Source organism: Harpia harpyja, chromosome 4, assembly GCF_026419915.1.
Source record: "Harpia harpyja isolate bHarHar1 chromosome 4, bHarHar1 primary haplotype, whole genome shotgun sequence".
NCBI classification, from domain to species: domain Eukaryota; kingdom Metazoa; phylum Chordata; class Aves; order Accipitriformes; family Accipitridae; genus Harpia; species Harpia harpyja.
In genome coordinates this window covers 15881418-15953506 of record NC_068943.1, presented here as the reverse complement: position 1 = coordinate 15953506, position 72089 = coordinate 15881418, and the positions used below count along the sequence as shown (strand labels likewise).

Genomic DNA, 72089 nt, shown 5'->3' with positions numbered 1-72089 from the left:
TAGAAGGCCAATTTAATGGTGAATCAGGCAGAAATATTCAAACCATGACAAATGACTTTAATAATACAGCTTGCAATGCTTGAACAGAAATAAATTTCACTTCCGAAACTCTCGCCTTTTTCTGCCTGCCTGGAAGATAAAACTGTCCAGGAGGTATTTTGTACCCTTTATTCAGTAAAGCTTTTACTAGAACTTAAGCAGGCCAAATAGCTTGCAAATGCAAAAACATCATTCAAGTTCTTATGATTTTTTTTTTTCCTGAAGGTAGGCTGTGTTGAGAATTCTGTATAAGTCAAAGATTTATTTTTTTACACCCTGCTTAACCACTGCAATAGTGTTTTATTGTTTTATCTCTGACTTGAAGCATTAGCAATAGTCTACATTGGCTTCAAAACTGAAAGCTAATTTCAGTGTTTGTCATAAGTTTGTTAAGACCACATGCATTCCACAGTTTGAAAAATTTCATTATTCTGTCCATGCTGGGGCTTCGTAATTGGATAGTAAGGATGTTCAAAGACTAATTTAGTGAATTGCACAATATTTTAAATGGAATTATGCAGGTTTATGGGGCCTCAGGGGATTGAGCTAGGAGCCTCTTGAGAAAATCTGTTTATCAGTAAATGATATTAGCAGCTTTCACCTAGCTTTTGTCTTCATTAAATTGCTGCTCTTCCAATTGAGGGTCACATCTGAGGACTGCTTTGATAATTTGTCATTATTGTCTTGTTTATTGGAGCATAAAGTTGATACAGCAAAGGTTGTGCAGTTTATATACAATGTGCAAAGAAGTTTTTCCTACCAGCCCTGCCAACCCTTTATCATAGCAAAACATGTCAGGACACAAGAAATTGTAACTTGTCCAATATTCCAATATATGCTAAATCAGCACACCCCTGTGTGTTAATTTCCTAATATTTTCTAATTGATTGTAACATTTTATACTCCAGGTTACATCAGATTGTGTTTTCTTTCCTTTTACAATTTTCAACTGCTAGTCTGAAATATTTCTTTTTTTAAAATGAAGTAAAATTTTTTTTCTGTTAGTATGCCCCTTTCCCAAACATATTCTGGATTTACCCTAGTGTAAATGTGACCAGAGTTTGTCCCAATCTATTGAAATAAATTTTGCATAAAATAGTGCATGTAGCAGACTCAGTCTATATTTTAAAGCACCGAGGCCACACTTACATTATTGTTTACAGTATAGAATTTCAGTAAAATGATATTTCAATGCTTGTATTTATGGGAAGAATAATTGTAAATATAGACAGTCTGCATCATCCAGTTATTTGTTTCCTTTCATGCTATCAGCACCATAGAAAAATTTTTATTTCTCTAACAGACACTATAGGTGCAATGCACCAATACTACAATGTCTATATAGATTGAGAGACTGTTGACCAACTTTTAGACATGCTTTCTTCAGGCCTCCTGTCTGTGAATTATGTACCCTTTCAAACTTTCTTTATGTGTAGAGATGATACACTTTTTATAACACATATGAATTAGGCTTATTTAAACCACTTGTAAAGGCTTGGCAGTATCGCTACATTTTTTTATGCTTAAATTATCCTGCAGACTAACATAGGAGTGAAAGAACATTCTTCTTGTTATATTTTATACCAGTTTCCCAAGAAAAACTGAAACTTCTGAACTGAAAACTATGCAGGTTTCTATCTAAAATATTTAAATGTGGGACATTATCTGGTTTGTTTGTTTGTTTCTAAGAACCTGCCATTTTTTAAAAAATTCTAAAACAAATACATATTTTTAATTTTTTTTTTTTTTTAATTAAAAAGAAAGTATGTTTTGGACAAGCACTAATCCTCAACATTAGTTGCCTACAAGCATGTTATCTGGAACCCTTCTCACAGAAAAGTTTTCCTTCACAGGAAACTGTGCCTGGAAGGTGATTTCAATATCAAAACAGATTTTCTTGTTTTATGAGATTTCCGTGTTTAAAGCAAGAGACTTCAGTTTCAGTTCTACGTTGTTGTGAAGAGGATTCAGGTGCCAAAAGAAACTCAGGACAAAACCCCAGTGCCTACTCATGATCGAAGTAGATCCTTCGGCCTGAAAAATTAAGCCAGACTGGTCTGGAGACATGTGACAAAAAGTCCTATGAAGTTGCATACTTTCCTAGCAGAGCATCCCAAACTACCACTCCAGCCTGTAGGTCACACTTCGTTATCATACACAAATGCCTCATTCACCTTGGCCACAAGCCCCAGCTCACCTTTCCATCCTTCCTCTTTTCCTCTCCTTTGTCCATGCACTGTTCTTCCCTGCAGGATAGCTGTTCTCTTCCTTGACACACTAGCATTTTATAACCCCATTTATCTTCTCAAATTACCTCAACACCTTTTTCTAGCTTAATTTATTTTACCTCTCAACCCTCTGTTATCTTTGCTGTATCAGTTCCCTCTTCCTACCTACTCTGGACATTGCCTAAAAACCCGACAACTTCAGTGGAGTCAATGTGCAACTTTTAATAGAGCCATAAAGGTGAAGATTGCAGGTACAAGCCTTGTGCCTGGGTGATATCAGTAGTTTAATGAATATTTTTAGTTGTTCTGTATGCTCCTGTGCACAATTTTCTGTCTTAAACATTTGAGGATCTTGGCTCCTTGCTTGATGTTTCCATGTCATGTTCTCAAACTGCTGCAGAGCCTGTCTAAGCAACAGAGGGATCAAGTTAAACTTCAATTCTGTCTCTGCTACAACGTGAATCTTACTTATTTTGATTGGGAAACCTCTTGTTATTAACAGCTCAGGATGTAAACAGCAGGAACATTGTGGATGTGGGATTCTAGGGATGTAATCAGGTACAGATTCTATTAAAAAACTTATGGGAAAATACAATGGTACCATTATTCCCTTATTTGGAGCAGAGTAAAACCAGTCCAGGTGGTTCACACTCTTGAGTATTTTCAAAGAGAACTCTCTCTCTCCAGTGACTGTAAGAGGAACTACAATACATGCACTTCACTAACTAGTAGTTACAAAACATTTAGTAAGGGGTTAGCTGGTCCAGATCCTATCCATTGTTTCTGCAGCTTTTCCTTTCCTCTGAGACCAGGAGAGCTGCTGCTTTATTTTTCTCTCTTGGTGAGGTACCAACTTTAGAAAGGGAGCAAACAAAATGGGCCTCTGTTGCCCAGTGACTGTTTATATGATATGCATCAAGATTCATTGTATAAACAGCTGCAGGCATGGTAGCCTAGAGAAATGTAATCTTCTCCCCCCATTTTACTTTGATGTTGTTTTCACCGGTGACAGATTTATGCCGCCTCACATCTGAGCTCAGATCGACAACCATTTTAAATGTTTCTGAATCTTGCACACTTGGCTACACCGAGTAGCACCATCTGTAGGAGCTAAGAGCTGGTCAGGAGCTGAAGAGAACCTGTCTGGGGTGAGTGCCCCAACCATCGTAAGTTGAAGGTTCCTCCAGTTTCCTCTTAGAAGAAAAAAGCCAGCCAGCTATTGTTCCCCTAAGGGTCTCATGCAATTTAGGGTAAGGAGTAAGACAGTGGTCCCAGGTGCACTCAATCACTTCTTGGTATAGGTGCCTAACTCCAGGAAAGGACAGGATTTCAAATATTTCTTTCCCTTTCATGCTTTCCCTTGGCTATTTTAGGCATTGAACTCTTCCCCTTTTTTTTCCACTTGACTTACCAATATGCTGCTGTTGTGAGTCCTAATCTTAGACACTGAGCATTTCCCACCCCATTCTGAAAAAACTTCAGAGCATAACTTGGTTCTGTGAGTATTATGCAAGGAGCTAGCATATGAAAAGTAGGCATGGGATCACTGAGCATCATGGCATTGCAATCCTTTTCAGATCTGGTCCTCACTGAATGTGGCATGGCAGTGACTCCTATAGATTCAGAAACTATGAGTCAAATCCTTGTTACCACAAGGGGTGTTTGTCATCTATGACCCTTTAAATGGCACCTAAGGCATGTCTATACCATAACAAAAATTACTACTGAAGTTACTGTAGGAGGTCCCTGAGTTGGCTTTGGGACACCTGGCTCTTTTGCCAGGAGTCGTGGAGTTATGACAGAAGGGAGTCCAAATCAACCTTGCGCAAATTCCTAGCATTTAGGTTGTCCTGAGCTCTGCGCTGCTGCAGTCATCACTGTAATCACACCAGCTCAGGTATCGATACAAGTATAGGCACGAGGCTGGCATGTATACATATAGCTGCAGTGCCATCATAGCAAAGCTAGCTGCCAGGGTCCCATCGATGTGGCAATAGCATCAGCAGCTGAGACAGACCTAAAAACTTTACTGATGCTGCAAACTTATCCCTGGAGCTCAAATGGAATGAGTGTGTGGCTAAGATTATATTTGCATAATGTTTTGTTTCAGTGAAACATAAGGGATTTTGTGGAACCAAAATACAAAGGATTGTATTGGTCTTGTACCATCTTTCTGCTACTGTCTTCTCTGGAAATGAATTAGTGTGATAGTAGTTGGTACGTGGGGAATGATGGTAGAAATAGTCCTCAATGGGTAACTTTATCCACAATGAATTTAAAAGCAGACAAAATGTCTAGTTAGACTACATATCTAATTTTTACATGGCCGTAAAAGAGGTAAAAGAAATTTCACTCAGTGTCATGTACTGTGTCGAGTAAAAAGCTGGATCTCAGACAAACCTGAAATGAAGCCTGTCTACTTTGTCTGCAACTTTTATGAGATGATGCTCGTGTAAGTTTGATACTGCATATGCCAGCATGTCTTGTAATGGTCAGTAATACATATCTGGAGCTTCAGCGCAAATAATTCTGTCGTCTTATTACAACTTAGCTAAACCATACATTATATATGTTTTACATGTGTGAAAACCATTTTGACATGTGGAATAAATAAATTTACAAAAAAGGAAAAAAATATTAGACTATCTGCAAATATTCTGAACACCTGAATGTGAGGGGACATAGTCATAGGTTAGAAAGGAATGTAGAGCTCCAACTATTGCTTTGAGAGAAAATTAAAATATTAAATAATTTAAATATGAAAGTGAGATTATCATGGGGGCCAATGCAAAAGTATAAACTTACGGCTCCCAGCTGCAGTGGGGGCAGCTCAGCCATTGTGAATACAAGGACACACGCTCGTTCTCCGTGTTAATCTGCTCTGTGTTTATATATGTATTTTTCAGTTCTCAGGGGACATCAAAATGGTAATGATTTCCTATTTTTGTAAACAAATGGAAATACAGCCTTTCGTGACAGCTGTTACTTCAAAAATGATCTAAAATATTTATGCAAATTACAGCTTTTAAAATCTTTTCACTGATGGTGTTTTCCCTTTTTGAGAAAGACTCTGACAATTAAAAATAAAAACAAAAAAGCATCAGAACCATGCCTGTTACTGTTTAGTCCATAACAAAGACAGCTGTACGTACCCTTATTGTAAGTCTCTTTTATCCGAGCAACCTTGCTTAGTAAAATTGGACAATTTATCACCCCGGTGCCTGCAGCAGTATGCACTACATGCAAGTGATTAGTTTGCCACTTCAGCTACCAGCTTTGATACACCTCTGAGAAACTTGTAGTCTGAATGAAAAGGTCAGTGTGGAGCTTAAACTAACTCCTGGGGACCAGATGGCCCAGGGGACTAATAGTGGGCTATAATGTCTTCTGCCCATCTCAGCAGTAGCTGAGACCTGGTAACATCTGAAGGTTGTTTCTCGCCACAGCCCGGAGGGGGGTTCTGGTGCGCTCTAACACAGAAGGTAGAAGATATGATGTTAGGCGTGTGAGATGTCCAGATGCCCCGCATGGTCAACAGAGACAGGCAGGGTGACTGCCTATGACCTCCTGCAGTTGCCTATCTTCCCCTCCTGTAACTGTGCGGGCTAATGAGAAGAGCTATGTCTCTAAGTTAGACACTTAATACTGGGAAGAACTAATGTGAGCTTCTGGCTGTGATTTCTGCACTTAATCTCACAAAACCCAGGAATTTGCTGGATCTGAAGACCACAGTCTCTTTTGAGTCCTGCAGCAGGCCTCTCCTGAGGCCCACCACTCCGGCTAGCTGGGCAAACTCGCACTTCCAACACTCGTTTCGTGAATACATAAGCAAAAGATTTCAATCTCCAAGGCTTTCACAACCACCAAATTCAATTACACAATGCAAAACAGTGTATAAATAACAACAGTAATTTTTAGGATGCACCCGGCCTTATTTGAGCTGAATAAATTCTTCACAAGCCATTGTATGTTTCGAAGCACAAGAAAAAGTTCTAAGAATGCTTTGCTCTGCGGGAATATGAAAAAATAACTGGAATAATAATTCTGGCTGCCTTTGAGGGGTAGCAGTGGAAGGTCTCCTTGAATCCGATAGCACCAGTACTTCGACTGTACACAGTGGAAAGAAAAGAAAGAAAAAAAAGAGAATTTTGATCTCTAGCTTCTAAATAACTGGAAATGAAAACCAGTACTAGTGTAATTTGACCAGTGAGTCAATAGTCGAAAAGGGGAACCTTACTTTATCTGAAGCTGCAATAGGCTTAGAGTTAATAGTCATTTAATCTCATTAAAAAAAGCAAAAGAGAAAATTTTGGGCTGTAACTTGTCATAAATACTTCACTCTAGATCTGCCCCAAACTAGAGATTTCTAAAGAGCTTTTATAAATACGAGAGCCAGTAGCAAAGTACATTAGCAGAAAGTGATTTCAGACTTGTGAATGCATGGGGGACCCAGGCAGCCGGGGACGGAGATCTGATTTCTACCCAAATTTTATGTTTAGCAAATCAAAATCATTAACACAATTGCTTAAGCCACTTTATAATCGGTTGAGAAACCTGAGGTACCTAGTATATGTAAATGAAGCAGATCTCTCTCTGAAGACTACTCCTTGATTTTATAGAGGGATTCAACAATTATTATATATTCTATAGGTAGAGGGATAAAGGCGGCTGTCTTGGAAAGCCTGTGGTGAAAGATCCCGCATACTTATCTGACATGCTGTATTCAAGCCCCTGCTTCACTGGCAGCATAGGAAACTTGGGCTTGGACCTTCAGACGGTTCTGCCAGGCTCCTCATGTCTAGGCACTGCTCAGGTGTCTGCTTGGGGTGGCTGCATCCTGCACCGGTTTCCTGCTTGTTCATCAGTGGGTGCTCTGAGTTTCACAGCACCTTTCTTACAGATACAGTTTCAGTGAGGCGGGTTCCTAGCTCTCGTTGCAAGCTGCTTTGCAGCTTGGATTTCTATTTGTAAGGGCACTCCTTTCTGTTTTGGTGTGTGTATATACTGCATGCATTACTTAATTTAATTTCTTCTCATAACCACTGCCTGGATAATTTTTGGATAGTCAGCTGATTTCACAGGTTTGAACTTAACCAGAACATTATGATACACTGAAAGATGTATATCTTTTTTTTTTTTTTGGTATCCTAAACAACAAATCTTATAACAAATTTCCTTAGATCCAAAGTTTCTTTGGGAGACATTGTATATAAAATACTTAATTCTGTTGTAGATCTTTAACGTTTTCATATTTAATTTCATTACAGGAGGAAATTTCTTTTGAATTCTGCTCTTTAGAAAAAGGAAGTTTTAGCCCCTCAAAGACCCAATAAATTACTAAAACAGGGCAATTTATGATCTTCCATGCATCTCTGCAAAGAAAATTCTCCCTGCAGGTAGACTCAGTCTGTCTAAGATTCAAAGATATTAGAGGCAATTTTATGAAAGGGATCATTAATTATAAGACATGAAATTTTAATAGGAGGCTTCTTTTTCCTGATATCTTGCATGAGCCAAGATCAAAGTAACTCCCATATGTTGACCTAGTAAGCATGTTAACTCAGAAGATCAGCTTCACCATCCATCCTTTTTAACCTCAGATAAATCACAGAAGTGATGCGTTTTAGGAGAATGTTTATTTCAGTGTCACGTATGTAATCATATGAGATGGATAAACGCTGCTTCTTGTTCATGACAGGAGAGAACTGGCTTCCAGCAGTGATGGTGACGCATATATGTCACAGTCAGAACAAGGGTTCCTGATGCCTTAGCAAAGATGACCAAGACTTGCATGTTGCATGCTCAGCTTGCCTGCTGCTTGACAAGGTGCCTAGTTCTACCTACTCTTTTGTAACAGGGTCATATGAACTGTTTTCCTTCCATATAATATGAGCCACAAACAATGCTCCAGTCATTAGTTAACCCCATTGTGATAATCCAAATTTGGCTGCTTTTTCTGCATGCTTGTGCTCAAATACACACTGTTTTCTTGCATTAAGTTTGAGACCAGAAGGGATTCATATCACTCTGCGTCAATGGTCTTTCCTCTTCATTATTGGCTGCTACCTCTATCTTTCTGTCATCTGAAAACTTTATTAGTGATGATTTTATAGTTTATTCCAGGTCATTGATAAAAACGTTAAATAGAACTAAACCCACTGGAACTTAGCTGGAAATGTACCCAGTCAACAATGATTAGTCATTTACAATTACGTCTGGAGACCTATCAATTAGCCCATTTTTAATCTATTTAATTGGTGCTATATAATATATTGTTCTATTTTCATAATCAAAATGTCATGAGTCACCAAGTCAAATGCCTCACAGGAGTTTTAGTGTATTATATTCACACAATTACCTTTAGTAACTAAACTTCTAATCACATTACAGTATCAAGACCAAATTTCCAAGAACCCATATTGATTGGCATTAATTATATTATTGTGCTTTAATTCTTTGTTAATGAAGTTACATATAATCTGTTATTTTGCACAGGACAAAAAGTCTATTATTATCTCGGCCATTTACTTTAGGTTTTCCTCTATGAATTTTGAGCTTCAAAGTAGTTTAAGAGCTATTGCAAAGACAGTACCTGTGGCCCAGGAAGCTCCTCTTTTAGAAACCTATTAAATTTCTTGCATGCAAGTCACCTGTTGATTTATTGTTGATTAATTCTGGTATCTCTGGTTTAACTGAATTGCTTTTGGACTGGAATGTGTTTCATCATCCTCTAAAGAGACTATATCATGTGGCTTTTTCTCATCTATAAAATGACTTGCTTATTGAATGTTTCTGCCTTTTCTGTGTTACTACTCACATGGTATAGTACCATGCAACTACTTTTGTTAGGATTTCTTTTGTTGATTCACTTAAAAAAATTCCTTTCTGTTATCTTTAATTCTACTTGTCACAGATTTCCATTGTGTCCTTTTGCTTCCCTTATCAATTTCCTTCACTTCCTAGATCTTCATGTATATTCAGTTCATATCAACTTCTTTTTACTTGTGTTATATATATAATCTGTACTTTGAAGCTCATATATCTCACAAGCACCTAGTCCTTTGATACTAGTAAACAAATAAGATTATGGAGAAACAGTAGCTTATCCATATTTAAAATTGCAATTCTTTTCCAGTGTGCATGTCTGATTTTGGTCCTCAACTTCAAATGTAAGTTAAATATATATATATTATATATATATCTGCTTCATAGTTTCATATGAGGTCTGAATCTGAGGTAGAATTTCCCACCAGATTTGAAGGAAATTAAACAAATTGTTAATAAGTTATGAGATCTTAAATGTGTATGTCTTCATCAGAATAATGAAAAAAAGGTTAAGATTTGTTTTTGCTGAGCAGAAAAGAAATGGGAAAGAGAAAGAGACAAAATATTTTGTAGGATGCATATGTATGAGATCAATGTACAACACTGTGTTCCTCTGAGGAGATGCCGACTTGTCCCGCTTTACGTTGACAGTTCAGGACACAGAAGTCCTCACTCAGTGAGGTCTGCATAAGGTGAAGGAAATAAAAACACTAAAGGCAGTACTTCAGGGATCTGTTTTGGAATGAACGAGTACCTGGAATGATAGTCTGGAGATGGGACTGGGCAGGCCGAGACGCAGCTTGGGGAGGGTTAGAAGGGATCAAGGAGCTCAGTCCTAGAGACTGAAGGACATTTTTCTTCTGCATCACAATCTGGCTTTACCCCAGTACTGGTCAGGGCAGCTGCTGTCATTTACATGATACCATATTCCAGATGACAATAACGGGGCAGACAAAAGCAAGGACCCTTAGATCCACTTTATTTACCTACCTCTGAAAGTTATTTATTTCTTCAACAATGGTGATCCCCCAAATAAAAACATCTAATGATAATATCAAGCTAAAACCAGAAATCAGCTCATAGACAAGAAGTTACTCATGTCAGAACTGCCCCAGTTTGCCCAGACTGATAACTACCTCTTGCTTAGTCTAAAGGTGATAAAGGGAGTAAGTATTACATCTTCTGGGAAGCCCATCCTCCGAGAGGATGAAATAACCCACCGTACTTCCAGGGGGAGTGCTTAAGCAACAGTATCATGTTCTCACTATTACTTCCTTCCTCCTTCCCCATTATTCCTTTTCTACAAAACACTGAAAACTTTTCTGCAGAGTGGGATAGTTTCAACAGTGCAACTGAAGACGACCTGTGCTCTCCCTTCTCTGTACGTCCCACGCATACAGGATATGAGGCTGCGCACCATAAAGCCAAGCTCAGGTTAAACCAGTATCTCCAGGTTTCTGAACTAGTACTGTTAAGAATTATTTTATTATCTGAAAGGGAGAAATGCATATTTTATAAGAGTGGTTGTGACTGCAGATTTCAGGGTTGCTACTGTGTATCAGATGTGAACCAGCATCTAACATGTCAAGCCCAGTAAGGGACTAAGGCAGAGGAAACTCAACTGGTGATGTCTCAATGGCTTTATGATGCCTGGGTGCTCAGCCATGTCCAGGCAACAGACTTTAGTCCCCCAAATAAATATTATGGCCAAACCACAAGCACGCTTAGTGTCTCAGATGCTCCTGTGGTTTCTGCAGGCTTTTCTGGATCACTCTCCACTTCTGGGACCAGGCACCCAAGTCTTTTGCTGAATTTGTCTTCTGGTGTCGATAATAGTGTATCCCCAGCTGCACTCAGCATTGGCTCTGACAGAAAAGCTGCTAGCAATTGCTCAGCAGACACTTTTGCTGAGCTTGCTGTTAACTGAGTCCTCCAGAGTATTGTACAGTTTTTCTCAATGTAATAATTAGGATTCTTTGGACCAGTAGGGCAAGCTGATTGCCATTAGCAGTGCCTTTTTCTCCCTGTTACCACATGTGCACTAGTGTTTGTTTTTGCTATTGTAAAAGTAAAGTATGATTGCATTTTCCTCCTCTTCTTTTGATCCTAATGCTCAGCTTGCCCCTGAATTTTGATATCGCCTTACATTTCATAGCGTTTGATCTAGCTATCTAAAATCAGGGAACACCTAGGATCACAGCATCCAGAGCTCCATGTTAAGAAATTTATTTGGAGAGCAAAGACTTCCTCCTTCCCTCAGTTTTATCACTTCAGCAGAAAGACAAGTGAGTTCACAGTGAAGGACGTGATTCAAGTTTCTATGACTCCTTATGATACCTTTCTGTGAGCTGTGCTTTGGTCCAGCCTTGTGCTGAATTTCCATCCCTTGGAAGCGAAGGTGCAAATAAGGCTGCTGTAGATCCTTCAGCTTCATCTTGATATACAGCAGTGCTCCATAGCCAGGTATACAGCAAGAATCCTTAGGAACCAAGTCTTGCAACCCTTACCATAGGCATAATCTCACCCGAGCTTTAGATACCCTATACTTTCATGCGATCTTCATTTATACACAAATCACACAGGAACTAGAATAAAAGATTACTCTGTAATCTTCTCATCTGACTGACAGCATGGTGTGTAGTTCATCACCACAGCAGCATCCTCCTGTTGCCCTGTTCTGTGTTTGCAAAGTGCTTAAAGGACTTTCATTCCTAGATGACTTAATATGATATTGATCTCTGATTTTTCATACAGCTCACTAAACTGATTGTTGTTTTTCTTTGTCAGTGTTATTAGCAACAGCAAGGGATTTTATTACCTGCTGGCTACTGTCAGTCATCAGGCAGAGAAAATAAGCTATTCACACTTACTTTTTGTTAAGCATGACACATGTTAACAATATTTGGCAAAAATGTTCTATTTTTTCTGGTTTTGTTTCTGTTCTATATTTACCAGAAAGTCCCACCCTTTTTTATTACTGCATCTTCCTCGTGACTCCTTTTTACAGCAGATGAGTACTTTATAATCAGAAGAACTTGCATCAAATCAAAAGAGAAACTGCTATGAACTTCCTATTCTAATGAAACCCTGAAATCAACACTTTACTAAACAAAAGAGGAACAGGTAAACAGATAATTTTGTTAGCTGGTCAGAAAGATACTTTTAGTAAGCACTAGGGAAAGCACAATTGGAGATTTCTCTAGACACCATTGCAGAGAGCTCAATAAAGAGATTTTCTTCATATACTGAAAATAAAAAAGTGGATGGATTTAACATGTTAATAAGCACAAGATTAACATTATATAAACCTTAAATGATGACATAGTTATCTCATTTCCAAAGATATAGTTGTCACTGTATTGATACTTTTCTCATATGAATATGTCTCAATGAGCAGCAAAATTAACATTGAAGAGCTTTTGTCTCATGGGCGTCTAATGTAAGGGTGATTCCTCCAACCCAGTGATGAACTGAGCAAAGGTTTAAATACAATATAGAAGTCAGGGCCTTCTGACTTTGCCTGGCGTGTGGGCAGAAAATGGAGACTAGGGCAGCCTAAATACACAGTTTACAGGGAATTCACATAACCTAACATGCTGCAGACTTCTACACTGGAGCTTGTTGTCTGACCTTCCTTTTCTATTCCTGGAAAGGAAGAGGTACTTCTAAGGAGAGAATGATTCATGTCACCATAAAGTAGGCCATGAAAATAGATGAGAGAAATCACATCCCAAACAAGTCTGTTTCTCCCTATTAACTACAAGAGCCCACCATGACTAAGGCAGATACAGACATCTCTGTGGCAGACATACAGAGATAGTAGACCTTCATGCCCTTCTTGTTTAGGGGAGGGTAACACTGCTGATTTCTTAAGGAAACCAGGTGTATGCCCACGTGTGTTCCTTTGATTGTATATTTCTCAGTTGCAGGTAGTTTCTGAATCTATTTACCAATTTCAATGATTCTGTGTTGCTAGTTTCAACATAATTTGGCAAACAACAATGGTCTGAAAGATGTTTGGATTCTCAAGCAGTTGAAAATTGTTATCATTCTTTACTTTGGGATTATTGTCCCCCTCTCCCCAGAGACTACTGCTATAAAAGTAAAGATTTCCTAACTGAAACTGCTATGAATGATGCTCAGAGTTTGCCTAGTAGAAAAGCATGTTTATCTGCTGTTCTTCTAATTCTCATTTGGGATACCTCCCTGACCTTTTTGAAGATACCCACTCCTCTGCTTTACCTTTAGCTGGCACACAGGTCGGCTTATGCTTCTACAGTTCATAGGACAGATTTCATCCTGCAAAATTTCAGTGGTGTCTATTTTACTCACTATTTTTTATTTTAATTTCCTGCCTGTTGTTCGCCTTGACTGTTGATATTTCAGGTAGATGAGTAGCAACATTGACTGGAAAAACTGAATTGTGAAGTAGAGAGAAAAATGAGGAGACACATAGTAATATTTTTAAACTGTATAAAAGATGTTGAAAGAGGTCAGGATTAATGGGCTTAAATTAATGAGATTCCAGTTAGACATCTGGGAAACATTTCCAGAAGTAAAGTGGTAGATTAAGTTGCCTAGGGAGGCTGTAAGAGCTCCATCAATGGAAGTTTTTAAGAACAGGTTGAACAAACCTCTGCCAGGATTGGTGCACTTATAACTGATCCTGCCCTGAGGAGTCTATTAAATTTGCGTGAATTATGGTCCCCATTCACAGAAGTTAGATTAATACCACAAGAGTGTCATGATGCAAAAGACACACAGCAGAAGGCAATAGAGGCTTATCAGGAGGTAACACTACTGCACTGCTGAAGTTATGTCTTGCTTTCTCCTCTTTTTCTTCCACCTGGCTCCTCTCTTTCCCCAACAAAATATGGGAATGCAGTGCAGCCCCTGAGTGTGTGGGATCAGAGAGGAGGGATGCGCCCTGCACAGGGAAGGAAGAGGATGAGACTTTTTGGTGTGTTACAGATATGCTTCCTTGGTGACTTCTTCCTTCCCCACTATTTACTCTAGCTATATCTTAATCATGAGGCTTGGGAAACTAGTCATTTCCCAGATCTGGATGCATACTCCAGCTAAGTCCTTTATTCACTGCCAGGACAAGAGCCTTTTCCTTCTCTGTCCCAGGAAACCTGAGCCTAAGGTCAGCAAGAAAGACTGAGTCTGCCAACAAGTTCCTCTCTCTGAACACAAATGGTGCCAGGGCCATGGTACCTTTCAGTAGGATTCTTTCTTCTTGTTCACTTCTCCTTCCCATCTGATTTGCATTCTTTCAGGTCTTTATCCTGATCCACTTCTTATTCCTCTCTTTCTTCTTAGTTACCTCCTCATTTGCCAGTTATAATTTTTCTTGCCCCATTTTCCCTCTCTTTGAATATCTCCTTCTTTTATCCAAAGCCAGTTTGTTTCCTAGTTATATATTTCTTCTTTCAGAACTAAATCCCCTCATTCCAAATTAGACTAGTTCAGGATAATTGAATTAAAGTAAGATCTATGTAAATACAGAGAACTGTGGAGGTTTGCTGTTATTTATTACAATAATTAGAAAAAAACTGTGCCTTTGATTGAATTAGGTAAGTTTCATTGCCTGAATCCTCTTCCCTCTGCAGCCTGCCATGGTCCACCATGCAACCCTGTGACAAAATTATCAGATTTTGTGTTTGTTTGTGTCATTTTGAAACAAGTTATAAGGCTGTTCTGCTTTTTTCCTGGAAAAGTTTTCTTCTCAGACTCAAAGTAAGCAACATACTTAGGCCAATATTTACCACCTCTTATATGGACTAATTATTTTATGATCAGAACATGCATATCTCAGCCAAAAATCTTAGTTCTGTAAATATATTCTTTGGTAGAAAATATCCTACTCCGTTGCTCTGTAAATTATTTCACAAAATATGAAAGTAGTGACACACAGCTATACACATAAATTTATATAAACTTTGTTTAATAAATGTATATGTAACTCAAGGACTAATTAGGAGAGACAGAAAAAAAATAAAGGTAAACATATTGAGAGAAGATACAGCAAGGTGGTCAGCTATCACTGGAACTGTAAAATTTAGAGAAGGGGTAAATTAAATAGCGTTGAACCTGGGGATACTTATTAAGCCATCAGCGGGGAGCAAGATGATGATGTCACACCTAGCAGAGGGAGGAAGACTCATCTAAAGTTGGATGAGATCCAGTTTGTGCTGTAGATTTATGCAGTTAATTTTGTCCCTTGACTGCATTCAGATGAGCATTTCTCCTCGACATACACCAAGAAAATTGCTGCATTATAGCTGTGTTAATGGTAATCAGCATGCTAATGAGTACCAGAAGGTCGTTACAGAAAAGAGAGGTTCAAAGATGTATAACCTAGAGGAGAAGATGAAGTAAATCTTTAGGGAATGCAAGTGCCTTGTTTGTAGGTCATAGATTATTTGTTTTGGTCATTGTAGAGCACAGGGAGTTTAATTTAAGGACAGAAAAAGATTAAGCTTTTTGAATTTTAGGAGCAGCATAACTTAATTAAATATATGCCCATGAAGTAGACAGCAAACAGCGCTCGATTGTTTTTATTCTATTCTAATGTGTTCCTTGATAGAGATTATGCAAGTGTAGTTTATGTCTTTCATGACATGAATCTAACACTTATTCATGCTTAATATAAAATCAGAATATAACTACACTTACCGCATTTTGTATTTTGCTAATGACACAGAGTAAAAGAGGAAAGGTTTTGCAGAAAGAAAATCAGAGCAAGTATTTCAAAATATAAAGTGAACATTAAAAGGGAGTAAAATCAGAGGAAAACAAAAATCTATCAATGTGTTAGAGATGTCAGTGAGATAAAAGAAACCATGCAAAATAGTAGTTATAAAATTAGTAAAAAGTTGAATATCAGTTACATAAATATCATAGGGAGCATGCAAAATGCTAAATTGGTAAATATCTTCCTATTTAATTCAAGTTTCTATTTCTGTTTCAAAAGGTTAATGTGCTCCCTGTTACTCAGAAAAGAACATGTGTATGCATTTGGATGGTTTTCTCAGAGAGAAAATGAGACTGAATAAGGACTACATATGTTTTAGGGGAAGCCCTTGGGGAGGGGGAGACCTTACAGAAATACAAAGAGAATAAGTTTATAGGAGGTGTAACTCCTCCTATAATCTAGGCAGACCAGATTTGCATGTAGATCTTCCAAAAAAACCAACCCCCCATATTGGCAAGTAGCTGAAGCAGTTGAAGTTCAAAGGAGAACTGCACCTCTGAGATCCAGCAGGAAAAATAGGAACACAGGTTTTAAAAGGACATTTGCATTTAGGTGGTTGAACAGGGCACACCAAACTTTTCTGGAACTCTAGAAGCTAGAATATTAGAGAAGCAAACACCAGCCCAAACAAACCCTCCCACCCCACCTTTTTCTTTTTTTTTTTTTGTCCCTTTATTGATGGGTCTTAGAGGGAAAAATTTAATTAACTTTTGAATCACAAAACAATCCTATCTTGAGCTGTGGGGAAAAAATCCACACACTTGTCAAAGGCATCGGTAAGCTGTACTGGACAACTAGAAACTGTCCAGCTCAGAGTCTGCATCTCTACCTGCCAGTGCCTAAAACTCATCTTACATCCTACAACAAAAAGGTTTTAATCCCTTCCAAGAGTCACATCTGTTTTATAAATGCTCTAAGATAATTCTAATCCTTCTTCTAAAAATTAGGGCTGCCTTGAAGTCTGATGTGAGGATCAGTTCCACCAGCTAAAAGCACATCAGCCCTACTAGTTTTTACCTTTTGAAAAATCTGATGTCATTATTTAGGCCTCCTTATAGTAAATAGAGATGAATTGGTATTTCCAGGAGGTGGACTCACCCTAAAGTAGACACAGAGGACACAACAAGGTTACCCCAAAAGGCAATCCAGGTTTGAAATGCTCTACAGCCCAGAGTCACCTGGACCAGGTTGGTTAGGCAGGAGCTAGGGGAGACAGAGGTCCTTTTGAAATGGCACCTGGAGTCCAGGTGAGCACCCCAGGGCATCTGATTTACACATGGGCAACCAAATTGAGGTGCAGCTGCTCAGGATGAGCTGTCTTCTAGGACCACTTATCTCCATCCTGCAATTGCAGAAGGTGGTTTGCAATAGCGGCCTGCCTCTTAGGCTGTTTAAAATAAGAGGGAAAATATTTTAACTGCACATAGTTTATAAAAATTAAACTTTCTTCTTCAGAGTACTTTGGGCTGTCTTCCTGCAAGCACCTTTCAAAGTTATGAGAAGGTCGAGCTTCCTACATATTTTCTGACAATGCTATGCAGTAGTCACTTTCTGTTCTCTTCCTCTCAGAAGTAACCAGAACAAAAATGGTGCAATGGAAGATTGCTCCAAAAAACTGCAATATTGACTGGAGCACTATGTGTTATTTGTATTCCCAGACAGAAGAAACAGCAATGGAATCAAATGAAAATCTGCAGAGAAACAAGTATAGTGGCAAAATAATGCAAGAAAAGGTGAGAGAAAAGCCATAGAACAGAGATCAGGTATGGGGTGATGGATATGGCATCGTATGATCCCAAGATAAGACAGTAGTCAGAGCAATGGACAAACAAAAGAAGTGAATAAATATATAGTGTGCCAAACAAACAGAAAGTTGCATAAAGTCAGGATGACTGATTGCAGTAATTGTTGAAGGACAGTCAAATTACCTTGGGGAAAAATTTTTAAAATGGTTTACCATGTGTCAAAGACCCTATCAAGGACAGATACAGACTCAAGAGACAGGTGGATTCAGTTGCATAAATTTGGTATGCTGCTGCTAGTTCCCTTAAGGTATTAACGCCACTGCACCTACGCAGCTGACAGATAAGGCACGGGACCTGTGGGAAAGCTAAGTCTGCCTGAGGTACCACCGAGGTGGTAATACATGACTGTGTTTCAGCTATTGTACCTCATCCTGCAGAATAAAGGCTAAGTCTGAGATGATGGAAGTCTGTCAGAGAACGCATAAGGCCTAGGAGGAACTGAGATCAAAGAGTGTCTTATGAAGCTGAACCACAAACATAAAAAGGGGATAAGTTAAATAGGTTGCATAGGTTGCACACATACTGACTACATGGAGCACCCCAAGTATTAGCGCTCCCAACATAGGTGTTTGAGTGAAGTGTCCACATTTATGTTTTTCTCTTTTTTTATGTTCTGAACATAGGCAAGCCTAACAAAGGAAGCTGAAAGAACTGAAGCACAGCATTTGAAGGTCTCTGCCAGTCACCTGAAAAGCCAAGGAACTGAATTATTTCTTTTAACAACATTCTTGGATAATTTTGCTTTTTTACCTATAGCATGTCCCTGAAGGAAAGCATGAATTAGGAACATTTCTGCTTCCTTGAACAGAGGGAATATTGACTGAGTTGTTAAGGTTTACTTTCTATGGGAAATTAGACATGCTGGTAGGATTTGGCAGTTTTCCACAGACATAGGAAAAACTAATGCTACCTTTTAACAGCTGCCTTTTGGAATATAAGCTAATCAGCTCCTCAGGTATTTCATCATACACTGAACGCCTCATTAAGATGTCTCCCAGGAAAGAAATTATTAAAGGGCATAGTATTTGTGGCAGGCAAAGTACTATTCCATGAGCAATCATGGTGAATACTACACAGTGTAAATAGGAGCCCAAAAGAACATTAAAGTGTGCAACTTATTTTCACAGAACTCTCTAATCCATTATGGATAACGAATTAAAAATGTTAATACAAATTTCAAAATTCAGATTTTTTTCCCACTAGTCCCTAAAGAATAAGATAATAACTTTGAGCTAACAACGTAAGTATTTTTATTTAAACGGAAATGATGTAGCTATGAGAAACACTCTACAAAAATGCCAAAACTTGCCAAATCTGAAATTCAGGGCCAGTCAAAAAAGCTGAAGGATACACTGAGTTTTAAAACAGACAAGAATATTGAATCACTGAAAAGTTATGAATCTTAATGGACTGCAAAAATATTTCCTAGAAGAAATATTTTCTTCCAGATTAGGCATATCAAAGCAATAATTGTTTCTCATGATATACAAGGATGAAAATAGAAACAAACCCCTTCAAGAGTAGGCTGCCACTGGACACTGCCAAAACATTAATAATAGGATGAAATATCTCTAGACACAAATTTTTCGTCTAGACAGTGCATACTGTGTATTATGAGATACTGTTTAAAGTAATTATTAAAGCATTTCATGCTTCCCACAAAGAATAATGTTCCCCATTGTGATCATCACTATATTTTGATCAATTTCTCACAAAGTGTGTATGGTCACGGTTTCCTGTCTTTACAGTCATAAAGAGAAGGAAGCAGAAGATTAACATTTCTGATACCAAAAAATTAGCAGTATGGTGCGCTGAGAAGAAAAGCACATTGGAAGGAAATTAAATTAAAACAGTCAGAATTTACCTGATTTTAAATTAGGGGTGGGATTCTGGGCCTAATTTAGTTGTCAATACATTGACATCCAATGATGTTTGAGAGACCTGGTGTTTTCCACCTCACCTCAAGCTGCTACTCCAGAGGAGGACACATCTATTGGAGATTTTATGTCATATCTGCCAGCACTGTGTGGATGTGTGAGATTTTTTTATGGCATCTGAAATGTAGATAGTTTCCTATGTGATGGCAACTGGTTTGAACCTCTATATTTCTGATTCAGTTGCTTAAACAGGGACATCTAGGGGCATTTGAGATGCCCCAATGTACCCTATCCAACTTCCCAGTTGTTGCATGGACATCCCACACGTCCTGGGTCAAATCTGTCAGCCCCATGTAGACAGGATGTTTCTGGCAGCAGCAGAAGTGTAGCACCTTAGAAAAGGTTCAGAAATGACCTTTTGATGATAAAAACTCAGAAAAAACTGTGAAGATGTAAATTCTTCTTTAGAGAAGATTAGACTATATGTTAAAGAAAGAAAGGTAGAGAGAAAGAATGTGGGCCATATCTATTTGCCCTATATCATAATGCAAGAGCCAGACGATGGTCAGTTAGAATTAATAGGGACAGATCCTAATCTGACAGGAGGAGATGATTTCAAGCACTGTATAATTACATGCAGGAACACTTGTAGAATTATTTATTATTCTTCTCCTTCATTGGATATACTGCCCATGCCCCTTTGCACAATTGTTATCTGGCAGTTCAAGGTCAACAGTTAACTCTTTTATCACACTCCTCAGGGAGGGTCATCTGACATATTTTAAATGCTTACTTTAGATTAAATGAATGTTGTCTTGGAAGAGTTTTATTCTTTCCATTAATTGTAAAGGCATCCTAAATCAACTAACTCATATGTAGACTTCTGAGCAGACGAATCCTGGAGGGCCCATAATGTGCTGTGTTGTTCTGTACCATGACCTACAGGCCAGCAAGCTAGGGACAACTCTACCACTAGTAGTAGCCAGTGTGGGAGCTTGTGTTAGAAACAGCTTAATCTACATTTGGCACACAGCCACAGTCACATTTCTTCCTTTATTGGCCATTCTTATAGGCACTAAGTACGGGAATAGCTGAACATTTAGTCTCATAGTAAGTAGAAGTGACTGTAGTAAGCTGCTTGTATTTGGTATAATGTCTAGAAGTAGTATGTGTGTACACATACGTATGTGTGTGTGTATCATTATATACCACTATATATTGCTATGTGTTGTTATATGGAGTAAATTAGATATAAATATAGTATATTGCCTAGTAATGACATTATTATTGACTAAATATCTAGCTTCAGCAGAAATGTTGGTCTATGCTGCAGATTGTGTAGTGAAACATTTGCTTGCCTGTTCTGATGCATAAGAACAGTTTCTATGCAAGCTTTAACAGTTTTTTTGTAAGCACAAAGTAAGGCATATACAGCATTACTATATTCAGTTTCCAAGTTTCCTGGAAACTTAGCAACAAATATGTTCTCTGGTAAGATTTATGTGTAACATGGGAAAAACTGCAATTTCTCCCAATAAATATGACCTTTACCTTTACTTTTGTGCACTTCTTTTATGCATTGTGGAAGTATGAACATACAGAAGAAAAGAAAATTATGGGCCCACTTCTGGAATTTTAACCTTCATTTACTACTTGTTTTCTATCTTACGATGAAAATAATACAGTTCATCAGTGAATCCTAATTCAGAAAAGCACTTATGTATGTGTACAAGTCCTCTCCTGCTTCAAGCAAATACCTAACCCAAGAATTGAGAAGGCACTGTGAAATATAGCCCAGAATTGGAATATAAGCTTTCTCCATCTAGCAAATGGTGCCAGGTTTTCTCTCTTGTTTTGGTTCCAGCCTTTTTCTCTAAAAATACAATTTATCCATTTTTTTGATCGAACCTCCCCAAGAATTCCAGGGACATCACATTATTTCTACATGACTACAAAGAGCACAATGTTCTAGTTTACTGCAAATCCAAGAAAATAAAGTATACCCAGCAGCATTTTTCTCTTTTCTTATTCTTTCGTTGTGGTGAAGCTGAGTGCAATGCCCTTAGGTTTTTTTCACTATATATGTAGATGTGGAAAGAAAATCAGCTACTTTTGTACAGGTTCAGAGACCGGTTAAATTAAAATGGTTAAAGATAATTTGTTGATCTTTTTTACATAGTATTTATATACTAGAAGCATCACCTCAGATCAGTTATTTTAACATAATGTCATTCTACAAAATATTGGTTTATTCACAAAGAAATTCTATAGAAGGAAGCATATTGGATAAAGTATTGCTCATGGTGTAATTTTAATTCTGAAATATCTTGCTAAGAGGGCTTATTTAAATAGGTTCTCTCTGAGATGAATATTTAGAAAAAATTCCTACAGGATGATTTATAGAAAAATTATATGAACAGAATGAAGGACAGAAGAATTTTATTAGAAAAGAGACTCATTTCCACAAAATATAAATTATAGCTTTTAGAAAATATATTGAATTTTATTAATATTCCGCAGACAGCCTGCAGTGTTAATCTCCACCCCTACCTATAAGATTTTCATTATGAGGTACAAGGTGTATTTACCCTTTAACCAAATAATTTTTGAGTAGTTCAGTGCAGCCTTGACTGCAGTTTACATATCTTACAAAATATTTTCCTTTTGGAGGCACAGCTTATTTTATGGCAATATGCTATATAAAATGCTTGGTGAAACATTTTCGTGTAAATGAACATATATATGCAGTTGCACATATGCATAAGTATCTATGTGAATGTGTGTTTTATACATATCGGTATCCAATTTATACATATCTCATGTTTCCACTAGAAATATAAACCTTACCGTTTGTACATTGTACATGGGATACTGATCTTTACCACTTGTGTTTACATTTTCTGACCTCAATTACTTAACCGGCCTGGCTGACACTGAATTAATTTCTGCCTATTTGGGAGTCAATATAGAGAGAAACATACTAACAGGATATTAAGTAGAGAGATTTGGATAATCAATAATTTGCTTACAATTATTTCCTATTATTATTTTTTCCACAGGACTCCTCCCTCCTTTGAAGCTCAAGAAATTAATTACAATTGGTTTTGGGGTGAATGAGGCTGCTCTCTGCTGGAACTCTGCCTCAATCATTCCAGAAATATGAAGATGGGTTGTTTGTAAGAAGAAAAAGGGGTAGGGAGTCTCTAATAACATGTGCTGGGAGTAGATTTCTTAGGAACAGTTCTGTGATCTACACCTATAACCATGTGAATTGTAGAAGGCAGTGCCAACTCCACAGAATTTGGAAGCTTTACATTTTTGAACAGGCAATATATCTTTCTTCTAAAAAAGAAATACTTAAAACTCATCTTAATCACAATTCTCTTAATTAGGACTAATTTTGCAAAACTCCAGAATTCTAAAAATAAAATTTTAATGGTGTATGAAAACTTGAATCAAACCTCAGATGTACCAGAAATTATTTTATTTTGTCTAAATAATATATTTGAGTTTGCCTAATAAAATCTTTCTCTTAGAAACTTAGAAAGTTGCTAAATATTTCTGCACAATGACATACATAAATTATTTTCCTGCCCTCTTCGAAATATATATTTCATTGTAACTTACACAATCAACCCATTACATCAACACATTTGCATTGATTTTCTGTACTTTATAACTGGCTTCTAGCTCACCAGAACTGCTTTATCCTATTGCGTTGAAGAAATTTATTTAGTTTTGTATGCTGTTAGTCATAAATGTATGACTGACTTAGTATTACTCCTGGAAAGAGAATCCTTGAAATAAAACATGAATCAGTTAAAAGCACTGTTTATTGTACAATGGGGATCTGATTCTGGCCTCAGTGCCAAGCTTGAGTAAATCAGATTTACTCAAGGGAGCTCTGCAGACAACAGAGCACTACAGAGTTGTCCTTTCCGAGACCACGAATTGCTTGGAAGTCTCAATTAGTCCTTAGAATAGCAAGAGTTTATGTGGCTGTTGACCTACATGCTCCATGTGGTTTGCTTTGAAGATGTTCATCATCACAAATCAGCCAGCAATGTCAAACACAGTGTGAGGGATTTTATTCCAGTCCCCCTGGAAGTTAGCTCTATACTACATAAAAGCTGCAATTTCCCTCTTGCCATGTTGTCCCTGTATTGCAATCCCATGGCCATTGAGACTGTTCACAGCTAGGGAGGTGGATGCAGTGTTTTTCTGCAGTAAAATCAACGGGCTAATATTGTCCTCATATTTTCTTGTCATCCTTGACATCACAGTCTAACAGTTCCTCCAACAAATCTAATTGCAGTTGAAGGAAATTATTGTTGAAGGTCTCTTCCAACTGTAATATTCTATTCTATGGTAATTGGTTCCCTTCCCTTTCTAAACTCATAGACTTAGTTTTTCCAACTTAGAAGCCCTGAGCTAGGGTCTAACAGTGATTGCAGTCAGGGGCTGTTGCCTCTAAAATGGGAAAGTGACTTCACGTTTCTTGCAAAGGCTCATTCTTTGTTAACAGAAAATTTTCCAGTGTCTAACTGTTCACTCTAAATGGGTTTGTGTAAGCCGTGAACACATTTAGGCTGAGCTCAGAGTTTTTTGCCCACCTCTTTTTTTTTTCTTTCTTTCTGGTGAAGGTTTTAAGAGTTTCTAAGAGCAGAGCTAGGAAAGATATGTTTTTAGGCAATGTTAATGAGCCTTTGGTGCTCCACATGAACATCTATTCTCATCTGGACATTTATAAACTTTCGGAAAGCTGCGGTAGCAATTCCCAGCTCAGACCTCTTCAGAGTTTGTTTGAGAACTTCCTACCAGCACAGCAAGCTCTACTAATCTGCGCAAAGCAAAGAAAGCAAGAGTTATAAGGAGTTGCTTTGCAAAGTGACTTGTTTGAGAGCTGGATGGCTGAAGCTAAGACTGTTCAGGCAAGACATCTAGAACATTTAGAGGAAACTGAAGTGTTGAAACAAAGGGAGGTGGGTAAACAGGTTGGCCAAATGCTGGAGGCAGAGGAAAACTGGCAAATCAGGGAGAATGAGCACAACTAAAGGGGGGGGGGGGGCGGCAGAGCATCTGAGAAGGAGCAGCACTCAAATGGAGAGCTAGACCTGACTGGGGAAAGTGACAGCTGTAAGAAACTGAGGAAGGGACAAGAGAACCTGACGCCCATGACTGGGTGAAAATCTGAAGGACAAGTAGAAGGTGCTGGAGTAAGGAAAGGAGGAAAGGAAAGAAGCCTGATCTGTATAATAGCTGATTATTCACAGATACAACCAAATATCACTGTGCATAGAAAGTACAGCATGGTAAGAGGCTAAATGTTTGAAAACAGCAGATCCTAGGCATCTCAGATTATTGGACACTTTAATCAGGTCTCCCTTGGTCAAACATCCCTCCATTCAGAGAACAATTACAAATACAAATTAATGCATTTACAGAGTATGCTACCATGTGTGGATGAGCAACATAAGAAAGCCCACAAGAAAACTTGGAATTCTACCTTCTAAGCCATGGATGTGGTATAAGGATAAGAAAAAGCACCAAACAGCTCTTCGTTAATGGAGCACTATTGCACTATGCACAGAATGAGGCTGGGCTTCTTGGAAAAGGTAGTAAGTGATCACATCCTTAAGCTCTACTTCTTAAAATATATGCACAAGAGGTTTAAATTAAATAGTGCAGGCCAATACCTCCCAGGTGCTTGCTAGCTTTTTCCACATAATCATACTTTATTTTTACCTGTGGTAACCTGACAGAACCCTGCTCATGGCTCTTAACCCCAATATAACAGACAAGGTGTAAGGAAAATTGAGAGATTCCCCCCGCCCTGGCCCCCCCGTCAAACTTATTTCGTGCTTAACACAGAAAACAAATATTCGTATAAAAAGGGAAATCACATAACTTACCCTTCATAAATTAAATGCATGGATTTGGCTCTGCATTGCATGTAAAGGTATGTTTGGATCTGCACGTACCAAAGAGATGTTACAAGACAAAAAGGAGATGAAGAATGAGGCGAAAAGTAAAACTGAAAAAACAGAACACAAATACTGATTCATGAAAGAAAGCAATAGAATTGTTTTGGAAATTTGAATGTTCAAGATAGACAAGCCCTCAGGCAGGGCTGACTTGCATAATCAACCTTTACTGGATTTGACAGATAGAGAAACTAAGTGTGACACTGCTAGACGTAGGAGTTTTACCAGGCTGAATTGTTCTTCAGCAGTCACTATGGTATACTGAACTAGGCACAAACAAGTGTTCCTCCAGCCTCCAATGAGCATGTTTCTGTTATTAGCCAGTATTTCTATCTCTCAGGCATGGAAATGGATGTTATTGATTTTGGCAACTGAGGATCCTCTGTGTGTTTCTTTCCAGACCCCTCAAAAATATGTGCTGGCATTATCAGAAGATCAAAGGAAAACAAGATTTATCTTGTCAAAGACAGTCATTTAGTGCAATCTAATTTGAAGAATTTCTTTACTATACTTCAGAACTAACTGACAGTTTTTCATCATGTCATGAATATTTTTATTAGGTGATTGAAAACATTTGAGTGCAGCTTCTTCGTTAATCATGTCCATGTGGTCTAAATGACCTTTGAGCTCCTTCATTCTTTTATTATTGTATTTAGCAGCATTTTTTATTTGGCTACTTTTTACAAGGAAATTTAGGACCTCAGTGATGATTTTATTCTATTCATTTTTTAAATAGGGTGAGTTATGAGCTTGAAAGTGGATTGTAATTTTAAATCATATGGCCTGTATCTTGTTAGATGAAACCAGTGATAAAGACAGGCCAATTAGATACTTCTTCTTTAGTTAGCTGGTCTAAATAGTTTCATAATTGTTAAACTTCTTGCAAATATTGTGACACTGCATCTAAGAAAGGAAAAGCTATACCATGCTTTAATACTAATTATCAAGTAAACTTTCTAAATGCTTGGCATACCCCATACCAATAATAGATTCCTTATCTAGTGTGATAAAAACAAACTACAGAGCAGAGGTCAGAGGACTTTTCTGAAGAAATGATCTGATCTTCTCACTAAATATGGTTTCCCCTCAGCTATGCAATTTTCACATGCATTTGTAAACTAAATCCATTGATTAAGTACTTCAGAACATCCTTAGTATACCTATATGTTGGTTATCATGGGAATCATAACCCTGTCAAGGACTAACTTGACAAATATCTTGGAAAATTCAGTGTGGCTTCACTAACATAAGGGCAGTTTATACGAGAAATTTTTTTGCTATCTAGGTTCTGAACATTTCAAGCCTAACTGTACTACATAGTTTATTGCTCTTACTACCCTATTAACAGTAGTGGGTTTTTTTAATTCTAATGAGTCTTGACATGTTTATTTCATTCTTATGCCCAAGTTCCAGATAATCTTGTATCTACAAGAGATGCAATCAAAACTTTCAATAGGCCTCTACAAAACTTCTCTTGTTATATGTCATTGCAAAATGCCACAGTATAAATAACAAATATCCCAATATAATCAACAAGCCTATCTTTCCTACTTCTCCCAGTTTTTTCCTACATTTAACAAACGATTAGAGCTGTCAAATGCTAATCGTGACATTTTACTTTTTCCTTTTGGCCCTGGTGGAGTTTAAAGCTCAGTAGTGATGTTCTGAACTCTGGCCCCAAGGCACCTTCCACTACTACATGCAGAAAGCCCAAAGCATTAAGTTCTGTCAGGGACTCTTTATGCTAAGCCGTTTATAAGGTGGAAAAAAAGCAGCTGAACTGATTTTGTCCCTACTAGGGAGATCTGACCAATTGCTGTTCTTTTGTACTACATGAGTACATGAATGGCATAATGAAACAACCTTTTGAAAGCAGCAATTTAAAGCTGTTTAGAGAAAATGTTTTTTACAGACAAAACACAAAACTGCACTGTTCTTTGACACTGTGTACCATTTAAGCTACGATCTAGAAAAGAAAACATTCAACATTGACATCTCTTGGAAATATTTAATTTTAATGGTAATGAAGTAAAACAAAACGAAACAAAACAGAATTTTAAACATGTTTGAAAATGTTACAAGTCCTTATTTTCATTGTTTATGGCACCTGACATTCAGGTTATTCTCTCTTGCAAGTTTTTTTTCCCCCTTTCCTCTCAAATACACACCAAGAAGAACTTAGAGCTTGATTTAATTGTCTAAATATAGAAATCTGTTGCCACTTCACACAGCCTAAAGTATCAAACCTGGAGTCACCTGCATGGAGGTAGTAAACCTGATACAGAACTTATGGGAGACCCTGGCACTTGCCGAGTGGAGGCTGGAGATCAAATAGGATATCCTGGGCCACCTCCAGTGGAGTCCAGCTTGAAACATCTTTATTTAGACACCTATATTGAAGCAGCTGAGTTAGGTCTGAGGGGAAAGATTCAGGTTGAAATTAAGACCTCTGCATTTAGGAGTCTGCGTGGGGGTGAATGTATGTGAGCTAAGCATGGAGATCTAGTCTATGCAGCTGATAAAGTCTGGAGAGAGTCTGCAGAGCAAGCACAGGTTGTTACTTTGGGGTGGGCTGAAGAGTTCTGCAGACTGCTCTGACTTCTTGGCTGGGGGGTCAATTCTGCTGGCCTCATACAGGCACGTGCTGTCAGCTGCCGTGCCCCAGGGCATGGCCTTCAGCTGCTGCTCCAGAAAGTCACAAATCTGCCATAGACCCGTCTCCTAACTGCCCCATCTGTAAACATCTGTGTTCAGGCAACTGAATCAAGCTCTGGCTGTCCTTGGACTGTGATGAGAGTCAGCCATTTAACTCATAGGCAAACACCTTCACATAGACACCTAAACTCAGGTATCTTAAACCAGAGCTGAATCCCAGGCCTTGTGGCAAAAGACTGAATTGTGCCAATCATCGGATGGTACAATTTGTATAATTCAGGAGACAGGATGCCTAGCTAGTCTGAATAATGTTGTTCCTGTAGTAGAAGCTAGCGCTCAGAACTCAAACAGGGGTTGGTAGTTACTATTGCGCCCAGCCTGCAGAAGAAAGAAGAGTGAGTCCTTGCTCTATTTCACACAAAGTACTTATGACACAGTTTCAGGATTTAACCCAACTTTTTCTTTTTTCCCATCCCTGTCTTGTGCACAAAAAAAGCAATCTCCTTTCAGTAAAGTTGCATTGAATATATATCTAAAGGAAATAATCAAAATTCTTTCAAAGTTGTAAACCATGAAACTCAGCTAGATTTAACTTTCTCCATAGATGCAAACTGCTGAGGAAAAGGGACCTTCTGAACACGAGTTTATGTCTGGAGAAGTCTCCTCAAGCAAGTAAGTTTAAAATCTTCAGATAAGGTACATAAAATTCAACCAATTTTTTTTTACTGTTTACCTATCAAAGCTATTAGAAACTTATATTACATTTTACAAATGCTGGTCGTTTCCTTTAATCCCAGATTCTTACAACAACCTTGTCTGGCTCAGTGACGCTTAAAAATGTGTATATGTAAAAGTTACTTTTAAAACAAATGCTGAAGAAATGGGGCTGGATGAGGACTCTTAGATCACTGAGTCCCATTACTAGGTATCAATGACACCAAACAATCCTTTTTTACAGCTTCTACCCACTATACTTTTGCAGCCATATGCTTGTCTTTTCATGAATGTGCTATTCCTTTCTATCTCTATGAAATGTTTTAGGAGTACAAATTCATTACAAGCTATTATCTGTCATAATAGTGATAATGGAATAAATTTGGATGAGCTCTGGCTGGTAATGGAGGGACTTCAGCATAAGAGAGGTTAGGATTCCCTGACTGGGAAGTAATATGGATCTTGAAGCAAGGAATATTGTTGCTCTTAAGATATGGGACAACTACATTGAGAGCTGGACCTGGGGGTAAGGTGAAGGAATTGGCATTACCACCTCTCACCAGGACCTCACTTAAAGGAGTGGGGGTAGAAATTTTCCCTCCCAGCCACGGCTGGAATTCTTAATTCCCTTCTCATCCACTTTTTCTTTGTTGAAATTATGGTAATGATACGTTTTTTGGAAATGTTATACTTTCATTTAAAAAGTGTTTGTTAACCTCTGATGAACCCCAAAGTTAATACGAAGTAGACACCCCATTCATCTGTTGTAGTAAATCTTTGCTGTACCTCTTCCAGTTTGAACTTACTCTTTCCAGAAAATGAATAATCAAAGCAGTCCAGGCTATTGCAGACAAACTTTTGCTTCCCTTTTTTACGAAGGCATTGACACTCTTTTATCTTTGTGGAGGAATACCACAACAGACATACCTAAGGATTGCATTTTTTTTTCCATGGCCACATCACCTTTGCGGCTCATAGTTCCCTCAGATGAAATTAATCTCACACAGATGTATCTAAGTAGTCAACCTAGGGTTCCTTTATGGTCGATTTAGAGAAACAGGCACTAAGGAATCACTAATCTTGCCAAATATCTATTTCAGGATGAAATGGACTATGCCATAAAAGTGCTGCCTATTTCTCCCAGTTGACTGTAATGGCATACATCTGTCTTTGGTCAAATGAGTTTCTTTTCTTGCAGTCAGTGAATAGGTCTTTCCCATCTCTGTCATACCTAACCAATAAGCTCTAGGAAAAATTCTCTTTATATATCTTGAGTCTGTGTGATTAAATTTAATCTGATTTTTTTCTGCAGCTCTCAATGTCACCTCATTCTCCCTTTGTGATATCTTAGTTCATCTTCTTTGAATATACCACACTAATTTATGTTAAAACCAAATCTTTTTCACAGTCTTTATTTTCAGAGCCATGTAAAAAATGAAGTTGTTAAGATCCTTCCAAACTGACCCTCAAAAAAACTAGGCATAACTTGAAAACAAAAGGTTCCATATCTAAACAACTTAAGTAATTCATTAATTCCTAAATTAAGTAATTAAGAAATTGCATGTAAGTAATTTCCATGAGACAGTTACCTTTACCTCTGCTAGTTTTCGCAACCATTTATGTTCCTTCTCCTAGTCGTCTTTACTGCTGCTTCAGTCAGTCATCCTCATCACTTTCTCATATCACATGCATACCCTTGCAGGAGAAATGAAGGATGTGCATTTCACAAACCCTCTCTTTGACATGCTATTCAAAACTCTCCTGTTTTCTATGCTCTGGTCACTGAGATTGGACTAATTTGACTCTATGCTGATATAAATGATGCAGAAGTCTATACCAGAGCTTATCACTGTCAGCTTCTTGCCTAGCCTGTTGAGAGAAATAGGTGTTTCTTAATTTCTCTTTAAAAGTTCCTACATTTTTAAGTGTAGGTGAGAGTCATTGCAATGAGTGATTAAACTAAATTTTTCCTGTGTCTGTTCATTTTTAAGTTTGTCAGGTAACTGTCCACTAATAAAGGATGGAAGCTGGGATTCCCCATCAGAAATTTAGGCCAAAACTTCTGTCTCATTTCCAACACAGCCATGGATTGACCTTTGAAAATTAAAAGTTGTAATCAAATCAAGCGCCAAAACAAATTCAGCCATCCCCAGTTGAAACCTTTATATCCAGGGAAATATATATCCAGGAAAATGATGCTAACACCAACTGCTTGAAAATTCTCTTTCAAACTGTGTAACTTTTTAACAAAAATAGTTTTTTGCACCTTTGTCAGAAAATTGTTTTGTGTAGTTTTTCCCCCACATCTCCCTTGATGTACTATATTCTTTTTCAAAAAAGAAATGCACCGTGCATCACTGATTACATAATCATCCGCCACAGCCAAAAAGAAACAAAAAAAGAAGCATAACACACCCAAAGAATAATTCTCATCTTCAGGAGAGTTGTTTTCATCTTGGCAATGATCTCAGAAATAAATGTTGCAGTTTTCAAAAATTATATTTCAGGGTTCCAGAGGCCAAAAATATTTTAGGAAATTTAAACTTTGATGGAGAAGAAAAATCCACTGAAAAACATCCATATTGGAATGAAATTAAATTCATAAAGTAAACCAACTGGAAATTCCAGTTTTGCCCAATTTCAGTCAGGACATATGAGACAACATCTTTTTTGTGTTTAAAAAGGTATAAATCCTAACATTTGGAACCTTATATTTAGATATCATTGGAAAGTATAGCTATATGCTATATCCTTACACATCCCAGTGGCAACAGATTGAGAAAGAATTATTTGGTCTTGTTGAAGTCATGGCATGTTTAATGAAGTGTTCCTTAGTCAGTAAACCACCTAAATTTGTCATCGCTTACCTTTAAACAAGCGATTATTCCCTAAGTCTTGAATAAGTGTATTAGCTTTTTGCTGTATCAGGAACAACATGCACAATATTTTGCAAACTGAACTCTCAATCAATTATAAAATCTTTCTGTGGCATTTCATTTTTTCTTGAATTTCTTTTACAAAGAAAAACCAGGATCAGTATTATTTAACTTATGTTTGATTAGACAACATCCAAAAATCATATAAAGAAGTTACACGGTTAATGTGTAGCAAACCTTTTCATTATTTACTGAAAAAAATGTTGATTAAGTTGTGATACTTGTTCCCACATTATATTGTTTGCAAGTGTTTCTTACATCTGAAAATGATAAAGGTTAACCATAAACTACAATGCATTTTGAAACAAAAATTAAAAAATTTTCTTGCTTCTCCAGGAGTATTTTGCTGTCAGGTAAGCTGATGCTGTACTCTTGGACTTAATTTTTTTTCTTTAATGCTGAAAGTACTCTATTGAAAAAATGGACAAAGATATCAAAAAAAAAAAAAAGGTCTGAATATCGCTGCTATATAAGTCCAAAGGTACAGAATATGAACAGCCATTTTGACTGGTCTGAATCACGTTCATGACTTCCTCTGATTTATCCTTCCATTGGCCCTTCTAGGAAAGTACTTTTTTTTCCTTTTGCCCCCTGTCTTCTATATTTCATTTCATGTGTCTATCGAGGCTATGAAAGATAAAGCTATCTGCTTTCTCCTGTAGTAAAGAACTATATGGAATCAGTTCACCTGTCTGTCATTCCTCATTAAATTCTTACCCTCTTCATTCACATTCTGATCTTTGCAAATGAACATTTGCTTAATAAATGTTCCCAAGACTAACAGTGCAGAGTGAAAATCCCACACAGCAGTAAATTATTAACTCAGTCACAGGGGGAGTGCCATATATGACTTTTCAGAATGAGTTATTATGTGGATCATCATGTAATTATGAATTTTTCAAGCCATGATAGAGGAAAATTGAATATTTAATATTTTATGGACATATTCTGCACTGAGGACATCTTTCAAAATTTTATGATAATTTTTGGAGTGAGCAAAGAGCAGAACAAAAGTTACAAAATAATTACAAAGTGGAATATTTAATCACCATGGACATTGTTGGCGATTTCTCAAATTGCATAATATAATCAAGGTCGTGAACTTTTAATCACGATGTATTCAAACGGAAAAAATATGTGCATTAAAATTAATCTACAAGTATGTTTTGATTGTTTAAGAAATGAGAATATGAGGCTTCATACTTTATTGTACGATAGGTAGAATGATGTAAATATTGATGGCAAGACAACGGGCTTTCAAATGCCTCTGAATAGTCATGGATTGCCCCTACACGGGGCATTTAGAAGTACAGAAATGTGAACATAAACCTATGCTGCTTGCTCCAGCAATGTTTGCTGCAAGCAGGGAACATGAGGGGGAGCAGTGCAGGTGCCTAAGCATAGTCGTTTAGCACAATTTTAAACATCCTGGGGTATTCACAGCATCCACGTGAGACTGGTAGAGACAACACAAGATCTGTGGGAGACCAGAGCCCTTCTGAAGCAGCAGCTGGATGCCAGGCAGAATATCCTAAGGCATCTAAATGGTATTAGACACTTATGTTTAGGCTTTTGAATCACCCTCTAGGAGCCGAAGCTGAAACCAAGAGTGTTTTAAATGGCACTGAATTCCCACGTATGGGCAACAGACTTGAGCTGTGAACTTTGGAAAGCAAGAATCACTAAGGAGAGGAAAGATTTACTTTTTGTTCTGATAAACAAGAATTTGAACAAAAAAAATATTTCCAAGGCTGTTTCCAGGGAAAAAAAGAAAAAAGAAATTATCAAGCACTTGATAGTAAGCCAAATCAGATATTGGTTTTGGCACTTTAACCAATGAATTTAGTGCAAATCTGCCATAAAAAAACCAAGTAGTGTTCTTTTCCTTAACAGTCATTTACAGCTTGCCAGAAAACCTGCTGAAAACCAAGGTAAAGGAAGTACGAAGGCTTGAGAAGCCCATAGAGCAAAACAAAGTATATATAGTAAGTACATATTAGTCTGGAACTACTTGTAGGCTCATGCATATTTACAAATTTCTTAATTCTATTTATTTTAATTTATTTGTTTAAATAATTTACTCCATGTCCATTACTAAAAAGTATCTTTATGCCACACATAAAATAGTTCACAGTTAAAATATAAATTGTGTCCACCATTTCAGATTCCAAGGCACCAGCCTGACTTTGCCCAGAAGGGTAAATGATGGAAGTTAAAAGATTTGGACCAAAATGACCGTACATTGGCAGTGCGCTCAAGTCTTAGTTGCAAAGGGCATACTAAAAAACCACAGCAGAGAAGGGGACCAGTAGGTACCATCCAGATGCTGAGAGGGTCCAAGCTACCCAAATATTGAGAAGAAATGTTTTGCTTCCTTTTGCTGAAAATTCCCACATTGTCTTGATTCATGACTGCCTGCTTCTAGACAAAACTGCCTCATGCCCTTGCAAAGTGACTGGATGAAGGCAGGCCCTGCAATGTGCCAGGCCGAGAAGAGCTACTCAAAAAATTTAGTGTAATATATCATCTTAATTTAATAACATTGTCTATATCTCTTGTGGGTTGTGTATGGACCTGTATGTACATTTATATACACTGTGATATTTAATTTTCAATATGACATACTACTAAGCATCTACCTGACCACTGCTGTGTTCCTTACTCCAAGGACAGCTCTCAACACCATTCAGAATGAGACACTTGTAAAATTTGAATCATCTTTTGATTTTGGAAACAAAGTTAAAAGGTGTCTAGGTGGAAAAGAAAACATTTTTCTTTTAGGGTATAAATAAATCTGGGCTTTATAAAATGCTAGAAGCCAAGTACTGAATGTCAAGTGTGTGATTACAGTATATAATAACAAGAATTATATTTCTTCTTCTCTTTGCAGGAACATCATTGATAAATGACATGGCTCAAATCCTATGGTGATATCAATAATGAATAACAATTCCAGTCCAGGTAATTATAGTTTTTCTACCTGTAAATACACTGGCAGTTTCAAATATGGAGAATACCTTTTGTTGTTTCCAGTTTCATTTATGTGTTTGGGTTACTACATGCTATTAAATAATTGGTTTCTGTGAAAATGACTATCAGAGACAAGTTAAGTGTACAAAGGGCTTGGGAATGAATGACATGTAGAAGTGCGATTACTATTAACATTTTGAAATAGTATATGTTTGCTTAATGTTCACCAAAGAAACTTTTTCATATCTTTGCTCATGAAATTAAATAAGTGGTATTGGGGTGAGAAAAGCATGTCACCCGTCTGCTAGCCAGTGCAGGATTTTCACGCCTGTTCTGGTGACATTGCCTAGGCATTTTTATCTTTGTATGGATCTACAAAACAAACATCTTGGCACTCATCTCTGCAATTTCTTTGCAGAAGTGAAGTTACAGGTTTTCTCACTGTCAGTAATCTCTGGCCCTGACGACAGTTTGTGGCATGGACATTTGGTAGGTCACAGTGACATCCTGCCCCATGCATGAATGTCACAGAGCCACCTCTGCCCCTTTGGTAGCAGTTAAGGGACTTTTATATGTTAATGAGCACTTCTAGCTATAACAGCAGAAGAGCAATCACAAACGCCCGGGCGGATTTCCTTGCTTGCCTAGGCATCTCCCTTCATGATTTTATATAGCAAACAACCATGCTGTACTTTTCAGGATGCCTCTGGTGATAAATCTTCTGCAGCCCGTTCAGGAATCTAGATTCCATGAGCTTACTAAGCGTGAAACAGCTCCTACTGAAATGAAAGCCAAAACCTTTACTGGAAATGTAAGCACCAGCACTAGGTCCCTGAGCCAGTCTCAGATCACCAAAGAAATGGTCTCTACTAAAGTAAAGAGCAGTAGAGAGTACCATATAGAATACTATAGAAAACTGATATTTTAAGTAAGTGGGGTCTGACTGGGAGTCACTTACTAACAACAAAAAATGGATGCCCTAATTTTGCAAAGGCACAAACCCCAGAAGCTTTATTTTTAGTATTAAAAAGAACTGCTCCCAATCACAGTGAATGGAACAAAGTCCTGACTGACAAGGGACATGCACAATACCCCCCACTACATTAGTGTTTTCTTTGAATAGTAAACAAAAGCCATATTTAGCACTTCCATAGCACATTATATGCTCAAAGGACTTCACTAACCATTACTGGCATATCTAGATGCTTCTTATATGCAAATGCATGCAGATATGAGAGTAGGCATTAGGAGGCAGGATATTAGAATACATTAGCAAACGGACAATAGAAAACAGCTGGTTTGATTGACTGTGGAGGATCTGAGTAGGGACTAGCAGATAGCACAATTCACTGCTCAGAATTATGGAAAGAATTGTGCTGATTGCCGTCATGGCTTAGAAACTCATCACTTAATTAACAATATAAATATTTTAAAAATTAACATTTTATAAAACCATAATAAGAGGTTCCATTGTGAGAATGGGAAAGGATTAATTCACAGTTGGCTGGACCGATGGCACCCAGCCTTCATTCTCTTGCCTTACAACAACACACTTGGCGAGAATTAATACAACACAATTCATGCCCTGTCATGTCTCATTACTTAATTATGAAATGTCTGTAGTACTTTGGACATTACTGAGCCTGTTTGATTGGCTGTGACTGATGTCATACCCACTTTAATACTAGCTGGTACATGCATGGATAGGCCTGTCCCCCTCCTCACCATTTTCCTTCTTTCTATTCATGAATTCTATTTCATAACAGTAATAATATACTCCAGGCAGTGCATTTCTAGGGAATGATTGCATTTCTCAAGTGGGTAAAGTCATTTGGCCTTTCAGCCTTATGCCTTGCAACACCTTCCTAGGCATGTTATAATTGCCCAGGAATACACTATATCTTGTGTATTATAATTCTTACACGCCACTGTTTCTTTTTCACTCGACCAGCCCAAATAGGCTCCAATAGGAAAACAGAAGTCGTCAGGTGCATTTTTTTCAAATGAGTCTCTCAGATATACTTGCAAAGCTTGGAGTGTCTCATGCACATATAATTTAAATGCATTAATTTACAAATATTAATCATTTAACATCCTGTATACAATATAATGGTCACATTCTCTTGTCCCTTGACAATTCCAGAGCACTATCTCCTGTGTCTTTAAGGTGGCAGCAGCATGAGATGACACACTTGATTTAATAAGACCGTGGAGCCACATGCAGTGATATAATAGAATGCTTAGATATTTTTAAGTGAGATGCTATAGCAAATGTTTATGAAAGCATAAAAGGAATCACTCTTGTAGAGCAATCTTTGAGTCTAATGATCAAAGAATGTACAAGGCATTCTGCTCAGTTTATGGCAAACTACTGAAGTCAAAACTTACTTTAAGTAGGAAGAGAAAATAATTTAGGCATCAAAAATATCCTCAGGTTTAAACAGGAAAAATTCTCACAAGATATTACTAGTCCCTCCAACACAGAAGTTTGACATACACGCTTATGGCTCAGCAGAACTGGTCTGAAATCTGAGTCAACTTCATCTTTTCTGAGTTACTAGGGTTCACTTTTGAAGTTATGATTCAGTCTGCCATGGATACTTTGTACTCCTGTAGTAATTTTCAACCAAATATCTCTGATAACGCAATGAGCTTTAATGAATCAGGCCTTCTGGCAAAGTCCAAAAGGAAGGTCAATTAAGTAGAAACTAAATTATGGCAGTTTGCTAAGTTAGCACTTTTTATACCTGTAATTATAAAATGGGGAAATCCTGCCCTACCAGAGTCAAATATTCTTCCAGTAGTTGCATCCTTAGTTTACTTTTTGCTTCCTCTGGAGGTGACACCTCCCATTGCCTGAACTAGAGCTGCCCTAGACTTAACCATAGTAGATGTAAGATTGGAGGATGACTGGGCAGTTAAACACAATACTGTGTCTTAGGGTGCTTCAGTTCTGCCCCCATCCTGGCCTGGACTTCCCATGCCTGTTACAGCCACACTTCAGATGTGAAACGGTAGTGCACACAGTGCCTCCTCTGAAACTCAGCCAGCTAGAGGCGGTGACTTCCTCTCTATAAGAGTGAGCTGATAAATAAAATGAAGGCCACAGCCAAAAATGAACATATTTCAGCAGCCGGAAAGTGCACACATTTGTGCTATCTATGGCAAAGGGCTGTTAAAGCCCTGAAGAGACTGTTCCTAAACTAACTGGGGCAAGAACAAGATGAAGATTTTAATTTTGCATGATGTGTAATGTCAAGTTTATAAATAAATAACAAATTGGAGTTTCCCATGATTCCCTTCTTCGGTTTTGGTATACCTGCTGTAAACCAACATGGTCCTGGAGAAAACAAGGTGTAAGACTAACCAAGTTTACAGCCCTGCTTTGTGGAAAATAAAGCAAGGGGAGGTGAACTAGAACAGATAACTGGGATACATTCCATGAGAAAGAATTTTTCTTCAGAGTGAATGTTTAAGACCTATTAAAAATGTCAATGAGTTGAAGGCAGAGATGAAGATGGGTCCAAACCACATCCCCAAATCCAATATGACTCTTAAAAGAGGGAAAAAGAAAAAAAGGAGGTGAACATTAAATTCCAGAATAACTGTGGGCTTAGGAAGACTGAGAATTCCCATCATCCATGAGCTCTAACCCAACAGCTTCTTCTGTAGGTAATGATTTCAACCCCCTTTATCAGAAAAACAGAAAGTCTTAGTCATTGGTGGTGTCTCTTCTCCTCTCATAGGTATTATCTTTGGCTCAGATACTTGAATGCCTCGATATCCTTTGGGACCAGCTCCTGCGTGACTGGAGCTTTAACGGCACTGCATTAAGTTCCCCCATCTCTGCCCGAGGGACAGTAATCCATGCCTCCTACCTGCATGAAGAATGCCTTCATCAGCAAACAACAGTTATTCTGAAGCTGGAAGCTCTCGGTCTTCTTGTTAAGCTGTTTCACTTTGTATAAAACAAACACTCCTTCACACAGAGAGGGAACCAGTACTGCCTTCTACCGGAGTTTCCTAACCACTCGTCTATACATCCATCTTCATCTACTTTCTGACACAACAGCATCCTCTGCAACAGGGCAGCCTGCATCCCGCAAGACTATCCTGATGGCGAAGCTATGAGGGGATAAGGTAGAAAAAATTCCTCCTCCTGTATGTGTGTGTGGAGGGGGCAGAGGCTTAGCTGGCTATTCCTGCACTTCATGCAAGCAAGCTCTTGTTTTATGACTCCCAGAAGGGCCTTAATAAGAGGCCAAAAGAAGGGGACCAATACAGCATAACAGTGCCAAGACTTAGGCAGATGTACACGTCCAGCTACAGAAATTTCAGTTTTCTGTGCTTTTAGGATCAGGCCTGAGTGTCATTGTTGCCAGTGTTTTCCCATATCGGACTTAGACAACTTGAAAAGGCATGGGAGTACCTCATTTTCCCTTCAGAATCTGAACCTTAATGTACAGCATATTAAACTGTAAAGCAGCTGGACAAGTATTGCGATTGACATCAGGTAGGTAACAAATATTAGCTCACTGTTTGATGTTGCATACATAGATGCCTGGAATTCAACAGGTACCTGGCACCAGTCACACTCAGTCACTGACAGGCAGGTAACTCCTCGTTACAATTGTGCAGTACTTGGCTCTAGGATCGTTTTACCATTTTCCTCAAATTCATCAAACAGGCTTTGAACAAGGTTATGACATCTGGTTTCAAATAGAGGGGGTTTCTAACAATTATTATCAATTAAACCATGGAAAACTACCAAATGGCAATAAGAAGAAAAAAAAAATCCATTATCAGGTCATAGTGGACTATTTTGCCAGTAGTGAAGAAGGGTCTGACAGATTAACATAACTATTTTAAATATAAAAAAAATCTGTAACATTGCCAGCCTTCCTCTATGATACAAATTCCTTCTCTCTCTTTAGAAGAATTATACTTACCACTCTTTGCTCTTGTTTATTATCAGAATAATAGTCTTTCACCTGAGAAAACAACAGTGTGTTATCAGTGACTGATCACACAGCAGTATGAATAAATAAGTAATGACAAAATCATAGATGAATATAGTTTGTGAAATACTGATGAAATTACAATTGTTTTCAAGACACTTTTAAAGATTCATTACTAGAGGTAAACACTTTTGTAGAATTACAAACTGTTTTGAAACCAGTTGTGTAGAAAGGCAGTGATCAAACATAATTTATCAAATTAATTTCACTACAAATAATTTATTAATAATTTTAAAGATCTATAAGAACCTGGAACTCAAGGAGTGACTAAGTACATTGAACTGTTATTGATACTACTAAAGGCAAATGAAAAAGTTAAACAGAATAATGAATAGGACTGCAAAATACATGATATTTTATATCATACATGTTATTTTAAATTATGGATTGTCTCCATACTTGTTTTTCAGAATGAGCTCATGCATTCACTCTTTCAGCAAGGAGCAAAAGTTTCAGTACGTTGTGAATTTGAAGATATTCTCGTCTTAATCATGACATAATTTACTTTTTGTTCTGAAAGACCCAAGCGATGTTAGGCAATTACATATATAAGGAATACTGCCATGTAAGTATTAAAATGTGATAGGTAGTTTTTGCTCTGCAATGATAATAGAGCCATGAGTGATATGAATTGATAGGGAATACAATCTATTTCTGTTGAAGACATTTACTTTCACTGTTAGCATATACATTAGCAACATAGTTTATGTTTACCAGGAGACCTGTCATTCAACTGACAGATGGTTCCAGTGGCTGAACGTAAAGCAACTCACTGAAATTATTCAGTGATTCCCAAACTACTTTAACAATGTATTCCAAATTCCCATCATTTTATGTGAAACTATAATTTATTTATTGCTGTCACTTCTTATACAGCCCCCATCACTCCAGTCTGAGTACCTCCCAGTATTATAAAGCATATATAGAAGATATATTATTTCTCCCTCTTCCTCTTCTTTCCAGTCAGCAAACATTTTGGAATTGTTTTATTTTACCATATATCTGTATCTCTGTCTATTTGGGAAGAAAGAATAAATCCTGCTTCTCCCTCATGACTTTTACTATATGCGTACACACACACATACAAAAAATATAAATACTCTTTTTATATATACATATATCATATGTATACCACATACACATATAAATGGTAAAAGTTGTGACAGGGAAGTGGGATTTGTTCTTTCTTCCCAAATACATAGATTTGATTTTCTGGGGAGACTTAATCTGCTTTTCTAGCCCCAGTACCTTCAACGTTTTCTTCCAGAGAAACCACTCTGGGAAGTTTGGGGGTGCCTGTCTGTTCCCCATGTGTGCATAGCAGGATGACTTTGAGAAGTCATACCTTCTCCTCAATACCAGCGCTGCATCTTGAGGCAAGGCACATATAAGTGTTTCACATTTTATTTCCAAAGTGCTGAATACGGCCCCAAATCATCTCTTTGTTCTGGAGGTCTCCAATTTCAAACGACTCCAGGCATCAGGGAATTAATGCTCGGATTATTCTGAAGTTCAAATTCTCACCTCAGCACTCTGGTATCCTTTTCATTGGTGACATTTACTTGGAATATTTAAGCCAGATAAACCTAGACAGGAATTGCTCTATACTTCTTGAGCCCAAGCTCAGTCCTCCCCAGAAGTGAAGATGAGGTTGAAATCTGAGATAACTTTGTAAAATCCTTTCGTAGGAAGAGGATGAGCATACAGCAGGCAGAGGGATTTCTGATCTGGAAGCACCACACTGCTGGGCTCCCCTTGGGCAGCCAGCATCAATGTCCACCCACACACAAAAGGGTCACGCAGCACACCCAGTTAGGTTCTCAGTCTGAAACTAGTGCCAAGTGTGTACACTTTGTCCCTTTTCACCTTCAATCAGCTTGTCTGTTCATGCCACAGAGAAGAGAGAGGAGAAAGCAAAGAGAAACCCTTGCTCAGAAAGCACCACTGCACACAAAGAAATGTCACCTCCCAGCCCAGGATCTGGACTTTCCCAGCTAGCCTGTTGAGCTGCAGGAGCACGTGCCAGTTTTCTGCCAAAACATGTCAGAAATCAGTAGCTGCCAGAGCTGGGAGATGAATAAATGATGTTTGTGTTGTGGGACGTGGGGCCAGGAGTGTGTCATGCTCCCTGTTCCCACAGGACAACTGATAATCCTAAAATAATCCAGAAGTCTCTGTACAGTGGTTTTTTCATGTTCATGGACCAGACTAATCAGGGCGTGCTACAGGGATTAACTGAGTTAACTGTTGCAACTCAGAGAGAAGGAGAAAGTGCATGCGGAGCAATGGGTGAAATGAGGCAGCAAGTTCCTATAAGGAGTTCTGCATTCAAATAAAAACTAATCTGTTCAGCATTTCTCAGCCTATGTGCTCTATGGTTTTGCATGTGGCTTTTGGTACTGCTAGAGCTTCTTCAAAACCAGCACAGCAGGGTAGGTCAGCTTTTGCAGCAGGGTGGGAGTTTGGGTACACTGCTCAGGCATTAGCTATGGCTGTGTGTGGTAACTGTCTAGGGACACAAATGACATCAGACCATCAGACTATGAATAAATGGGGGCTGGTGATCAAAGCACACTGTGCTTGGTTAGTATGACCATGAGTGTGGGAACAGTGACTTCAGCGCACACTGAAATTGTAAGGGACCAGCTGTATCAGCTGAATGTTCACAAGTCCATTGGGCCTGATGGCATTCATCCCAGAGTACTGAAGGAGCTAGCGGATGTTATGGCAGGACTCCTCTCAATCATCTACCAAAGGTGTTGGGAGTCTGGGGAGGTGCCTGCTGACTGGAAGCTGGCTAGTGTTATTCCAGTCTACAAAAAGGGTGTGAGGGAAGACCCAGGGAACTACAGACCTGTTAGTCTAACCTCAGTTCCTGGCAAAATTATGGAGAAGGTCATACTGGGTGCTACTGAAAGCATTTAAAGAATAATAAAATCATCAGGCACAGTCAACACAGGTCCACAAAAGGAAAGTCCCGTTTCATTAATTTGATATCCTTCTATGATAAGGTCACCCACCTAGTGGATGAAGGGAAGGTGGTAGATGCAGTTTTTCTGGATTTTAGTAAGGCTTTTGATACTGTCCCTCTCAGCATCCTTCTGGAAAAGTTGTCCAACTGTGGGATGAGCAGGCTTACAGTGTGCTGGATGAAGAACTGGCTGAAGGGCAGAGCTCAAAGGGTTGTAGTGAATGGGGCTACATCTGGCTGGTGACCGGTCACTAGCGATGTTCCCTGTTCTGTTCAATATATTTATCAATAATCTGGATGCAGGAGTTGAATGAACCATTAGCAAGTTTGCTTGTGATACCAAACTGGGAGGTGCTGTTGACTCTCTTGAGGAACAAGAGGCCTTGCAGAGGGATCTGGATAGACTGCAGCATTGGGCAATGATTAATGGGATGAAATTTAACAAGTTGAAATGCCGAATTCTGCACCTAGGACAGAGTCATGCTGGGCACAAGTATACATTGGGAGAGGAGTGGCTGGAGAGCAGCCCTGCAGAAAGGGATCTGGGGGTGCTGGTTGGTGGTAAGCTCATTATGAGTCAGCCGTGTGCCCTGGCAGCCCGGAGGACAAATCCCATCCTGGGGTGCATCAAACACAACATAACCAGTCGGTCAAAAGTGTTGATTATCCTGCTGTGTTCAACGTTGGTGCGGCCTCACCTTGAGCACCGTGTGCAGTTCTGGGCCCCACAGTGTCAAGGTACTGGAATGTGTCCAGAGAAGAGCAACAGAGCTGGTGAAGGGGCTGGGAGGAAGGTCCTGTGAGGAGCAGTGAAGGACTTGGGGATTCTCTAGTTTGGAGAAAAGGGGGCTGAGGGGCAAATTCATTGCTGTCTACAGCTTCCTGCAGAGGGGAAGTGGAGACGGAGGTGCTGATCTTTTCCCCCTGGTATCCAGTGACAGGACGTGGGAATAGTTCAAAGCTGCTCCAGGGGATGTTCAGACTGGAGATTAGGAAGTATTTCTTTACTGAGAGGGTAGTCAAACATTGGAACAGGCTTCCTAGAGAGGTGGTCAATGCCCCAAGCCTGTCCGCATTTAAGAGACATTTGGACGATGCCCTTAACAACATACTTTAACTTTGGGTCAGCCCTGAAGTGGTCAGGCAGTTGGACTTGGTGATAGTTGTATGTCCCTTCCAACTGAAATAGTCTCATCTCTTCTCTTCTCTTCTCTTCTCTTCTCATCTCTTCTCTTCTCTTCTCATCTCTTCTCTTCTCTTCTCTTCTCGGTTTTTTAAAAAGACACACCAAAGGGTTATAGGTATCTTTATTGGCATGGTGATGTCATGCCAATAAAGGAAAAGACATAGCCAGAAGTGGGTAATTCAGAGAATCCCTGAGGGCACTTCCAGACTCCTTAGCATTGCAACTGGGGAATGGCATAGCACAGTGCACATTGCACATTGCAAATGCCAGGACATCCAGACATGGAGAACTGGACTATACGGGTAGTATCAGAGGTCTAGCAGCAGAATAGTGAAACATGCTGTGGCATCAAACTTAGGACTCTTGTCTACCACCAATGTTGCTGTCAGCAATGACTAAGGAGTAGGGAAAAGTCTAACAGGAAACGTGATGTATTCAAAAAGCACGTAGACAAGGTACTCCAGAACATGGTTTAGTGGGCATGGATGATGGTTGGACTCGATGATCTTGAAGGTCTTTTCCAACCTAAATGATTCTATGATTCTATGTTATAGGGTAAAGGAAACAGGGTGAGTGGAAGGATTTCCTAGGATCAGAGCCAAAAGCTTTGATGACTTCTGAGGAGAAATATCCATTTGGAATTGATGGATGTATTTGCATGTGGACAAATTCGAACATTTTACCTATTAAATGTACTGTGTATCAGAAGCTGATGAGGACTTTTTTAGAGGGAATTTCTTTATATCAAAATTTTGGTATCAAATCTTTCAGAAAACAACACTGATTTACTTAGTGTTTAGGTTTTCTAATAAAACGTCTGCTTCTATGTCACATTAACTATGTAAATATTTGAATTTAAGCCTAAAAGCACTGAAATAATGGCTACCCAGTGAAATAGAGGTTCTTGTCAAAGAATGAAAAACAAAGCCCTACGTACACCTACACAAAACTGAGCTAGAAGAAAACTTTTTTCCTTCACCATGCAGCATACCATATTCCATGTGTCTGCTTCTGAAAGAAAAAAAAGAGAAAAAAACCCTCCTACATTTAATATCCTCACATTAAAATTTGTATTTCAGTCAAAGCCCTACAAATTTTATGTCTTCTGTCTGTGTGCTACATCAGCTAGAAGACATATGACAATTCAGCAAATGCAGACTTTTCACACCAAAGGAGCAGTCAATTCCAAAACTGAGTAGTTTTGGGAAATAAAAAGTTTTGCATGCAATTTTCTCTGATATTCCTCCTGTATAGCCAGGAGAGCACATCTAACATCAGTTATTACTGTTAGTAGCAATAAGGGGGGTGGAGTGGCGGGGGAAAGCAGTTTGCCTAGTACTTTTCTTATCACAGAGTATATTAATCTCTAGTTGTATGCATGGTGTGAGGAAATGGTTGTTCTCTGTATGCTATGAATCCAAGATTTATTTTTAAGCTGTCAAAAAAATCTGGCCAATTAGAGTAGCTATTAAAAGAGTTTGCCACTATGCAGTTGTGGTACTGGTGGTGACTGTGGTACTGGTGAGTTTAGACAGCTGTCATGTGCAGGCAGGATCTCCCTCTGGAAGGCTTCAAAAGCATGTTCTTCTTGGACCATACAGGTAACTCAAGCATCTCTTCAAGGATGTCTGCTTCTCTAAGTACTTGCTTATATACTTGACTCTAACTCTAGACGATATACCTGGGTACATCACTGACCCCCATGCAACATAACTCCACATTAAAAGAAGCATTATCTAATGCTATTTAAAACACATGATGGACGAGCAAGAATTTTGTTCCTGCCACTCACCAGATGTATGACTTCAGGTAAGCCAGCTTCCTTGGCCTCTGCATACCCATAGAGGCTATGATTTATGACAGAGTCTATTCTTAGGTCAAAAAGGTGTAATGAAAATAAATCACTATTGCAAAACCCTACAGGACAATCAAACAAGGGAGATTATATAACTGAAACTAAAGCATTCATTTTATTTATAAATTTTTAAATTAAGAATCATACCCTTTTATCAAGTTCAGCAGGATAATCTTCACATGAATTCAAGCCTATATAGGCTGAACCGAGGGAATATTGCTGGACTGCTTCCGTACTCCAAAGAGAAATTTACTCTCGCTGCACCTTATATTTGTATCAGAGATGCATCTGCTAAACAGCTGCAATCCAATTTGCCTTTATTTTCAGATCAACGCAAACAGCAACAAATTTGGTTTCCACTGACCATTTGTTTAAGAGAGATGCTTTTACTGATCTTGCCAACACTAACGTTCATGGCAATGCTTGAATTATTCAGGACCACTTTGCTTAAAAACAATTTATGAAGCTCCATAAATGTATGGAGTTATTAGGAACATATTGTAATACAGCTTGTCAGACTTCAAGACCTAACCCTATTAAATGAGGTCATTAATGACAAAATCAAGTACATAAATACTTAATTTTTGCAGACATGTAAAGTTATCTTGATACTTTTCTGAATATGGGTATTTTCCCAAACCAGGACCTTTTTCAGTGGTAGAGTTGGTGGGAAGATTTTTCTCCTCATAAAAAATATATACCAAGGGACAGGACTGAAGAAAAAATGTATGGATTTTCTGACAAGAAAATTAACTTGTAAAAAAAAAAGTTTTGCAAAATATCCTCTTGGTCTGGTTTTCCCCAGCAATTTTTACAGATTTTTTTTAATCCAATCTGCTTTCTGTAAAACCAATTTAAGGATTAATATGTATGTATGTGTTTGTATTACAACCACAAATATTTTAAACTACTGAAAAATAGCTATATAGCAAGAAAGAAATAGACATCAATTTTTCTCATGGGTACTTAGAAGTACGCACGAGTTTGTTACTGGATGAGTGAGCATGAGGAACATCTAATGGTGAAACCTTTACCCTTTGCTGCAGAAGCTGGTGGAGAGTCAGAAAAGATGCTATCAGGAAAGAGTTTGCAGAAATCAAAAAAAGCTGTACAGAATATAGAGACATAGCTAGTGAAGATAGGGAAACACTGATTAAAGTTATCGTAAAAGCATTCCCTTTTTCAGTTAGTTACAAAGGAAAGGTGAAGCTTCTTGTCTTTTACATTGCATCCTAAATAATTCTGATGCATTTCCACCACAATTATCTAACTTCATTTTCCATGAGGCTTCCCACTTGGTCTGCATGCAAGCCTAAATCTTCATGGTATAGATCTACAGTGCAGACTGGCTTTTGCTCTTTCTTTTAACAAGAACTACAGGAACGGGTTTGTAGGGTGAAACATCATTGAGACTTTCACATCCATACTACACATTTCAGGGATTACCTCAGACCCCTTTCAAAAATTTCATTTTCTTTCACCCAAGAAGAACCCAGTTGATGTGCTCCAAGGTTTTTCTGCAAAGTGAACCAAAGCATGCTGTGTGGGAATGACTGGAAAATTTGCTCCGTAAGTACACTGGCAATCCAGCCTAAAATAATAATACAGACACACCTTTCATCTGTCAGAGGATGGGTGGCCATTTCCTCACTTCTGTGTTGGACAGCATTGTTTGTAAAGAGGAATCCTTTACTAATATGAAAATCAGCCACATGGTTTCTCATGTGGATACCATACATGAAATGAAAAATGAAATTCTGGAAATGTACTTTTTGGGGAAACAACCTAACCAAATATTTGCAAACCTTGTTATTCCATTGTATCTTAAAAATAACTCAAGGAATTTATTGACTACTTTTGGTAATTTGTTCATGCCAGCCATGACACACATACATACTTGATCATTATCTGCATTTTAAGCATCTGTCCAAAGAAAGAAATTAACTTTTACAATTTGCAGGTAATGATTTGAAAATTATTGGTGAACATAGATTTAATGTTTTCTATAAAAGTTAGGTCTATATTTTAATGTACTTTCCCCCTTTCTTCCTCATAGACAATAACAGGCTTCTGCGGCTGATCATTTTTCATTTCTCATGAGCACCTTCTCATTTCTTTGGGGTTTTTTTATTAATAATTTCAAATATCATAACAAGGCATTCACCAGCTTAGACCTCTAAATTAATACTTGATCTTTGATCTACTGTACTGTGTATTTCATTAAATGGTTGCATTATGTCCTCATTGGAAATTTTATTCTTTGTCCTGAAAGACAGTTTTCTATTCTATCTGTTGTGCAAAGTCTAATTTTAGTTTCTGTGCTTTTCAGGGCGTTAAAAAATGAGGAGCGAAATCCATCTTAAGTTCTGTTGCAAGTTATATACAAGTTTTCAGTAATATAAAATAATAATGTAAACATTTCTGGCACCAAAAGAAAGACTTAATCTTTTCCTTAATTAATTTTCTAGACTTCAAGTGTAGTTTTGGCCCTGGTGCTTACAGAATTCTTTGATTTGGTGACTTAGCAGCTTACATCTTCTAAAATGAGGAAACATTCAGAAATGAATATGTGAGTGGTTCAGGGCATGAGAATGTGCATCACTGGGAGAACATTAACGTGAAGTCATATTTTGAAGCTCTGAACGAAACAGGCACAGAGTTTATAAAAGAATACGTATGAAGTCTGTATGTGATAAATACAACTACACATTGATGTCATCAAATTAAACTCTGGGAGACTGAAGAGCTGGCCTATATATGTTTAGGCACCCATCACACCCTCAAATAGCACTCAGTCCACAGAGCAGTAGTGAAAATGGAGTTGAACAGTCAGAATTGAGAAGTAGGACTTGAAAACTTTTTGTTCCTGCTTTTCTAATAACAGGAGATTCTCATTGATGAGAACTGAACTAGGAATTGCAGAACTGGTCTTCACCTTAAAATCACCCTCAACAGAAAACTAAACATCCTGTCTTCTTCTCTTGTCAGGGAATTTTATTCATAGTCATTGGCAGAACTGAAAGCCAGAAGCTTTATTAGACCTACAGACTGAAAAATTGACTTATTTTAATTTGTCTTAAAGCCCAGAGCTGTCAGCAAGTACCTCACTGTCTGAAGAGGTAGCCTTAGGACAATTTTTGTCTGGGCAGTTAGTAGGATGTGCATGTAAGAGGAAGAATGTACATGTACCTAAGGAGCACACAGTACACTCCTTATCTTGGATTATATAAATCCTGTTGTTTAAGATGATCTGAGAACTATATGCAGTCGGAATTAGCATCCCTCAGTGAGACAAATTGTCCCTTGCCTAAATTTGCAATAGAAATGTGGGAAGATAATAGAATGCTAAGGCTTTATTTGGAAAAAAATAAAATAAAAAATATAATTTTTAAAGTGTTTCTACCAGTCCCTTTAAATGATAGTTAAAAGATTTTTTTGAGTTCCAGATGACATTTAAAAGTTGCAAGTTTACTACTGGCTCTAAACCTCTCAAGGTTTTTTCAGGTTGCAAAGCACAGCCATTCCCTGAAGATTCCTTTTTTTCTATATGGTTTTCAAGGCATCTGATATAAAATTCTCTACGATTTTCCTTTTCTGACTTTATTTAGAAGAGATGGGAGTGATAGATTTCTTTCAACTTGGTTTTGAAAGATCTGTAAGAATGGTCTTAATTCTGCTGAAACTTAAAGTTTGAAGAACCATCTCACTTCTCTGTCATATTTGAAGCTTGTCCCCTTCTTCTAAGGAATAAATCTGGTCATAATAATTGTCCTTGTGATTAACAATTAGCAGATATGAGTCTGTAACAAATTCACAAATCTTAGTTTTGTGACAGGATGCACACTGACTAATAGAAACATATAGCATAGATCATACACAGCCTGGGAAATCAGAGTACCTAAGCAAGGTGGCTCCATTCCTGTTACGTTGAATAGACTGGGAGAGATGTTTATGGAAAGTGTCCAAGAGACACTCCCTTCTCTCAGTGCTGCTTATGCATTTTACCTGCTGACTCTGCAATGCAAAAAGGAGGATTTAGCCTCTAGCAGGAGAGTGCTGTTGCCATCAGGCCACAAAGCCTTGAGATGTCCACCTCTGACACAACTATTTCCTATGTTCAGACCCTTCTGCTGGGTAGTTTCACTAATGGTACACCATATATAGTATAGCCAATTATAAAATCTATGCATTCAATAATTCCACACGTATTTTCATAACCTACTAATCCATCACAGAAAATGAGGCATTTGCAAAAATATCTTGTAATGTATGACAAAAAGATTGGACAGACATATGTATAGACAGAGACTGGAAGGAGGATCTAAGATTTTATGCAAAAACTCTGAACGTTCTCTATCTTGGAAAAAATCTGTTCTACTCAAAACTAATTAAAAAATCTCCACTACATGAAATGGCATATTTCATCACCACTCAAATGTACTTCTAGTCTTTGCTTTTAAACTTACTTACACTGACATCTGCTTCCTAGAAACCTTTTATAAAAAGTTTTGCAGTATTCTGTAAATTTTCAAAGGACCTAACTTATCCACTACAACTTTAGAGAAGTAATAATAGAAGTCTATGCAATAGTTCCTATTTTCTGGTGCAGGATATACTCGGATATACCCCTTAATATTCTGAAAGTATGAGCTGATTCATACTTTCAAAATATTTAGCACACCTAACTACATTCAAAGCAATAGTCCATTGTAAAACTGTGGATCTTTCCTGCAAAAAACATGTCCTAGGTGAAGTATAGTTCTGAAATAATGTTAGTTCACATTATAACAAGAATCATACCTGAGACTGCCAACATGGAAAAACTCTAATAGTTATGGAGTTGAGACTCAGTAGAGAGAGTTCTTCCTTAATATCTAATATGACCTTGTAATCCTTGACTCTGGATTCACAGATTTCAAAACAGATAGTCATCCTTCAGCATCATTAACTGGAAGGAAATATTCCCTAGGCCATAACTGAAATCCTGTATCCTTTACCTCCCGGTCACAGTTCTTTCTCCTCAATTAGTATCTAAATTTCAACACAATTTAAGAAAAACAACAACCCTGGGGGTTTTTTTCTGTGTGTGTGTGTGTGTGTATGTGTGTGATTATACATCAATATGTATTATAGGAAAAATACTATTGTAAGATTAACTTTTGTCAGCAATTGTGATGTTTCCCACTTGTGTATTACTTTCAGCAATGCAAAATTTCCTAGTACCTCAACTTCCAGGGAAAAAGATTATCTCACTTCTAAAAATGTTGAGAACACTGGGCTTTATGCAACACACCTCAACAAACAGCAGATCTGGCCCTTCTTGAGGCTGATCTTTCAGCAAGTCTAAAGAGATTTCTTGATGTCATCATTTTTCATCCATCACTTTACATTCATTTTGCTGTCGAGGAAAAACTCAGTCTCTTACTTGCTTGTACCTGGTATATGATGGGTATCCAGGATACCAAGACATTGTAGGCAAAATCACAGGGTATTTTAATTCTGTTGACCTGTAATTCTTGAGACATCTTCTCCTTTTTGAGGAATTCCTTGGATTCTCTCATCCAGCCCTTGGGGTTTTTTTCCAGTCAAAGATAAATAACAGAGTATGACAGGGTTCTGCTATCACAAAGTTGCATTTCTGTCAAGACTAATGTATTTGTCTCATCAGTACAGCATACAGGGGACATGGAGAAAAGTTCATCTGAGTAGGGGGCTTTGACTTTGAGATTTTTCTTGGAGTGAAATTCAGATACAAGACGAATTTAACACCCTAGTAGTAGCTGCTTCAGGAGAGAAGAAAATTCTGATTGGGCAGGAGTAGAAAGACAGACCACTCCTATCAGTCTATTCCTCTTTGGGAGTGCCCAAATGAATGTCTGTGAGAAGACTGAATATCTCTCATGTCTTTGATCAAACTCCATATAAGGTGCTTAGATATGGAGAAATTACTTCGTTAATTTAGAGGTCTCTCTAGTCTCTCTTTATGTAGTATGGTACATATTCCATGGTACCCTGAAAATATCCTATGAAATAAAAATGGTTTAGAAAGCAGATACCATCAGCAAGTTTTGTTCACACAGCTTCTACGATGTATAAATGACTGTATACGAATCCCTAAAAAATATACTCTGAGAATGGACAGATTAAGGAGAGAAGACTTCTCTTACTAAGCCAGGTCCATGCAACTGTGGTTTTCATTTCCTTTCTAACTACTCTATATCTAGAGTTTGGAGGCTGAGGCTGAAGCCTGCAACAAACTTAAAACATTACAAAGTGAAATAAATGGGTCTCTTCCAAATGAATCCCAGATGATGCCAAGTGGAAGAAGATTTATGTATGTGTTGTATAAATATTTAATGATATGGCCAAAAACCTACTGCCACTTAGCAAAAAGACATTTATCACTGCTGTGAAATATGACTTTTTAGCCAATAAGACTAAAGTATGTTAATGACCTCGAGTGAATTGTGTTATTAGTCATTAAACATTTTCTGACTTCTGATTGGCTGAGTCACCTCTGAGATCATAGTCCCACCATCAGCCATAAGTTATTCTGTAACAGCCAAGAAATAGGCCTGAAGCTTTTTTAAAAAAAAAAAAACCTATAAAATTTACTGTAGGCATGAAACAGAACAAAGATATCTTGCATGTGAATTTCAGAAGAGCTATTTTTTTGAAATTTTTGACAAAAGCAAAAAATGCTTCATATAACTATGTGGGAACTTACAGAGAACTTCACAAACACTCTGAGACTAAAGTTTGAAGAAAATTCCCATAATCTGTTTGAAGATTCTGTTTTTTTCTGAACTGACCTTAGTCCTTATAACATGTTGAACTGTTGATAAATGTTCTTTCCATAAAGTGTTTGATTTCAATGCCTTTTCAGGTCCATTGAAATCTGTGAATAATGGATAAGCCTCTAAATGGGAAAAAATATGGCTATTCAGTTAAATCCATGCTGTTAGAGTGGACATACAGTGGACTTTAAACTGCTATTTAGAGCTGAAATTATTTCTAGTAATTCAGCTGGTTCCTCGAAAGCTAAATTATGCCAAGGTCCCATACTTGTACTGACTTTGTTTTATTGGAGTGTATATTCAAAACACTTGGCAAAGCAGAGAAAAGGAGTCTCACATTTCCCATCCTCTGAAACAGCAATGCAGACACATCAACCCCAGCATGGCAGAGCACCAGTGGAGATAGCCGGGTGATAATATGCGTTGCTTACATGTTGTGTGGGATTGAGTCCATCAGGTTTGCGACACAGCTTGCTGAACTCAGTGCAGATACACTCGTCTTGTTCAGGATGCTGTGTTCTCCTCCTCACCCGTTTCCACATCCTATATGACAAGACAGCATCAGAAAATTTGGCCCAGGGAAAACCAAGTAATTAATAGAGTATTGGAATTTCACAGACTTGGATCTTCTCACTTCTGAGCATCAGTTCTTGTTAATTTATTTCTACAATATGGACATTCATCAAAAGAAGTATTAACTGTAGGTGACACCTTAATATGCCATATGATTTTGTGGTCTGTCCTTCAGAAAGGTCTACTTTCTTCTGTTGTTAACTTTCCAGCTCACTGCCATTCAGACGATAGATTGGCTGGTAAGTTGTCTCAAACACTCGGGACATTAACAAATTCTAATTGGCTATGTAATAGGAGCAGACAGCATGTACAATGTTAAACCACTTCTGAACCACCTATTTTCTGTATGCAAATCAGACAGAAACAAATGTTTGGCCCCAGCTGGGCAAAATGTCCCATTTAGAATTCTTTTCCTCTTCTTTGTTCTTTGATGTTCTGCAAATGAGCTTTAGAACTCCGCTCTTCACACAATTCAATTTTACAGGCCCATTATCTGAGATATAATGTGGAGGTTAAATATATCAGGGCAGCCATTATGTGAAAATAATTAACAGTAATGAATAATGCACTAATTCCACTGATGAGAGATGGTTATATGTGTAATGAAGTGTTGGGGCAGCCCTGACAAATGAAATTAAAATATTTAAACACTGTTTTATGATATTACTTTGCTCATATAATTTCCTTTACCTACAATGAGCCACTTCGATTATCGTCATTATCTTGACAGCTCTGAAGGATGAAATAGTGCAGGTTAATGTGACAGCGATTAGTCAGAGAGAAAATCCATCACATAAAGCAGAACAGAGTGAGGGAGAAAGGTCTCTATACTTTCCCGTTTCAAACATGAGAAGAATGATACTATCAACATCACTTCAATATTAAATGGATAGAATTATCTTGTCATTCATTTACAGCCTCTGAAGAACTACCTATTTGTACCTGCAAAGGAAAGGTCAGCCTTTCTTAATCATCCATAAAAATATGTTGATGGATTCCTTATATCAATAATGGTGGCAGAAACAGAGTCAGGAAACAAGCTAGGAAATTTAAAAGGGAAGCACTCTAGGTTTTGTATTCAAATCTTTTCATGGTTTTGTATTTTTAAGTTTTGGTTCACACACTTGTGTGATCTTCAAAAAATGCACACTATAAAATAAAGTGAGACCACTGGCATACATTTTGTGGAAGTTGCTTCAAACGATGTTTAAATAGCAAAAGGGACTGTCCATCGCACAGTTACTCATCTGCTTTTTTGGTATGAATTGCCTATAAATACACACAAAACCTGAAAATATTCATATCTAGATGCCAAAACTTAGGCTAAAGTCAGATTCGACATTATAGTCACCTTATTTTCAAAAGTACTGAGCACACATTTCTTCCAGATACATAGGTAGACCGGCAGACCAGGCTGTAGGAAATAAGTTGAGTTTTATGCATCAGGCAGCCAGGTGGGAAACACGTGGGCAGTTAGGTACTCACATCAAGGATCCTCAGAAGAGAAATAAACAGAAAGATACCCAGTCTAACCTGGGGAGAAGTGTAAAGGAGCATGTGGAGATCAGTCACTTAAACTGACAGATCAGAGGCATGCACATCCAGAACACCAAGACACCCAAAAACCCGACTGTTTTGCCTTTCGTAGATTAGTAACAGGTTTGTGACTCCAATGGTTAATGCATTCAGTTGGGATGCTGTTTCACAGTCCTTGTTCAGATAGAGAACAGCAGAGATTTTAATCCCTTATTCTCAAATGAAGCCCGAGATTTAATTTTTCATATGAGCCTTTGAAGAAGCACAGAGAAACACCAGCTCTCACTAGCACTGGCATTTCCCTCAGGTGCAACCCCTTCAGATTCAATTTCTTTCTGTAAAACACTTGGGCATCAGTTTCCTGTTTGAGGGGAATTATACTGGCTTGGGAGGTGGGTGGATAGAGAAGGTGTAGCAGGGTACACAGAGGAATCCCTCCTCTGAAGTGCCACATAAGGGTCTCACAGACACCTGCCCCAAAAGCCATTTAAACTGTTCAGGGCGTCTTTGGCCGTTGCAGAAAAATTAGTGGTTAGAGCACTCAGGACCCTGTCTGACTAAATGGCATCTGAACAGTGGGTTTTCTTAACAACACGAACGGTGACTTTGACAGACAGCATATTTTTATTTAGGTGTCTAAATACAGCTTTTACAAGTCTAACTTTTGTCATCTGTCCTGAAAAATGTAAACTTAACTTACAAATAAAACAAACAAACAAACAAACAAACAAAAATGTGTAAATTTAGCAAAGGGACACGTTTCCTGTTCACACAAGCCATTGTAATTGCAGCTGTTCTTCCTATATTTTTATTATTGTTCTTAGTAGTAGTAGTATTATTATTAATCATATACTATGGTAGTGCACACAAAAAAAAAGTGAAAGGTGTCCCTTCACTTTCTAAGTGTGTCCAGTGTTTTAAGCACTGCACAGATACAGAGTAGCAGATAATCCATGTGCTAAAGAGCTTGCAATTTAAATAGACAAGGCAGGTAAAAGCTGCGTGTACACCAGTTTTACTCAAGTGGCACGAACAACACTGTGGCAGCAAATGTCATATGTTAGTTCCACAATGCAATGACGGCAGCGGGAGGGAGGTGTTATGCAGGAGTGCAAGATATGCCAATACTGCTCAGCATCGCTGTCCATCTTACAGGGCTGCAATCATGTCTTGAAGGCAGAACCCTTCACCAAGATGCAGTGCCTCAGAGGAAGCTCTTGAAAATTAACTTTGCTTCGTACAGCATAGTGTGGCAACACTTTGTGTGCACAAAAAGGCCTGAAAGATAAAGTGCACACAACATAACAAATCCTGGTGTTTTAATCCAAATACAATGGAAACTTATGTCTCTGTCATACTCAGCTAAGAATCTGACTTTAAGCTACACTGAGAGGTAGAGGTGGCAATTCGTAATTTACTGTTCTCCGGGACAGTCTGCAGTGTCTTTACACAGAACAATTGAACCACTACAGAAAGCAACTCTAAAAGGTGAGCAAGTCACAAATCCTACTCCCAACTGCAGCCGGTTAAAACAGAGCAAGTAAGAGGTTTGAAAACTGAGGCAGACAGGCAATACAAGGAGAAATACATCAACAAATTAAAAGGCTCATTTTCAACGTCTTTCTTCGTGCCGAGTATCAGCCCCATTGAGCTGAATGAGAGTGCACACCGCACAAGTCGGGATGAGCGGAGAGGGCACAGTCCCTCTCCACAGAGGACCACTGACCCCACAGCACCGCTGCTCACGGCACCCAGGTCTGTTTCTGTGTGGTTCAGGCTTATGCTTTTAGAAAGCTAGCATACACAACCCCAGAATAAAATCTCTTCTTTGCAAACTAGGGTCCATACAGAGGTATGCATAAGGGATGCATAAGGGACCTTTTGAGCTAATACGCTTGTAAAAAACTCATTCAAATTTCAGTGGTTCTTTCATTTTGCTACTTTTAAAATACAATTTACTTCATTTATCGGACAATGAAGTGCCTCTGTAATAAATCTAACATTAAAAAATCATTTCCAGCAAATTACTCCAATAAAATCAATGAAGGTCAGGCTCAGCTGTAGAAACAAATAAATTACCTGCTATTGATAGGGTAGGCAGACTTAATTGTCATTTAGAAAGGCTAAAAGGGATGAGGAAATCTAATAGAAGGAACACATTTATACAGCAAAAATGAGAAAACGGTGAAAGTTTCACCCTGACAGCTCCCATCCATAGGATTGACTCTGTCCCTGAGCAGCACAGGCAGTTGTTTTAACTCTCAGTAGGACACTGGTATGTGCTTTGGATCTGTCAATATTTACCTGCCTCTGTGTTGCCTTGTGATCTTTTTACCTTTCATATATTGAAACCCCCAAACAGGATTTCTGGTAATAGGAAATGAAGAATTGATAGAATTGAACAATTCCATCCTTAGATTTTTTCAGCCAGGTTAAAAGCAGTTTGACCCAATTCAGGCTTTGCAGTACTTCCAACTATTAAAGAAATATAAAGGTGGGCATTTGCTAGTGGGATTTGCCATTCTCTGATAACAAAATGATGATTTTATAGTTAAGATCCTCTTTGTAAAACAACTTTCTATTTATTTATTTTAAAAGCTGTCCAGCTGTTGCTGTAAGGAATATAAAAATGGCATTAACCTGATGTATTTCCACTGCAGCTGTGTACTCTCAGTTTTCAGCATTTTTCTTTGAAAAGCAGTTTAATTTTTTTTATGCTTATTTGTGTTTATGTCTCCTAACTGGGGAAAACAAAAGAAGACCAAAATGTTGGAATGTCTATAAGTTCAATGTTCAATTGTCCCTGAACTCTTATGGGACGAAATTTAATTTTATCTTCTTGAAAGTGTGAATCCTGCTCTGGACAGCAGAGCAGTGCTATATCCAATGACATAACTGGATATAAGGGCTTATTCAGCAGGGAAGGCTTTAAACATTCTTGTGATGAGTACAAAATGCTCCGTGAATGAGCCATTTCCAAGATTTTGCAGAACTGAATACCTGCTCTCTTGGTTTGGAGGCTCTGGTGACCTCAAGAGAGCAGATGACCTTATAGTCATCAATTCTGCATGTAGAATCATATAATCATGAGGTTTAGAATTTGCCACTGAAGAGAATGAGAAGGCATTATAAGAATTCCCTGAGACAAAGAAACTTGTTCAGCCTGGAGAAGAGGAGGCTCTGGGGACACCTTATAGCAGCCTTCCAGTACCTAAAGGGGGTCTACAAGAAGCCAGAGAGAGACTTTTTACAAGGGCATGTAGTGATAGGACAAGGGGTAATGGCTTTAAACTGAAGGAGGGTAGATTCAGATTAGACGTAAGGAAGAAGTTCTTCACTGTGAGGGTGGTGAGGCACAGGAACAGGTTGCCCAGAGAGGTTGTGATGCCCCATCCCTGGCAGTGTTCAAGGCCAGGTTGGATGGGGCTTTGAGCAGCCTGGTCTAGTGGAAGGTGTCCCTGCCCCTGGCAGGAGGGTTGGTACTAGATGATCTTTAAGGTCCCTTCCAACCCAAACCATTCTATGATTCTGTGATCTGTGGACATACTCACAACCTGACTGGACATGGTCCTGGGCAACTCGGTCTAGGTGAGGCTGCCTGAGCAGCGGTTTTGGACTAGATGTTCTTGTGAGCTCCCTTCCAACCTAAATGATTGTGTGATTCTGTGATTCTGCTTCTCAGTAGTGATTTCAAGGTCAGAGATGGTACCTGGCCAACACTAGTCAGAAAAATTGGCTGGGCTTTCTTCCTCAGAGTTCCCCAGTGTCGCCTGCTACAACGACAACACTTACTTATATGTGGCCTGAGCTCAGGCTTAGTTTAGGCTGCCCATTCAAGAACTGGAGGAATTCAGGACTGAATTCATGCTGCCTAAATTTATAAGTGACCTTTAGTGGCATTTAGAGTCAGCAGTATAAAAAAAGTACTTTCAGGCCTTTAGACATCACATAAGTTTTGATGCTGGCATTAGAATAGAATTAATTACACTGATTTATTTCCACATATGGGAAGCCTACCGTCAGTATCTTGTATGTGTGTATCTCTGCGGTAGATGTCTACTTCTGGTCAGATGAATCCCATTAATGAGCATGCTTGACTTCATGGTGCTTCCATGACCCTACAGCCTAAATAAAGACAAGTATAGCCCTAGTGACTAGTTCTTGAAATTGCTGTACTCAGCGTCTTAAGACTAAACCATTGTATGGTCTGTCAGCCCATGGAAGCCTGTTCCTCTTGGGTCAATGACTGGGGAGAGATAGGTGCCAAATGAGGTCTGTAGAAGAGAATGGTAAGAAAAGGTGAAAAGGTGGTAACCGGACAAATATCCCACAGAGCTCTGTCCCATTGCCCTGCCCATTTTCCCAGGAGGGCTCTTTGCTATATATTAATCTAAATGTCATCCTTCAATTGGCCACTGACATTTGAATCTAAGTCCAAATATATAAAAACATGCAAAGAATATGTTGTTTTTTGCACCGCAGCAAAGGAGAGGTAGAAATAATGGAGGAATCCTCCCACAGAGGAACAGGTAAAGCCACACGTACCTTATTTTTTGGTCAGTGAACAAGCATGAATGTACACTCCAGACAAACAGCTGAGGGTTGCCATCTTCTGCTCTGCAGCAGGGGTTATGAGGCAATTCACAGAGTGCTTTGGTGAGGGGACTGGACACAGTGAGCAACTGAGAGTACTCTAGAGCTGTCATGGTATGAGGGACAGATAAGGTAGTATGGTGAGAGTGTCACCTGGACGGAAGATTATTACAGTAGAAAGGTATAGGGTACACAGAAAACAATCCGAGGGAAAATAAACTCATTAGTTCCACTATTGACAGAACAATTTGTTTTCTTTTATGTGTGGATGTTTGGAGCAGACACTCTTTGATTTTACCAAAAGTATATTCTAGTAGAGCAGAAAGTTGCTCCCTCGGTGAATTAGTGCAGCACGTTACAAATACACTTGCCCTATGGGCCCACCAAAAGCATTTGAGTTCACTCCCAGAGGTCAAAAATACCAGCAGTGCCATAAAATTTGCTGTACAAGGAGGAATAGTGTGTGTATTGATTTGTGCACTCATTGCCAATACCGTTGTGTGATCAGTAAAAACAGCGGACACCTCTAGCAACAGGCAAATGCCTTCCACTTACTAAACATGAGTAACCAATACCACTTTAGTCCTGTGACCTACGGTATAATCCCTCTGGCCAGCTGACTCAGTGGTGGAACCTGTTCTCTAAACAGTGCACTGCTTAAAGAGAAATGAACTACAGGGACTGCTGCAGCAAAAGCAAAACACAGGAGGCATCCACTCCTCCTTCCTAAGACAGTGGACTTTTCTTAGTCCCAGCAAATGTTTTCTCTGCAGCTGCTCTTTCTTGCTTTTCTAGAGGTGAATGACTCTGGTGAGAGAAACTGACTGATTTTCCCCTTTTCAGAGTAAAAGAAGATGTAGAAAAACATTGAATGAAATAAAGATGCTACCAACCCATACGAGCAGAAGGGAGGATATCGTTTCCACCTGGGTCTACATGTCTACTATGTAGGTGTCTACAAAGAAATGTCTAAATAAGTTATTCTAGGGCATTGCTCATCTGACCTAAGCTAGATGTCTACTTTAGGATGAAATGAATCTCACCCTGGAAGTGCCTTTTTTATTTCTTTGCATTGGCTCTAGGAAGGACTATTCAGATGTAGACATCTGTCATTGGTTAGATGAATCCTGTCCATGCTCTTTTGCCAAATTGTACTTGCTGTCTCTCTGTCTGCCTGTCCAACTGTCACTCACCTTCTCTTTCAGCTATTAGCAGATATTAAAAAATAAATAACATTTGGAGAAGGAGTAGTCATTATTCACCACATATACCAGTGTCATTTTATTATTTTCAGTTATTCTTTGCTGTGGTAACTCTTAATAACACTTTCCCATGTAGTTAGGTTAAACAGTCTAGAAACAGAAATTAAACATCAAACATGATTTTTCTTTACAATAGTACTGGAGTAATATTAATGGGGAAAACAGCAAGAATTACACAGATTTGCAAATCTGGCAGTCATATTAAAGGTGAAATATATTGTGTGCATAGCTTTAATCAGAATACTGGACATTTTAAGAGTTCATTTGTTCTGTCCAAGGTTCCAGATAACAGAATGACAAATTATGCAGATAAGTAGGATCTGTTCTTTCACATATCATACTTGCGCTGGAAAACAGAAGCAGAGCAATGAGAGCTATTGTAAAATAGCAGTGCTGAGATGAAAGAATTTCCAAAATCTGGAACTAAATCAGTAGACAAAGTCAATGCATGAAGTTATAAACAGTAGTTTAACTTAATAATTGTGTCTTATTCATATTCAGTAAAATAGCATTGTATTTTCAGTTCTATTGCTAAGGACAAATCTTGATATAAGAGATAAAATTCCTAGGAATTTTACATGAACTGTAGGGATATCTGAAATATGATACCTCTCCTAAACCAGTGCAGAAATCAATAGAAAACAAAAATCATTGTCTGATAGGTGTGATTGCAATGGCATAATTTCTTTTTGTTGTCATGGATTTCTCTCTTACTCCTTTGCATTTTCAAGGCTGCATTTGGCAGGAAAATAACACTTTTACTGCTTTGCACCAAAGGTCTGAAGTTCCTACCCTAATTCAAACAACGACAAATCAGGTACAAAGTAGGCTTGGATGAATAATTCATTAAAAAAAAAAATGTATACAATGAATTTAACTTTTTTGTTTGTTTGTTTAACCAATGTCCTCAAACATATCACAAATATTTGTGAGTTGATCCAATTTTGAATTTATGTACTACTACTAAAACAGTAACATGGATTTTTTAGGTGTGATTGGTGAATGAGGAATATATTATTTCTGTACTCTAAGAAAATAAGTCCATTTTAAAGACTGTTTTTTGCAATAAGAGGTAAAAAATAAAACAGGAGTTTTGCTTTGCAAAACTGTATGAGAACAAATTTCTAAAACGAATGTTTCTGAAAGATTTATTTTAAAATTTCCCAAAAGGTGTTAGGCATTTGAGTTTAATTTTCACCATCCTTTAGCACTCATGAGAGATCAACTTAATCATTCAAACATAGAAATACAGAAAAGACAGGTACAAATATGACAAACTAAATGTCTGCTGAATTTAGAATATATATTTTAGAATATATATTTCAGAATATTATTTATGATATTTATGTAGTGGCTATGGTATTTATGCAGTATGTTATGCAAATGTAACAGATTCTCTCTATATTATTATAAACAATTCAGTTGAGGAAACATGTCAGTATGGGTTTTTTTGACAAAAATATGTATTTTCGTAATGTTAAGATAACAGTGTACACAGTTATATAGCAGATATGTATCATTATAATACCACTTCTTATTATGAATAATTTGCACCACAGTTTTAAACTTCCAAGACTATGTCTTGCTTTTTTACTGTATGACTCCCCACAGCAAAGAACAATTGGTACTCCTGAATACATTTTGTCTTTGTGGTACCTGCAATTTTGTAATATTTTATCCATATAGAGATTGCATACTCTCTTTTCGTTTATGGAAATAAGTGTTCGACCAGAGATCTGGCAGTCAGGACAGCACTGCTATTCTTAAAATGTTATTGTCATTCTCATGACAGTTTTTATTAAAGCCCCAGTTTCAGAAGTCATTAGATGGAATCTTGATTTTCCTTTTCTAACATAAATTTTCTCCTACTTATACATTTGTATAGAAAAGTTTGAGTATGAGACCCATGAACGTTCAAAAACCAAATAGGCAAAAAAAGAGAAAACATATGCATAATTTTGTTCTGTTTTGTACTAAGTGGATATTTCAACAAACTTTTTGCTTTTAATAAAAAGGCATGGGTTAAGATTTTTTAAACCATTTTTATTCCTTATACTAATGTATGTTATTTTTATTTGGTATATCACATATTGTCAAATTACCCTTTAAATGGTCACAGTAAAGAGAATAATTATGAAAATCAGATACACATTAGTATATGAAAGGTATAAGGTATACTTTCTATGTGCAGATATAACTGTGTAGCAAAGGCATACCTTAGAATACAAATGATTTTCCTGTACTTGACTTCTTAAAATTGGTTGTATTTTTGCCACAAACATTTACTTTTGCTTTCCCAATAGTATTAAAATTTGGTGCTAAACTGAGATAAAACTGGAATCTCCTCTCACCAGTGGAGGTTGGTCTCATGACAGAGCTGTGGTTTCCTCTCTGGAGACCTCTTGCAGGTTTCCCTGTGGTTTTTCTGAACTGTCAAAATATTATGTACACCTGTAATGTCAAGGAAACTTACTGGTGTATACTACTTTCAGTAATATGCAATCAAATAGTAAACCAAGGATCCCAACAGACTTGTGCACAGAAACACAGTGATCCTTCACAGGCCAAAAAAAGAGTTAATTGAATGTAAAATATATAAATTCTTCCCTTTATTCACTTAATCACTGCTTCCTCTCTGATTGGCAAATATACTTAAGACTTTCATATCTGAATTTTTTTATCACAATTGAGTGATATGCTTTAATTACATTTTACTCCCTTTTCAGAGAAGATATCCTCTCAGATTCCCACTGTTCACACTTCCATTAGGCTTATAATATAATTCAGGAGTTAAAATTAAAAATTAAAATCTTTCTTGAAAGTAATTAATAGGTGTGTTGCAGCCAAAAGCTCCATTAGATACAAACAGCCACACATATGCAGAATTAAATGGTAGGCAGGATAAGATGAAGCAGGGAGTATTGTTGATCCCTTACCAACAGGTATGCATAAATGAGTTAGTTACACCACAGCTATCGGTATTGCTACGTACAATACATTACAAGAGGGCCAGGGATATTCACCATGTAATGGAAGATAAGTTAGATGAAGAGGGCAAACATGACATCTAAAGGCTTCACAATGGTTGGAATAAAACAATAACCTGACACATATTTAGTGAAGAAGGATATAATAGACTGCAATCTGTGTACCAAGCAGAGTTTTCTAAATAGGTACTTTTTATTGCATTTTGCTGTTACGTAAGGTTCCCTCTGCAGCAAAAATTTGGAGCTAATTTCATAAGTAAATGTGACTTTGTCTTGGAACACTCTTGTTTTCGGTAACTTAAACATCATGAAGTCACAAGCACTACAAACCTTATCCTAGGATTACCTTGATTAAGGCACAAAACGTTAAAAGCAAATTACTATGAAAGTATGAAACAATTTGCCCTTAATGTTTCAGTCATATCTGTAAAAAATATGACTTAAATCTAGTTTTATTAATAATACATATTTTAATTAAACGGCTAGAGGTGCATCTAGCAGGAAAAATTGAATCTTCACTGGATTTCACATACTTGTATGATTCATGGGCAGTAAATATGCAAAGCTTTATGCCCATAAGGCAATCAAACTGCAAAGCTGATATGCATGTTTTTATCTGAAAGAATGAAGTCTAGTAAGGCTTAGAAATAAAAATAATAACAATAATAATAATAACAACAATAAATGCTCTAAAAATTAATCTATTTTTGTAGACCTAATGCATTTCTAGATACAATCTTCATTTTTTGCTAGCTGCATGATGTTGAAAACATATTTATTGTTGTTTCCATTAATCTCATTACACAAGGTTTGCCTGTATGGGTACATATATACACACATAATATCACAGCTTCAGCAATAAAACCATAGGATAAAAATTATCATGCTACAGTAGCATAGCATGAAATGCTTTCATTGCAAACTGTTTGCAGATTGAACAGTTCTGCAATCTGCTGATCTACTAACAAAGCCTCTCCTCATTTACATCAAGATTGTTTTTAAAGGTCTGACTCTGCATGCTTAGTTTGCTTTATCTTCTCTTCAGCTACCACCCCACACTTCATCAAACATTCAGCTCAGTTATATTTAAGGACAACTACGCTGTGCGCACCACCAACACCTCTCACCTGGTGGTGTCAAAACACAAAAGCAAACATGAAGTAATTACAATCTAAAAGGCTTCTCTGAGGTAACTCTATGGTGCCACATTGCCACCTCTTATTGAGTGGAGCACAGCAACTGCTCCTAACACCCTGCAATAGCACCAGGCAGTAAATGGATGCTTGTTCAGGATATCGAACTTTGCTGAAAGTACTAACAGGGTGAAACTGAGTTTTAAAACTTGCTTTTAATGTTTCAAACACTTTTCTAAAGATAGAACTATCAATGTCATCAGCTTTTCCCTCACTGCAGTGATCAAATATTAATGAATGCCATCTCATAATGTCCATGTAAGAAGACCCCAGTCACACTCCCATTTCAGAGACAGAAAACTGATGAAACAAAAAACTTTAGGTCCAAATTTCTCCTGATTTCAAGGGGCCAATCAGAGAAACACAAGTATTGGATTTTTTTTTTTTTTCCTGACTGCTTGGCATTTTGGTGTTGGATAGGCCCAAAGCAATAGCTCCTATTGTCATAGAAGTAACTGGGAGTTTCCAGCCTCTCTGCAACCTGTTGCGTAGTGGCTCAGACAGGAGGACATCTATGAAAAAAAAAAAAAAGAAGTTATAACTTCGCTTGAAATCTTTTGTTTAGTGACCACTTACAAAAAGTTTGATCACCACAGTTATGGGCAAGGTTTTGTTCTTCTGAACAGAGATTCCTCCTAGAATTCCTGAGATTTGCCTAGACAGCATTTTGGTTGTGAAAAGTTTTCTTGAATTCTGCTCTCTGTCTGAAAAATAATAAAAATAACTTAGGGGCTAACTCTGACATATAGGCATCTATTGGCATTTACACCTGTTGATATTCGAGCTACTGATTTGGACTGCTCTGCTCCAAGTACAAAGAGTTTAAGAGGAAATATGAAGAAGACTGTTGCATGAAAAAGGGAGAGGACTAAAATAGTCAAGAAGAAATACTGAAGAGAAGGATGCATCAGTCCTGAAAAATTCATGCTTAAGTCTAAGGTGAAGAGAGAGATCTATTTTTATTCCTTATTTATAATCCTGAGCTCTCAAATTGGCTGAGGCACCAAACTGGTCATTTTTGGAAGAAAACTGAGGCAAAAGAAGCAGTAATTTTAATCAAAATCCCTCCTTTTCTCTAAGGGAGCACTTTACGCACTGGTATGGCATATTTTCAGATATTTTCTCTCAATTTCACCTCTTCAGATTGTCCTACCTCATATTTTATATATGTGTAAGTTCACTGGACTAGGGAGTAGATAACAGATCCTGCAGCTGAGTGTTTGAAACAATAAAATTTATAGAAATAAAAATGTGAATCTCCCACATGAAAGCTGCATTTAAAAGCAGTATCTGGAAAATAATGGGTGAACTGGACAACGAGGCAGAACCCACTATGTAAATGGATCTTCAGCCAGCATCCTTGGCACCTCAGGCCTTTTTATCTTCCTTTTACTTTCATGTGTGTGTATTTCAGGGCTTGCTCTTTGGACATAGTGAAGCCCTAGAGCCCATGAATCCTCTCAAATACATTCATCTCCATTTCAAGGAGGGGGAATGTTGCCTAATTCTGTTTAAGAGAAACTCTGCCGTAACCTATACCATTTCCTTCTTAGTCTGGACCAGTCCAAAGACCTCAGTGATTCCATCCATTAGATCTGAGTCTCTGTTCCCACTTGGGACAAGGCAATGCTGTCTCTCTGCTCAAGCTGAACACTTCCATCTGTCACGGTGACTTTGAGCTGAATAAAAGGGAAGTTTGACTTTGGGTCTTTCAGCTCGTCTCTTCCAATTCACTGAAAAATTTGCATCTCGTCTCACTAACGTGCCAGATGCCAGACATCAGCACAGAAGGGTTGAGGCTTGTGGGCACGCTGAGCCTGAAGTGAGCACACCACCCCACAACCCTTTAAAGACCTTCTGGTTCTTCTCCTGCCTTGGTTTCACCACCCAGCCTTCAGATGGATTCAGCTGTGGTGAGCTACTCACAATATATTAAGTAATGTATTAAGACTCAAATATATTAAGTAATCAATCCAATTGCTTTTCAGTTAAATAGCAACAGCTGTAACATCCATATCAAAAACATTATCTGAAATTTAACAGCTTGACCATGGGGCATGAGCTGCCAGGAGGGTGAAGAGGAGAGAATCTTGTGTACATTTGCCATAAACACGAACTTAGCTATTTCAGCCTCATTCTACAATTTGACCAACAGACAGCAGCATGGAGCACTTTTACCTATATGATTTCCCAGGCAGTTTGGCTCCGGCTGTATTCAGGCTCTTCCTATTGACTCTCAGGAGACCAATAAAACAAACATAAAGGCTATGACATAACATTTTGTTTGGGGTGGAAGAAATGTGAATGTACCTGAACTATGTTTAGCTATTTATCAATTGACACAAAAAGTAACACTGCTTTCAACCAGTATTAATTTAGTCACTAATGTCACTAACGTGGCATTATTGTGCTTTTATTTACATCAGAAGAAAATGAATGTTGCATGCCGCCTTGCTTTTAGTGTGATGCTACAAGCCATGTGAATGAATCTTGCAACACTAGTATTTTAGTGTATCAAGAATTTTTCTTAAATATCTGATTCATTATGATTCTATATTGGCTTGATTTCCAAATAGCTCAGTAGTAAGCACTCCAAAGTATGAAGTTCATTTTATTAATATATATCTTTATACACTCAGGGAAGTAACAAAATAAACCAATGGCAAGACATAACATTATGAAACAGTACAGACTTCAGGAGATAGCAGATATCATTTATAAATTGAAGTGGTGATAAAAGGACACAGATATCATTATTTTTTAAATTGTTTTGTTATAATGTTTCATGGAGATAGTAGATATAGCGTCTTCCCAGAGGAAGAAGGAAAACTGTTATGAAAATCAAGTTCATGAAGAAAGAGTGGAGGAATTTAAATATGTAGGGTACGGTTTTCAAAAGCGCTGAGCTTTGGCTTGAGCTGTCTTTCAAGTGAAGTCAACTGTGAAACTGTTATTGACTTCCACGGGAGCAGAGTTGTGCCCGCACTACAGGCTTTCAGCGATTCCACCTGTGAAATCTGAAATACATTTAGGTCTCAATGAGCCACATCCAGTAGATCTGACATAAGTGGAAGATAATGAGAGAAACTCTTTGTGATTCCTGCAGACAAGAACCAAAGGGAAACACAGAACTAGCATCCGTGATTACGACGTGATTCACAATACATAACACTGCAAAATCTGTTGACCCATGACTGAAATGCTGACTGGGGACACAATGAGCATAATCAGTCTTCTCCAATGTCTGCTAGGAATAACCGGACCTTTTCCAGTCATGCACAGTGGGGCGGAGAAGATGAAGGAGGAACACAGGGATTTCTGAGGTCCTTGTCTGTATTGCCTTCAGAGAGATCTGTTGCTCTGCATGGATTGCAGAGTGGAGGAGAGAAGGAGTGGAGGAGTACCATAGGCTACTGTTAGCCTTCAGGAATAACCTCAGGTTTTCCTTCCAGAATTTCAGGTTTGAGGTGAAGGAATATTCATGATTACCAAATCAACACAGGGTATACTTTTCTGGAAGCGTTGAGGGGTTGAGTTCTGGGTTTTGTTTGTAATGGATATGGAAATTATTTCCTTTGCTGGTCAAAGAACTGCCGGCAGCAGCATAAGGGATCAGGAGCATGGACTGTCAGGAGCCTTGAAATACTGCCTGGGTATGCATCTACTGACAAATAATAGAGGATTGTCAAGTGATCTCAGGCAGTGGGTCTCTGGCCACACTGCTTAACTGTTAACTTGTTGCCTGGCTCTGTTGTGGACTCCTCCAACTAGCTTTCACCAAGAGAAAATCTGTAGGCGGTCTGGTGGGTAGCTGACCTCAGCGAGAGCTCCCAAGGGTCAGTATGCACCAGGCTTGGCTTCTTTCTCCCCACACAGTCTTCCAGCATTACCCCAGCAGATTTTGCAATCCTAGACGTCCCACATGGTCTCACACCCCACCACAGTCCCAGGACATATAGTTCCACATTCTTTCTGAAACCCTTAACTGAACACACCCTGCCCCCCAAAAACTCCTCCACTCCACAGAAACAAGGTATTTATATAAGTGAGGATCCCATGGACACCACACAAGTCTGAAGAAGATCCAGAGAAAAACACTGTGTGGTGTGGATGTTCAGCTTAGCTCCAGAGGCAGCTGGCTCTCAGCAGTGGAACAAGAATCAGTCTGTGTTATCTGACCTTTGTGTAATATAAACAACCTACGCTGCCTGCTTCACTTTCTGCATAAGCAGAATAAAAAAATTTCTTTCATACATCCACGTAGCTTGACTTTTTTTTTCTAATCTCCTTCACAAATATGATGATAGCTCCCCAAGTCAAGATTTAGATTACCCATGCTGCAATTTATTTACTGTTAACAAGAGGCAAGGTTTTATATAGCAGTGGCTAGAATTAATTCCAACATGGTAAGTCAATGCATTTATAGACCCACAACCATGACTGAAGGCAGGACTGGATGAATTGTACCCAATCCATCCCTTACAGTCATTAGTCCAACTTACTCTTAGAAATTTCAGTGATGGAGATTTCACAAATTCCCCCAAAAGTATATGCCAGTCAACAACTGCTCTGGCCCTTCCATACTTTCTAGTGATTTCCTCACCATCAAAACCAACTAGATGCATGAAGCGATTGTGTGACCTTGAAGGTATCCCTCAAAACCTTACAGCTTTTATAGAACGTAGCAGAACACAAACACTGCACAATCCACAAAATACCCTGACTTGCCCAAGCAAGTCAACCTGAAGGAGTTTAAACTGTCAGACATCTATTTTCAAAGACCACCTCAGGTGACATCTCAGCCACTTACCTTAGGAACAAAGGAACTGGCTTTCTCAAAAGTTATTCAAGAGTTTTCTCTAGTGCTTGCACAGAGTATTTATTCCGTCATTAATAGAAAGAGGTAGACCAGGTCATAGCTGCTCTCCAGAGATGATGATACATCTTTCTTTGACAGGAATTGTTTAAGGACATTGGGGTGAGTAAAAGTAAGGATTTTCCCTAGCACATACGTAAAACAATGTATTGAAGCACCTTGAAATTGTGCAAATTTGATCTAAATACTAATAAAAGTATTACATCTTAAGAAAATCAGTACTCTTCAAAATAAATTCTATATTAAAATAATATGAAGAAACAAAAACATGTGTTTAAACTGATGTGCACAAAAATCTCTGAGGCAACACACTGGAGGTAGGAATAACTATGCCTGTTGTGAACGTTCTTCCACTTCCCTGTAGTATAGAATTCATCTCACTATTTAAAATCTATTTATTGACATCTAAGCCAATCATATAGGATCCTGTTACAGTCTGTGAAGGGAAATGAGCATCTCTGGGGTTCAGCTCATGCTGCCCATCTTAGAAACCTAAAGTTAGCCAATATTAATTTCATCTTACAGATTAGTCCTATGCTGTTACAACTAAATTTTTTTTTTCTAAATGGTTTAGAAGTGGATTCAGATCTGAGTTGACAGTGAAACTCAAACCTGGGATATATGTCCACCACTGCTCCTTGTAACACCTTTTCTCCTTGCAATTTCCTGCAGAAAAGGGAAAATACACAATCATGTGAATATGGAGAGCCATTACTCTTGTTCTAAGAACGTGGTCTTCAATCTGGTAAGAAATGAATGGATAAAATACCACTTTTAAAACATTCATCAGACATTGGGTTTCCTGTGAGAATATGAGGAAGGTTGTAAAAAAAACACCACCATTGTTCTTTAGAAAGATTATATGATATGTGGTTAACAACATTTTCATTCAAAGTGGGTTTGAAGGATTTCATAGTAGTATTTAGCAAAACTCGTCTATTATGAGGTTTCATTGGCTGTGTTACTGTTTTAGATCAGATCAGGAATGTATTGTTGGTGTGAACTCTCTGGTCATCCTCACTTGCTGTCTTGGTTCACACCATGGTGTGGTCTCAGGGAACCACATCCTTTTCAGATGGAGCTGAACCCCAAGCTGTTCTTCAGGAATGACCTACACCCTTTTACACCTGAGATTGGCAACCCTCAGGATGAAACCAGCTTGTCCAAAGTCACCCTCCACTCCAAAATGGAGTAGTGTGGACACTGTTGAAGAGAGTTGCTTGCAACAGTTTTCCCTGTAGGTCAGCTCCTATTGTTCCACAACTCTTCTAATGCAGACATAGCCCCAGTGACCCTAAAAAGACAAAGTACTGTCTTATCAAAGTAAATGAAGATGACTGATTTCAAGAGGAATGCAAAAGTTTGCAAGTTTTCAGGAGACTTAACCAGTGTTTCTCTACAGCAGAAATTAGAACACCACTTTGTCTGTTTCCAGTGTTTTAACTGTGGCTTAGGGCAAATTTTAGCTGTTTTCTTCCATTTGATTTGGGGGTTCGGTTGAAACCCCTGAAGGAGAGGAGATTCAATGCCTGCAATAGCAGAATCATGTATGCCTGCTGCTGACAAACAGAATTGCTGAGCTGCTGACAGCTCTAAGTAAACGGGATCATTTAAAAGATCACATATACTCTGTGCATTTCTGCTCTTTATCGTTCTTATCTCACCATGAGCAGAGATAGTTACACTGATTCATGGCTAGTGGCACCAGGCCACAAACTCACATCTTACAGAAGTAGAAACAAATCAATAATCCTTCTGTAGGAACTAGAAGAGCACTGCCCACAATCAAATTTACTCCAAGTTTACAGATAGCTTATTAACTACCCAAATCAAGTGCATATTTTAAATAATGCATAGCAATGTGATCAAGATGAGAAGGTTGGTGAAATGATGCCATTTGTTTGCTTCATACAAAAATTGGGTTCCATCAACTTAATGCCATTTTTCCTCCATCTAAATTTAATATGTTTAATTTCAGAGTGAGTTTTGATCAATGTGTCCAAATGACTTTTAAACGCTTAGATAAGGTTTTATCAGTCTTCATTTTTCTCATTGGAGCCTGGGTAATAAGTTCAGTTATATATAAAAGCTGTAGCTCATTCCTGGTTTTAAAAGAAAGAAAAAAAAGAAAGAATGAATGAAAGAAAAAGAAAGGTTTTATTTAAATTATCTGCTCTTTGTAGATCTAAATGTGCCCTAAATGTAATACAGCATAAACATTTTCTTTATTTCACTTATGACTAGTTGCTAGATTAATCCTCTTACCCATCAGTGTAGTGTTTTCCACTTTATTATGCATTTTTCTTATTGAATAGTCCTTTGTTTCTCAACAGATTGGTTAGATTTTTAATATTGTTAGTGTTGAGAGATAAACGTTTTGGTACATATTGGAGAGTAATAAATTGTGTTGAACATTGATAAACTAACGCAATTACTAGCAAGGTCACAGAGT

At 38.1% G+C, this 72089-nt stretch overlaps 1 long non-coding RNA gene across 2 annotated transcripts; it reads left to right on the top strand.

Moving 5' to 3' along the window:
* The first annotated feature begins 28777 nt into the window (after positions 1-28777).
* On the top strand, positions 28778-61086 carry LOC128141099 (uncharacterized). Of its 2 annotated transcripts, none has more exons than XR_008234903.1 (4): positions 28778-28842; positions 34711-34781; positions 38537-39303; positions 60163-61086. It is a non-coding gene; the product is annotated as an uncharacterized LOC128141099 (long non-coding RNA). The 2 variants fall into 2 exon arrangements; XR_008234902.1 differs by lacking the exon at positions 60163-61086 and adding an exon at positions 40219-40271.
* Positions 61087-72089: the final 11003 nt, after the last annotated feature.